Source organism: Hibiscus syriacus, unplaced genomic scaffold (genome assembly GCF_006381635.1).
Source record: "Hibiscus syriacus cultivar Baekdansim isolate YM2019G1 unplaced genomic scaffold, ASM638163v2 tig00110221_pilon, whole genome shotgun sequence".
In the NCBI taxonomy this organism is placed as follows: domain Eukaryota; kingdom Viridiplantae; phylum Streptophyta; class Magnoliopsida; order Malvales; family Malvaceae; genus Hibiscus; species Hibiscus syriacus.
In genome coordinates, this window is record NW_024062635.1 from 3,229,374 (window position 1) to 3,301,462 (window position 72,089).

The 72,089-nt window shown below is 35.0% G+C and overlaps 3 protein-coding genes and 1 pseudogene across 4 annotated transcripts in view; 2 read left to right on the plus strand and 2 right to left on the minus strand.

Annotated features, from left to right (window-relative positions):
* The first annotated feature begins 9,681 nt into the window (after positions 1 to 9,681).
* LOC120114228 lies at positions 9,682 to 33,350 on the plus strand (annotated as a pseudogene).
* A 189-nt stretch (positions 33,351 to 33,539) lies between these two features.
* On the minus strand, positions 33,540 to 34,626 carry LOC120114229 (protein FIP2-like). Its single transcript, XM_039135196.1, has 3 exons — positions 34,225 to 34,626; positions 34,017 to 34,107; positions 33,540 to 33,805 (listed from the first exon to the last, which is right to left on the minus strand). The coding sequence occupies exons 1-3, from the start codon at positions 34,624 to 34,626 to the stop codon at positions 33,540 to 33,542; spliced, it is 759 nt and encodes a 252-aa protein (XP_038991127.1).
* A 3,498-nt stretch (positions 34,627 to 38,124) lies between these two features.
* LOC120114246 (60S ribosomal protein L37a-1) lies at positions 38,125 to 39,579 on the minus strand. 2 transcript variants are annotated; one of them, XM_039135211.1, is made up of 5 exons: positions 39,507 to 39,579; positions 38,941 to 38,980; positions 38,591 to 38,679; positions 38,357 to 38,439; positions 38,125 to 38,264 (listed from the first exon to the last, which is right to left on the minus strand). In XM_039135211.1, the coding sequence occupies exons 1-5, from the start codon at positions 39,507 to 39,509 to the stop codon at positions 38,201 to 38,203; spliced, it is 279 nt and encodes a 92-aa protein (XP_038991142.1). In that variant the 5' UTR covers positions 39,510 to 39,579; the 3' UTR covers positions 38,125 to 38,200. The 2 variants fall into 2 exon arrangements, with proteins under 2 accessions (XP_038991142.1, XP_038991141.1); XM_039135210.1 differs by lacking the exon at positions 39,507 to 39,579 and having other exon boundaries at positions 38,941 to 38,986.
* A 23,365-nt stretch (positions 39,580 to 62,944) lies between these two features.
* Positions 62,945 to 72,089, plus strand: part of LOC120114262 (novel plant SNARE 11-like) — a 15,534-nt gene continuing 6,389 nt past the window's right edge. Inside the window, exons 1-5 of the mRNA XM_039135228.1 lie at positions 62,945 to 63,021; positions 63,293 to 63,385; positions 63,640 to 63,733; positions 63,830 to 63,867; positions 64,236 to 64,327. Of these exons, the coding sequence (XP_038991159.1) occupies positions 62,945 to 63,021; positions 63,293 to 63,385; positions 63,640 to 63,733; positions 63,830 to 63,867; positions 64,236 to 64,327 (394 nt within the window). The remainder of the gene's footprint in view (positions 63,022 to 63,292; positions 63,386 to 63,639; positions 63,734 to 63,829; positions 63,868 to 64,235; positions 64,328 to 72,089) is intronic.

Consider the following 72,089-nt stretch of genomic DNA (forward strand, 5'->3'; position numbering starts at 1 on the left):
AAGTCAATTTATGCAAGCTCCAAAGAAGGTTCATTATGAAGCAACTATGTGTATTGTTATATATATTCGAAGAAATCCAAGAGAAGACATTTTGTTTTCAGTCAAAAAGTAAGCCCAACTTGGTTTCTTTTGAGATTCTGATTGGGTTGCTTGCCCAATGTCGAGGCGTTTTGTTATTGGCTATTGTGTTAAACTGGGAGACTCTCTCATTTGCTGGAAATCTAAGATGCAGAGTACAATCTCACGGTCATCAGCTGAGGCTGAATACATGTGTATAGCATCTACTGTAGCTGAGCTAGTTTGGTTGAGATGATTGACTAAGGAATTGAGAATTGAGCAACATGAGCCAGTAACATTGTATTGTAATAATCAGACTGCACTCCACATTGCTGGAAATCTGGTGTATCATGAAAGAACAAAGCATATTGAGATCGATTGTCACTTTGTTCGTGAGCAGATACAAAAGGGAGTTGTTTGTACCAAACATGTTTCAACTAAAGAACAACAGTATGATATTTTCACAAAAGGCTTGGGGACAAACCATCATGAACGATTGAAGGTCAAGTTGGGAATGAAAGATATGAATCATTCTCCAACTTGACGGGAAGTATTGAGAGGCTAGTTAGCAAATTAGTTAGGAAGTTAGTTAGTTTTGTAGCAGCAATTTAGTTGTTAATTAATGTGTATAAATATATTAGTTGATTGTACATAAGCTGCATGAAAAATAAAAATCAATATTCTTTCATATAGCTCTTGTTTCTTCTTCATTTGTTGAATGTTGACAATAAGAACCTCTTTGTTGTTGGAACTCCATGCAACTTCATCATGGTGCTTAGACCTGTAAAGGAACTGAACGAACATGAAGGAAGGTATGTTTATGTTTGTTCGTTTAACTTTAATTAAATAAATGAATGAACACGAATAACTAAACAAAAAAAATTTCTTATTCATATTCGTTCATTAAGGAATGTAGCTTGTTCGTGTTCGTTCATGTTCATTCGTTAAAATGATAAACGAAGGTAAACGAACGAACATACGTAAACAAGAACATAAACGAATATAAATGAATGAATATAAAGTTAACCGGGTTTATATTTGAGAATATTATTTTTCTTTTTAAATAATTTTAGGGTTTATATTTTCTTTAATTGATTTGGGTATTTTTTTAATTTGAGTTTTAAATTAATGTGTTTAAGATTAACGTGCATTAGGTCTTAATATTTTAAACGGGTTTGGAGATTGGGCTGAAAATAAACGAATGAACATTACTAAACAGATTACTGAACATTCACAAAAGTAAATGAATGAACGAGCTCTTTATTCATGTTTGTTCATTTAATTAAATGAACATAAAATCTTGTTCTCGTTCGTTCGTTTCATAAATAATTGAACTTCCCACCGAATGAATGATTGACTTTTTTATTCTATTGGAAAATTGTTAATGTAGATTGACTTTTTTAAGTGGAAGAAGATAACATGTATAGTTGCTGGTGTGAAAACCAACTAGACCCCTTGGACATATTTAGATTCAAATTTCATGGCCGAAGTTATGTATCCTTATATCAGTTTTAAGGTCCTTTCGATGTGGCCATGGACTGTCAATTCATTTTCTTCAACTTCTGACCAAGCAAATCGTTGAGGAACAATTTGCTTGCACTAGTTGAGCCTTCCTTGCCTTGCCCATGTTAAGTAATTATAGAATGGGTTCCGAGAAGTCATTGAGTGACCTATGTTGACGATGGACGTCTTCCAATCTGCTAAGTGTAAAACAAACATAGCATTATATCTAATATAGAGATTGACCCTACAAACATATTCATTTAGGATTTAATAGTGTTCCAGAGGGATCTAGTTCTTGATTGATGAATTTTTAGTGTTGATTGAATGCAACAAGTATTGTAAATTATAAAACAAAATGACTATCAACCCAACGTTATCTCCACTAAATATATAAAATGCGGAAAGATTTATTCCTTTCAAACTACTTCAATTCTAAAGTCTTTGAGTTAGTTACCCAGCCAATCAGATGCACCCAATTACTTGTACCTTTGTGAAGCTTAACATATTCCTTCTCATTAGAAACACTGGTTAAAGCCTTTCTATGCTTAAATAGCCAGTCAAATATAAAATTACTTAGATACAACTTTCTTTTTGAACTTGTAAGGGAATATATATAGGTATCATCTTCTGTGTTCAACTTTTGGAAGGCCAACAGTCACCCTTGCTTGAAGACCAACAATTCCATGGAGAGAACAGATTATCTTGTTTAATAACACCCACATATAAGGCTGTAAATGAGACGAGTCAACTCTTAATATTATTGAGCTCGAATCGAATCGAAATGAAAAGTCCATTTGAATCGGGTGTTGACCGAGCTTTGACTAAGTTGAACTCGAGTACCTTGCGATCTGTTTCGTCTTATTTACAGCCCTATCCACACAGCACTCCGCATATCACTATTGGGATTTGGGAGTGAAAGTATTTGATTAAGCCCCACAAATAAAAAAACCATCACCTACACCAACAATGTCACCTACCTATCCCCTTCACCACTCCTTTCTCCCATTTCTTCTCGCACTTTGGTGGAATGCCTCAAACCAAGCTTTTATCAAATGAGGAATATCATGGCATAAAGTATCTAATTTTTTGGAAGAAAAGTTTATTATCTTTATCTTCCATTAAAAACATCTTTGTCCTTGAAGTTACCATTAGTGGTATTAATATGTCAAAATTCTTCTTTCAGATAGCTTTTTCTTGGTCATGAAATTCCCTTCCAATATATGTTCCTTTTGATCATATAGCCTGAATCTTTTGCACCCGAACCTAGCTTAGATAGCATTGCAAACTTTTATTAAGAGAAGTTTTCCATTTGTCTGTAAATCCATTGGTCTATGCCGGAAATATTTAGCCTTCAGTAAGTCATATAGCAGTCACTATGTGAAGAATATTGTTAACTGTGTTTTCTTGAGTTAAATTTACCTGTGGGAGAAATCGAAATATCAACAATTATGATGCTTGATACGTTCATACATTTAGATAGAAAAAAAAATGAAACTTTTGACCTAAACAGGAAAGAGAAGCATTTGTTGACAAAGGTCAATAACCATTAAGAGTGAGCAAAGATTCTACAGAATATATTTAACTTTTTTTTATCTATCTGTCTTCTACGTTAACATAGAACATAAAGACATTTATTCTCGTCTCCCTCTAGCAATGCAGAAAGTTTTAATATTAAATTCCATTGAGATTGTAATTTGCAAAAAAATGATAGTCGTGTTGCAACCTTTTTCTTAATTAATAGAGTTGAGGAATCAGGATAGTCTTTAGAAACAGCTTACAGTAATAAACGAAGCAAGGGTAGACCTAATAGTGTTATAGTGGCTCTACCACCATCCATTTACAACCTTATTCCTTTCTCTTTAAAAGATTTTATATACATAAAACTTGTGCAACAATAACCAGAAAAATACGGACAGAGAAGCTAGTAAACTCAGATGTCAATTCTATTTTGCTATGATAAATGTCAATTCTAGACATGAAGACTTGAAAAAAGAAAAAAAAATGCCGAGATTAAGGGACTTTACCGGTGAATTGATACTGTCTTGCACTTGACCATAAGGGACAAAATATTTGATTTTAGTGGTGTTCATGGAAAGGACACATGCAATAAAGCATAAGAAGATTTTTACCCAATTTGGTTTAATTAGTGAAGTGGTGACTACATTGAAGGCTAAGGATTTTGAACTTTATTTGCAGTAAATCGATACTGAAGCCAGTCCCTGCAGACACAGAATAAAGGTAATTTTCAAGCCTTGTGGTGTCCAGCCCCAAGAGCAATGTCTTATGTGAACTTTACAGGGCCTTTATTTTTTTTTCTTTTTTTACACTTTTCTTGTTTGATTTGTGAAAGAAACGAGAAAACCAATGGCTCCTCCAAGTCATGAAATGCTGAGCCAAAAAAAGAAAAGAAAAAGGAAAAAGATGTAGAATCTAAGTGACGAAATTATTCCATTAACCAGGGCGGCTGTTCCTGGCTATCATATAATGTGCTGCATATACTAAACCCAGATTTTAATCTAGGTGGTTCATATACGATGCTACCATTCAAATAAAGAGATGAAACTCATTAGACTTTTATTCGAACCTCAACATCTGCAACTCTTTTCTTCATCATTCCACTGAAATCATGGCAAGTATTTCAGTGGTAGATCCACATAGATTTTGCCCATCTTGAAAATTTTCCTTCGTTTATTTATTTATTTACGGTAAAGCATATGAATGATCCCTCAATTATAATAAAATAACTGAATATAGAACAAAACATAAATAAAATTGAAGCTCACATCTTAAGTAAACAAATAAATTCAAAATTATGCCTAATTCTCATCTCAAGATACCAAACACTATATCAATATCAAGTCTTTGGACAATAATATTAACAGTAAACAATACTCTTATTGTAGTAATCAAACATTGACAATAAGTTATGTCGAACAAAAGTCTAATCTTTGGACTAATGTAATGCTCACATAAAATACCTTATAATTATCTCATGTTATTACCACATGTGTCACTTGAAATTCGACCAAATATTAATTTTCCTTTGGGTCAATTAATAAACGTATGAATTATAAGAAACACATAATCATCTTGATATTTCAAATAAATCAGTCCTACACAAAAGAGGTCACTTTAGTGACATTATGTTTCAACTAATCTATCAAAATATCAGACATAGCCATAATATGAATTAATTTGCTTCAAAATATATATATTCTAATAACCAACAATCAAAACTGAAAACCCGAATTGAGTATATACATATATTGCATAAATAAATCTATATAAATATTATTAACAAATCATTTTATCTTTTAAATTAAAAGATAATCAAAATAATAATAAATTTGAATACACTTAAACCTTATCTCAAAATATCAAATACTCCATTAATATTTTATCTTTACACAAAATATTCTCCTTAAGTGATATCTGATGCAGTAACCAAACACTAATAATAAGAACATGTCAAGCAAAAATCAACATTTAGGTCAATTTATTACTTACACATGAAACCGAATAATTATTACATACTTATTACCAAAGTTGTACATGCGATTATGTCAATTATTAATCTTCCTTTGGGCTTATCAATACTAACATATCCCAAGTTATATAAATATTTAAAATAAAATATTTTCCTTAATTGATGTCACTCTAACGACTTATAGCTTTAATTAAGTTAACTCAAAACAAATATTAGTATTCAAATTTAATATTTCTATATTAATCAAAAGTCAAAATTGAAAATTTTGATTGCATCGCAGTATCCGAAATAACCCAAAATAAGGTTACATAAATGGTGCTATCAAATTTAAATCTTTGATTGTTTTTGAAGAATTTCTTAAGCATGTATTTAATTCATAACTTCATAAATCACCAAAAAAATAAACTGAATTTAAATCAATATTTAACCAAAAGTCTAGGTCAAAGTACATACTAGTGAATTAAAACTTTTCTGAAGATTAAAAAAATAGTAATAATAATATTTTTTAACCAAACTAAATCAAATATATCAATGCCAAATATATATTCCATAATCCATAATAGTAAAAAAAACTAAATTTTCTAATCAATTCATGATTTCCGAAGTAACCTATAATAAGGTTGTCTAGAAGACGTTATTAGAAATCAAAAACTTAAATCTTTGACTATTTCTCAAGAATTTATTAATATTTACCATATTAAACCAAATCGATATATTTTAAAAATATATCAGCAATTACACTAAACCACCACTACAACAATCATGCAATTATAGAAAAGAAATTAACAAGCATGCACCTTAAACAGAATCAAGAACCAATTGAATTAATATTATGCGATTAAAAATTCATAATTAAAGAACAATCTCAAGTCCCATAATTTGATATCAACTGTAATTAAAAAACAAATCACTTATAATTGCTTAATATGGCGAGGTGGTTGATTCTTTCATCCCTAATAAAAGAAGCAATGGAGGAAGTAGATTTGGCTTTGTTCAATTCTCCAGATTTGAGGACGCGAGGAAGGCTATGAACTGTGCTGATAGATGTAGGATTCATGGTAATAAAGTTAGAGTTTTCATGGCGAGATTTCAACCTCGTGAAGCTTTCTGGAGAAAGAAGTTTTCTGGTCCAATATCAGCCGAGGCCAAGAGTAGAGTGGAGGATGACAGTCATTCAGAGGCTCCCATTTTCAGTTTTGTTGATGAGGATAAGCTCTTAACTCTTAGAGATAGCTTGGTAGGTTGGTGTAGAAAATTTACAAAAATGAGAGAGTTAGCTGCTATTATGCACAAGGAAGGCATATTAGGTCTGAAAATTATGAGGTTAAGCGGGTTAGTAATTTTAATCATATTTGATGATGAAGAGAGTAAAGATTATACTCTACAAAATCAGATTGGGGTGTTGAAAAACTGCTTTGACAAAGTGGAAGTGTGGTAGGAAAATTTTCAGTGCAACAGCCGTCGGGCATGGCTATCGTGAAAAGGGTTCCCTCCGTTTGTGTGGAGTCATTCCACATTCAGAAATATTACAGCAAAATGGGTAGAACTTATCTCCATTGAAGAAGGGACCTTAAATCCCGGCTCGCTTGATAGGGCTTTGATTCAGATTATTACGAATTGCCAAGCTAGAGTGGAAGAAACCTTTGATTTAAAAGTCGGGGATTGGACTTTCATAGTATATGTTTCTAAGTTTGAACATTGTTTCAACCCAGAATCTATCTGGGAAGATTCGTCTTTGATGGAAAAGGTTGTTGCCTACCCGTTATCCACGGTGGGGGAGCTCGTTGGTGTCTCGTCAGTAAAGTCTCCCGAGATGGAAGAGACTCGAATGCTCATAGACGGTTCACTGGCGGGGGGTAGAGCGTGGTGCGCAGATGCCGTGGAAACGGCTGAAGCTCCATTGTTTGCATAAGATCATGTTGTTGGTATAGGTCCCGAGGCAGATTTTAATATGGCAGCTTCGCATGCTTCGCTCTGCCAGAGGAGCGTTAATTTCATTAAAACGGAGGCAACTAGTATGGGGCTAGTGGAGTGTGAAGTGGAAAGGAGGGTTACTGTCGAAGAGATTATACACGATGTACCGATTTTTGATTCTGTTAGACCTAAGATTCAGTATGTCGATGAAAGTGTTGGGCTTATGGCACCAAATAGAGACTTGGGTCTAGTTTGGTAACCCAGTCATTATACAATAACTCAAGGCTTTGGGACATTCTTATTGAAGAGGTATCCTCAATTAGAGTTGTGGACGAGGACTTTTCAGCTAATTCACTCATGGTGGAATTGGCTCAATCACAGGATCCTAACCAGGTTATTCCCAATTCACAAGACTATTTTTTTTACCAAAAGTTGTCAAAGGGTCGATCGAGAATGAAAATAGATGTAACAACCCAGAAAATTTGAAAAAAAATATGAAATTAAGCAATATGGTAAAAATTGGGGACTAAATTAAAAGTTCTCAAAACTTGTAGTATGTTTTAAAGTTTAAGGAAATTTAGGGACTAAACCCTAAATTTACCCAAAAAAGTATCGACAGACACTCTAATAAATGGGAATCAGATATGCGGGGAGTTATCATAAGAGAAAAAAAAATTCTAAGCTTTTCTTCACTCCCGCACCCTAACTTCCAACCACTATTCCGACGCCATCCGACCTCCGATCATCGTTTTGAAACTTCCATCGTGTTCATCATCGAGCGAGGAACAAACCCCTTAAATTAATTGAAGTGAAACACTGCCAAACGTCGTGAATTTCAAGTCAAAGTCTCGACCTTTTTTTAGCTTCATCGCCAAGAAAATCTTAAATTCATCGCCGATCGTTGCTCCGTTTATGACACCTCCCGCACCATCGTGTTCCTTGTGCCGTTCCGAGTCTGCCGATGTCATCCTTGGTCTCCGTCAACGGCGGTGCGTGGGGAGATGAAGCAGTCAAAGTTTTCGATTTGTTGAAATTGAGCTCTCCGCCATTCAAAAATTTGAACCGAGCTTTGTAAGTATCTCGAAATCGCTCAAAATAATTTTTAGAAATTTTTCCGTGAATTATAGAACACCGGAGGAGGTCCCACGCGCCGCCACTGCGCGTGGGGAAGGGCTCGGCCAGTGCCGAAACCGGTTTGACTAGTTTTTAACCGATTTGACCGGTTTGACCCGACCCATTGACCTGTTGATTGTTGACCACCTTTGACCAGAACTTTGACCGGCTTTGACCGGCCATTAAACGAAACGATCGTTAATCTTTTCCGAGTATACCTATCCTGACATTTTTTGACGTCTGGAATCTGTTTTTGGGGTCTGTTTCACCAAATTCGAACTCGAAAGTCTCCAAATTTTCAGTCAAACCCTTTGACTTTGACTTTGACCAAGAATTTAAATATCCGGAAGGTCATACTTTATATTTTTCGACGTTCTGAATCTGATTCTGAAGTCCGTTTTGCCAAATTCTGACCCGAAATTCCCAAATCGAGCACGTGAACCCAAAAAGGCTTAGTATTTTAGTATTTTGATTATTTATTTGAGTTTTGGTTAAGGAATTGATTCAGTAAAAATATTTTATGAAGGTACTCGTGTTTCACCTGAGTGAGGATCAGTTAGGTCCGGAGATGTTCGTTCGTTAGATTAGCCTGAACCGCGTACTACGAGAATTACCCGTAGGTTTTCATAAATTATTTAAATAAAGATTAAGATTATTTATATTAGGATTTCAATATGGATCTTTCCAATTCGTAGGATCTAGCACTGCAGCAGAGCGTGATCGATAGATCCAATAATAGGCTTCCCTATCTGATTTCTCATACTGTTACATGTGTGTTTTCCCGACAGTGTTACATTATTACTGTTTTAAACTATATATCTGAACATTGTATATCTGATATCTGATTTACTACATATTTTTTATATGCTTTCTGGTTACGGTATTTTATACCGATTTTCTGAATACTGATTATCTGATATCTGAATTTCTGTATACTACTGATTTGCCTTCTGATTTCCGTATTTCTGTATATGATTTTCAAGCATGAGCAACTTTATGTTTTAAAGAATTAATCATTGTTTCCATTTAAATACATTCATGTTCATTTCTGTCATTGGGGGAATATTGTTGAAGGAAGTATATATGCATGTTCCTTGGCTGTGTGCTCAGGACCTTACTGGTTGTGTGGGATGGGTGTATGGTTCTGGGGAACGTACACAAACAGATTGTGAAAGGATGGGGGTAGTGTTCTTGTTTTCAAAACATATTGCATAAACAAAAATTTTATTGTAATATTTTATTTGTATATTTTTATACACTGTATGGAGCACACTGGGCTTTTTAGCTCATTCTATAGTTTTACCCTTTTTCAGATAACAACAGACAGTAAGCAGTAGATTTAGCATAAGGGGAGATCAACTACTTTATTTTGTACGAACGTATATCTCTATATGTTTTTTTGTTGTGTGTGGTGACATGTATCTTGCTATCGTTTTGGATATATATGTATTATTTATATTTTGTAATGTATTATAAGTCTTTTCAGTAAAAAAATCTCTGAATGGGATATGTGACCACTTAGGTTTGAGTCTAACTTACAGACCGGGTCTGGGGGTTACAATAGAAATGTATGCACTAACATCGCTTTAAAAAGAAAGAAGAAGAATATGAGGAGACGAAAGTTGAGTCTAGTTGACAGAAGGGATGTGGCTATCCAAGGTATTTTTGTGAGGGAGAACTTTGCTGATCGGACGGATTTAGAAAATGATGCGGTGGCAATGTTTTGTGTGGGTGAGGCACTGGGCGTTGTTTTCTCATCTTCGAAAGGTGGGGTTTCTAAAATTAGAGCAGTATGAGCACTCGAGTAAGCTTTGATTTGGGAAATAAGGAAGTTGTCGGAGATGGTGCTCTGACATGCAGGTTTTTGCATGATGTTCCTTTTGTGGAATTTAAGGAGGTTGTCGGGTGACTGCAAGCTCCATTCAAATTTCAAGGCTATTTTTATTGGATTAGGGTTAGCAAGTGAGAGTCCATTCCTTAGTGCGTTGCATTCGGTCTAGTTCTGGGTGATATTGTTGTTTTGTTCTGTTGTTAAGTTTCATTCCACTGGTCTTGCAATGTCTTGATGTGTGTGTATGTTTCTCAGTGTGTCCTCTGAAGATACTCATTTTTTTTTTCATTTGAATATTATTTATATTATTATTATTATTATTATTATTATTATTATTATTATTATTTTATTAATAAATATTATTACAGGCCCAAATCAGACTGGACCAGCCCAATTACAAAGCACCCAACTGGCCCAAACCTAACAGAAACCCTAAAACCCATTTAGGGGTTTTATCTCAGCTTCAGCCGCCGCTCTCTTTGCCATCCGTTGGATCTAGGTTAGATCCAACGGCCCAGATGGTTCCAGATGCAAACCCTAGGGTATGATACCCTAGGGACCACGTGGCGCCGTTTCTACTTCCAGTCGCTCCACCGCTGCCATGATACCCCGTCAAAGTTTCCAGAAAATCCATTACAGCCGCACACGTCGCTTGTTTTTTGTGAGTCACCACCATAGGTTTGGTGACTCACTGGCCATCACTCTTGTGACCGGTCCGAGGCGCATCTCGTCGAGGCTATAAAAGCCTCGACCCATCTACAAAGGAAGGGACAGAGAGGAATCAACAAAAGAAACTAAAAAAAGAGAGAAGAAAGGAAACTTACCCTTGGAGCCTCGATCATCGCCGGAAGCCAAACATCGCCGGAGAACAGAAAATACCGAAGGTATTTTCTTAGATTTACTCCGATTATGAGTTTTTTAGGGTAAACTAAAGCCAGATTTGGCCTTAAGAAGAGAAGGCCTTTATTTTCATGTAAAACGAAACTTTCCGGCCACCAGAGACGGTGGCCGGCGGCGGGGATGGCGGCGGTATACGGTTACCTACCGCTGACCGGCTTCCCTCCGGTGAGGGAAGCTAGAGAGAAGCCAGAGAGAATTTTTCTCTCTCGGCTTTTAGAGAGAGGAAAGAAAGTGAGAAATGAGAGATCTGGCCCTTCGGGCCAGCCGTTTTGAGCTTAAATAGCCCTCCCCGAATGACGCCGTTTTGGGGAGGGATCTGTGTATAATTAATTAAAGGTTAAATCCCGTCCGCAGTCCATCAACTTTGTAATTTTTCATTATAGTCACTGAAATCAAATTATGAACTTTTTAATTTAATCTCTTAATGTTATTTCTTTATAATTTAGTCATTGACATAAATATTTTAGATAAATAACATATTTAGTCCTTTAATTTTAATAATTGATATTTTAAACCCCGAACAACATATTTCAATTTATTTTAATTTGATATATGAATTTTATATAATTTTAGTTTAGTCACTAAATTAATAAATAAGGAGAATAACATATTTAGTCACTCAAATTTTAAATAATTAATTATGAATTAGGTATTTAATTCTATTAAGTTACAATTTAGTCACTAATTTCAATTTTTTATTTTAAATATATAGTTTTAATTTTGTTCATTGTTTAGTTATATGTTAATTTTATATGTTTACTTTTTATTATTACTATTATTATTATTATTATTATTTACTTATAAATATATATATTTATATAATAAATAATATGTATTTTATTTATTAAAATCTTAGTTAATTGTTTTTAACTTATTTTAATCCTATTTTAATATTTATTTATTTTCCAATATTAAGAAATGGCAGTCTTAAAATAACTGGATGTCCATTTTCTGATATTTAAAAAAAATATCTTATTTTATAAATTATATATTAATTGTTTTAATTAATTATTTATTTTTTTAATATCAAAGAAAAGAGTTGTCTTAAGGTACCTAGAAGTCATTTTCTGATATTTCTAAATAAATAAATATTTTATTTATAAATATATATAAATTAATATATATTTTTCATAATTATAATCTTAAAATAATAGGATTATAAATTAAATATATTTTGAATTTTTAATTTCTAATAATAGAGACAATTTCTAATTAAAAAAGTACCAATTTTGGGCGTTGTAGGGGTGCTAATCCTTCCCTAAACGTAACCGACCACGAATCCCTTTTTATTATTAAAAAGAACGAATTTTTGGTTAAAACGCATATCAGTTTATCTTTTAATCGATGTTTTCTTAAAAACTCTTTTAAAGGATGATTTTTAGGTATTCGACCTACCTGACCCAAAAGGCCGATGACGACTCCCAAATTATTTTAAAAACCATTTATTCACATCACTTTTCCCGCCAAGTAAAAAATTCGTGCCCGGACGAAAACCGGTTACGACAGCTTGGCGACTCCACTAGGAACTGGTCAAACTTTAAAACCAATTATTAATTGTCTCTATCAATTAGAAAATTAAAAATTCATATATTTAATTTTTAATTCTTTCTTTTCAAATTTTTTATATACTTATTATTTTAGTATTTATATTTATATGTCATTTTACTTGCAAGTATTTTATTTCATTATTTATTTTCTGTCAGAGGTTTGAACATTTCTCCTCACACACAACACTTGCATTGCATAACATAAAGCTCTATAATTGAGTTTGTCCCTTTTAAGTGGGAGTGAAAGCGACGTCTTCGTGAGAATTTATTCTCCGTGTCAGACCTAGCAAGTAACTTTCGGGGTTCATATGCTCTATGTCTCCGTGAGAATTTATTCTCCGTGTCATGCATAGAGAAGTGTATCCCCTTGAATTGAACTCGATCCACTTTAGTCTGTGATGGACTAGGATTGAGGGTTAACAGCCCAAGGGGCACTAACAAGGACAATTCGGGTACCTTTATTCTTAGATCTGAAACCCTGCATATAATAAACCCTAGAAACTCTTCCGATTTGAAGCCATGTCGAAATTTTGTCCAAAATAGGTGTACACACAGGAGAAATGAATTCTTTCCTTTTAATTTATTTATTTATTTTCTTACTGATTAAATTGCATGTGAATTTAAATTATTTAAAATAAGAAGAAAGCATGTTTAAATAAGGATATTTAGGTAGACATTATTATTAAATTATTTTTTTCTTTATTATGTAAACTAATTCATTTCTTTTTGTGTGTTCTTTATTTCTTCTGTTTGCATAGCATCATACATGATAAAAGGCATTGATCCTCGTGTTAATTGTCTCATTGGAAAACCTTCATCCATGGATAAAAAGTGTTCAAATCAAATAGTTCTAAACTCAAAAGTAAGACAGTGGGCTGAGGACTTACAAAGACAAGGAGGAGACAGTCTGCAGGATGACTATGTATCTAACTTAGCCAGTTATGCTCCAGTTTTGCTAAAAAGAAATGATATGCAAGATTTGCGAGGCATTTGGGAGAGTTGGGACTCAAACAAAAAGTTGCAGTTTTATCAGACTTACGGAGACATCCCATATTTTCTCTATGTTGAAGTTGATGATGACTTACTTCGAGCCCTAATTCAATTCTAGAATCCAGGGTACAATTGCTTCACTCTCAATAAAGAGGACTTGGTCCCTACTATTGAAGAGTACACAACTTTGCTACATATAGAAGGGGCTTTGGAGAATCGAATTTATTCAAGGTCAATTAAAACTCAACCTTTTCGAGTTAAATTAGCAAAGATTGTCGGAGTACGAGAGGAATGGGTGGTATCCCGTACAAAACAAAAAGGCGAAAGCGAAGGCATTGCTTGGACCAACATTAAAGAACTTATTCAGAGTCATCCAGACACTAAAGTACGATTCGATCTCTTTGCACTGGGTATGTATGGTATGATCATCTTCCCAAAAGTATTGGGATATATTGAAGCTGCAGTAGTAGATTTGTTTGAGCAGCTACCAAAAAGGATTAATCCTGCTTCTGCAATTCTAGCAGAGACTTTCAGGTCATTAAACGCTTGTAGAAAGCTAGGAGGTGGACGATTCTCAGGGTGTACCCAATTGTTATATGTCTGGATCCGTAGCCATTTTTGGAGGACAGAAAAGGTTTCATACCGGCGCTTTAATACGGATTATTCACCATTAAAAGAATTTCTGGAGCAAGAATGGCTGAAAGAAATTACGAAAGATATGTGGATTAATGCCTTTCGAAATCTGCAAAGCGACGACATTGGTTGGCGAGCCCCGTGGCAAATCCAAAGGGAATTCTTTTACAAATGTGGTGATTACAACTGGATAATGCTGCTTGGATTGTGGGGAGGAATTGGATATGCACCACTTCTGGTCATAAGACAGTATGAAGGTCGTCAATTTGTACCTGTCACTGCTGGATTACATTCATCTGAATTCGCATTCCATAGCAAAAATTATAAAAGAAATATCATGAAAGCCTTTACAGCTTGGAAAACAACTTTTTGTATCCGAGCTAAAGCAGCAAAAGAAATGCTAACTCCTGATTATGAGGAATGGAGATCTGTTAGGAAAAATGAAAATATCCCTCTACCAGACCAAAATGAGGATATCTCTATGGAAGATCGCATTAAGGTGGTTCCATCAGAGATTGAAATCCTGAGAGCTGAGTTTGAAGCAGAAAGAGAAGATTGGTCAAGAGAATTAGAGCAAATGAGATGAGATAAAGCTATGTTGGGTGTTGACATTGACTTTCATTCATCACAATGTGCAATGTTGAGAGAAAACCAAGGAAAAGTTTATAGTGAATTCAGAACATTAAAGAAAAATTACCAGGAGTTATATAAATCCCGGAAAGCATCAGGACCGAGCCGATCAACAGTACAGATGACCAGAGAATTGAACATCGAGAAAAGTCGAGTTGAAGATCTGAAAGGAAAGAATAGCCGTCTACTCAAAAGCCTTGAGAGAGGAAAGCAGAAAATGGAAGATTTTGAGGTTGATAGAAGAGAGCGAATTATAAAACACAAAGCTGAACACCGCGAGATCATGAATGAAATGCAAAGAGAAAGGGATCGAGCCAAAGATTTAGAAGAGATGAAGAATGACATCTTTGATAAATTTGAAAGTGAGAAAAATATCATGTTCAAGGGATTTGAATCTGAAATGAACCATCTGATTGCCGAACTTGAAGTCAGAGGCCAAAGGATTGAAGAGTTCAATGTTGAAAAGGAAAAATGGGAGCTGGAAAGAAAGAATTTCAACACCAAACTTGAAGTAGAGCAAGAAGTGGCTAGCAATTGGATGCAAAGATGCAGAAACAAGAATGTTCAAATTCAGAAGCTTAATCAAATGACGCAAGAAGCACAAACAAAACTTGAAGAAGATCTGGATCAGTCTAGAAACAAAAACTCAGAGTTTAATGCTTACATTTTGCAACTTGAAGAGTCATTATTTCAAGAAAAGGTTTGTCTAGGACCTAGTGATCTTAAAGAAAGTAATGAGGAAAGTACTTCACTGCGAAGACGCCTTAGAGATCTTGAAAAAACTCTGCACAATTGTCAAGTCAGAATCACTGAGTTAGAGCAAACTCTCGAAGGAACTAATGAACAATGGAAAAAATCAACTGATTTCTATGTAGAAAGAAGTAATATGGTATTCGAGGCCATGGTACAAATGAGCGAAGTTGCTAGATATGTTGGGGAACTAGCTGTTGAAGCAAAAATAATTGAGCATCATGTTGATCCAGTATCTAAGTTCAGAAAGAAGGTGTCATGGTTAATGAAAGAAATTATAGAGCTTAATAGGAAAGCTACGCCTTATCTGTAGTTATGAACTATTATAAAGAAACTTTTGTATGCCGATAAAAGTTGTTCTATGAGAGTTAACTTTTTGGGATCAATATCTTTTGCATACATGCATTTTGTATACATTCATTATTCATTGCATTATTTTCTTTATGTATAATTTTTTATTATTAAGATAACATTCATTAATTAAAATTTGAAAAAATAATATCAAAAGATTTTTTAATCGCAGTTATTCTGGCCAAAAGAGAAATACAACATCACTACGGTACTAGACAAGCTACTAAGAAAATTATGGAGGATAAAATACAACGTATTGAGGAACAGCATAATAAAGAACAAGCAGAGATGAGAATGAAGCTAGAAAAAATTGAAGCCAGTATTGCAAACTCACAAGACAACATGATGCAAAAAATAGAAGACATGTTTAAAAGACAGGCTATCATTGGAAAAATGCATGAAAATCCTGTATCTTTCGACCAAGAACCTATGTATCCTCTAGGTTTCCCACCAGAACCAATTTATCACTCTGGTACTACACCTATACAAATCAATGCCCGCACATCAGCATTTCAAGAAGCCAAACCACATGAAAATCGATAAGTGGATCCTGCATCTTCAAGTAAAAATCCACTTATATCAGATGTGAAAATAGGGGATTTTAATGCTGAGCATTTAATCCCATATTTGAATGAGCTGAATGAGAAAGAAAAAGTAAATGAAGAATTGACCAGACAGATCAGGAGCTTAGAAGAACGAATGAAATCCGTGGAAATAACTGAATCATTCTATGGGTTAGACGCTAGTGAGTTGAGTTTGGTTCCAGACCTAATCCTCCCCATCAAGTTCAAAGTTCCCAAATTTGATAGATATGACGGTACCACATGCCCTTCATCCCACATTACTATGGCAGGATATTTGAAAGACGAGAAATTGTTAATTCACTGCTTTCAAGATAGTTTGACAGGACCAGCCTTAAAATGGTATACTCAATTGACCAAAGCCAACATTAGATCCTGGAAAGATCTGGCTAAGGCATTCCTAGAGCAATACCGCCACATAACAGACATGGTCCCTGATAGATGGAATCTCCAAAATTTAGAGAAAAAGAATAACGAAACGTTCAGACAGTATGCTCAGAGATGGCGTGACACAACAGCCCAAGTTCAACCACCTCTGTCAGAAAAAGAGGCCACATTAATATTTATCCATACATTGAAAGCTCCTTATTTAAATCATCTAATGGGGAATGCAACCAGAAATTTTGCAGATTTGGTCATTTTTGGAGAACTCATTGAAAATGTCTTGAAAAGTGGAAAAATTGAATCAAATGAGGGTCTAGTTCCAAAAGACCTATGCACCGAAAAAAGGAGAATGAAGTCAACAATGCAAACTCTTACAACAAGGATTCATCGAAAAGTGTTACAAGGAGAAGAAACAAACACTAATCGAGCAGATTCCAGAGGATCTCGAAAGGAAAATGAAAGCTTGTCTTTTACACCTTTACCAGTACCCTATGCTGAGATCTATGATTCGCTATTAAAAGCTGATGTCATATGGCCCTATCCTTTGGTTCCCATGCAACCACCATTCCCTCCATGGTATGATGTAAAGGCACATTGTGTTTACCATGAAGGAATTACGGGTCATTCTATTGAAAACTGTTTGGCATTCAAAAGGGTGGTTCAAAATTTGAACAACACTGGAAAGTTGGAATTCAATTCACCATCTACATCAAATCATCCACTGCCAAATCATGGAGATAAAAACGTGAATGCAATTCAGGAAGAGAACAGAAAGAAAGCAAAAACTGATGTTTCTGAAATTAAATCTCCTTTTGTTTGGATATTTCAACAACTCTCTTTAACCGGTATAATTCCACAAGAATTCAGGCCAAAGCATAATGAAGGCAAGAATTATTATGAATATCATCAAGAGAAGGGGCATGAAATTCAATTATGTTCTGAATTTAGGGATTTGGTTCAAAAATTGATGAATAACAGAGAGATAGAATTCTTTAAAGAAGAACCAGGGAAAAGAGAAGATGATGTTTGCTCATCAGATGATTCTAAACCTAATCAAAGAACAATTGATCCTGTGATTATCAATGTGAAATCATCTACAGTGATTCCTGCACCAACAAAGCCGAAAGTAGTTATCACAACTCCTTTACCATTTCCATACAAGGATACCAGTAGGGTACCTTGGAATTATACTACCAATGTTTCAATGGTAGGAGGATCTGTTTCTCTGGAAAAAACAGAAGAGAAAATACAGAGTCTGGATTTGATGTCTGAAGTAGTGAGTGAAGTTGGATTCTTTACAAGAAGTGGGAGATGTTATTCTCCCGAAACATCCAATGCATCAGAACAGGTGAAAGCAAAAGGAAAAGCCATGGTAATACCCCAAAAGGTATTTGACGATGAATCCCCTCCAGCATTCAATGAGCCTGTAACAGAAAAACAAGCGCAAGAATTTTTGAAATTCCTGAAACATAGTGAATATAGTGTGGTTGAACAACTACATAAACAACAAGCAAGAATTTCTATTCTTGATCTATTGATGAATTCAGAAGCACACAGAAATGCTTTGATGAGAATGCTTAATCAAACCTTTATCCCTGAAGATATATCCCTCAAAAACTTGACAAAATTGTGGGACATATAGCCGCTGACAATTACATAACGTTCACGGATGATGAAATACCTGAAGGCGGAATGGGGTCAGTAAAAGCTTTGAATATTACCACACATTGTCATGGTCATGTTTTGCCAGGAGTATTGATTGAAAATGGATCCGCTCTTAACTTGATGCCTCTAGTCACACTTCAAAGAATGCATGTGGATAAATCACACATGAAAAGTTATCAGAATGTAGTGCGAGCTTTTGATGGCACTCAAAAAGAAGTGCTTGGGAAAATGGAAATATCGTTGTTAATCGGACCAGTCGTGTACAATATTGACTTTGTGGTGATGGACATCCACCCTACATATAATTGTTTATTAGGGAGGCCATGGATTTATTCTGCAGGAGCTGTTCCTTCTTCATTACATCAGAAATTGAAATTCGTTGTTGATGGACAACTAATATGCGTAGGAGCTGAAGAAGAAATCATTGCATCTATAACAAGTGATGTTTCGTATATTGAAACCAATGATGATGCTCTCGAATGCTCTTTCCGAGCTCTTGAGTTTTTCAATGCAACCTTTATTGCAGAAGGAAGCAAAATTCCATATCCCAGATTGTCTGATTGCACCAAGATGACTGTATGACAGACTTTAGGCATCGGAGCTAAAATTGGGAAAGGTTTAGGAAAAAATCTTCAAGGGAGTTCAGTTCATGTAAGTATGAAGATGAAGAAAGATCGTTTTGGGCTTGGATTTAAGCCCAATTTTCAGCAAAAGAACAAAGAGATGAAAAGAAGATGTGAAGATAGAAAGGCAAGGTTGAAATGAGAAGAAATCCTTTGGGAACACATGTTTTTCCCACAGTTGAAGACCACATTCAGATCAGGGGGAACAATTAATGTAGAACAATAGCTTGTTGAGGCCTTTAAAGAAGAAAAGTTGACGAAAGATCAAAGCATAGTTGAAGAAGCTATGAAAGGATTATTTATCAACATGATCATGAATGACAACAAGACTGACAAATACTTGGCTAGGATTCGCCCTTGTTTTCCTGGAGAAACACTCAACAATTGGACCGTTGAAGACCTTCCTGTAGTTTTTAATATTAACACAGAGTAATATTAAGAACTAATCTTTATGTTTAGCTCAAAAGTATGAAAACTTTTTGTTATCTTGTAAAGGAAATTATGTTAAGTTCACCTAATATTAAATATAAGAAATTTTCTTTAAAATTTTCAGATGGCAATCATTCTTTACATTTTCTTACATTTTTACATTTATTTATTTCATAAATTTACTATATTCTTTCGGAAATATGTCCGACTTAAATTTACAGGTGTCACAATGTTAATAGCATGTTTATTCCTAAATTTAATCGAGAGATAAATTTAGAGCAGCCCATATGTCTGGAGGAAATCAATGAGTGTGAGGATGAACTGGAATATGATGTTCCTACTGAATTATTAAGATTGATAGAAAAAGAAGATAAGCAAATTCTACCTCACAAAGAAGAGATTGAGACTGTAAATCTGGGAACAAATGAAGAAATAAAAGAGGTAAAAATTGGTACTACTCTGACAATCCAGATAAAACAAGAATTGATAAATCTCCTTCAAGAGTTCAAAGATATCTTCGCCTGGTCTTATCAAGATATGCCTGGTTTGAGTACAGATATAGTGATGCACAAACTTCCAATCAATCCGGAATATAAACCGATCCAACAAAAGCTCAGGCGAATGAGGCCAGAAATGTTGTTGCAGATCAAAGAGGAAGTGATGAAGCAGATTAATGCAGGTTTCCTACAGGCAGCCAAATACCCAGAATGGGTAGCCAACATTGTTCCAGTACCAAAGAAAAATGGGAAAGTTCGAATGTGTGTGGATTACAGAGATCTCAATAAAGCTAGTCCGAAAGATAGCTTTCCATTACCCCACATAGACACCTTGGTGGACAATACTGCAGGACATGCATGGTTTTCATTCATGGATGGCTTTTCAGGATATAATCAGATAAAAATGAATCCTGAAGACATGGAAAAAACAACATTTGTAACCATGTGGGGCACATTCTGCTATAAAGTAATGCCATTTGGATTGAAAAATGCAGGGGCAACGTATCAAAGAGCCATGGTAACTTTGTTTCATGACATGATGTACAAAGAGATTGAAGTATACGTGGATGACATGATTGCCAAATCTCAAACCGAAGAAGAACATATTCAAAATTTGAGAAAGCTTTTCCAGAGATTGAGGAAGTATCAATTAAAGCTCAACCCCGCTAAATGCACTTTTGGGGTAACTTCTGGGAAGCTTTTGGGATTTGTGGTCAGCAAAAAAGGAATCGAGATTGATCCAGATAAAGTAAAAGCAATTCAAGATCTTCCACCACCCAATACAAAAAAAGAAGTTCGAGGTTTTTTGGGAAGATTAAATTATATATCTCGGTTCATTTCTCAATTAACTGAAAAATGTGATCCAGTGTTCAAATTACTTCGAAAGAACAATCCTGAAGTCTGGAATGATGAATGTCAAGAAACTTTGGATATTATTAAGAAATATTTATCCAATGCCCCCATTTTAGTATCACCAATGCCTAATAGACCGTTAATTCTCTACTTGACAGTCTTTGAAAATTCGATGGGATGTGTACTGGGACAGCACGATGAATCTGGAAGAAAAGAAAAAACCATTTATTATCTGAGCAAGAAATTTACTGATTGTGAAATTCGGTATCCACCAATACAAAAATTATGTTGTGCCTTGGTGTGGGCTACTCGAAGACTCAGAAAATACATGTTATATCATACTACTTGGTTGATATCCAAACTTGATCCTTTGAAATTCTTAATGGAATCACCACCTTTGGCAGGCAGAATGGCTAGATGGAAGATTTTATTATCCGAGTTTGATATTGTATATGTCAACCAAAGAGCGATAAAAGGAAGTGTCATAGCTGATTTTCTGGCCAGTCGTGTATCGAATGTTTATCAGCCTTTGAGTTTTAATTTTCCAGATGAAGATTTGTTGTGCATATCCATGAATGAAGAAGTCGGAACAAATGATGCATCTTGGAATCTTTACTTTGATGGAGCATCCAATGCCTTGGGACGAGGAATCGGGACAGTGTTAATTTCTCCAGAAAATATTTATTATCCCTTTACAAGTAGACTAGAGTTCTTTTGCACCAATAACATGGCGGAATATGAAGCTTGTGTCATGGGATTGAAAGCAGCCATAGAAAGAAAAATTAAATGTCTCAAGATATATGGAGATTCATCGTTAGTGGTGTATCAATTACGAGGTGAATGGGAAACAAAAGATCCCAAATTGTTGGAATACCGAAATATTACCCTCGAATTAGTGAAAGAATTTGAGAGAGTCACCTTCAATTATCTCCATCGAGAAAAAAATCAAATGGCAGATGTTTTGGCTACATTAGCTGCTACGTTTCAGGCAACCAAGAAAGTTGATATGATGCCAATCAAAATGCAAGTATATGAAATTCCTGCACATTGTTATAGTGTGGAAGAAGAGGTAGATGGTAAACCATGGTATTATGATATCCTGCAATATATCAAAAATCAAAGTTATCAACAAAATGCATCTGAAATTGATAAAAGAACCTTGAGAAGAATGGCTGCTGGATATTTTCTTGATGGCGAGACTATGTATAGAAGAAGCAATGATCAAATGCTATTGAGATGTTTAAATACCAGCGAAGCCAGAAGCATCATTGAAGAAGTACACAGTGGAATATGTGGAACACATGCAAATGGTCTTTCCATGGCTAGAAAAATAATGAGATATGGATACTATTGGGCTACCATGCACACAGATTGCATTGATTATGCAAGGAAATGTCATAAATGCCAGATATATGCAGACAAGATTCATGTACCCCCATCTCCTTTACATGTAATGACAGCACCCTGGCCATTTTCTATGTGGAGAATAGACGTCATTGGGGCAATCACACCAAAAGCATCGAATGGACATTGCTTCATCCTTGTGGCAATTGATTATTTTACCAAATGGGTTGAAGCTGCTTCATATGCCAATATTAAGAGGTCCAAAGTCTGCAAATTCATAAAGAAATAAATAATTTGCCGATATGGCCTACCAGAAAGGATCATTACATATAATGCTCTGAACCTGAACAACAAGATGATGACTGAACTTTGTACACAGTTTAAGATCAAACATGCAAACTCAGTGGCATATCGTCCAAAAATGAATGGGGCAGTTGAAGCAGCAAATAAGAACATCAAGAGAATCATTACAAAAACCACTGAAACTTACAAAGATTGGCACGAGAAGTTACCTTTTGCTTTATATGCATACCGAACTACTGTTCGAACATCTACTGGGGCAACGCCTTTTTCTTTAGTCTACGGGATGGAAGCAGTCTTACCAATTGAAGTTAAGATTCCATCGCTTCGAATTTTGAGAGAAATAAAATTGGATGAATCTGAATGGATCCAAGCAAGATTTGATCAATTGAACCTTATTGAGGAGAAAAGATTGAAAGCTATTTGCCATGGACAGATGTATCAGAAACGGATGATGAAGTCTCATGACAAGAAAATACATCCAAGAGAATTCCAAGAGGGTGATCTAGTACTAAAAAAGATCTTGCCTATACATAAAGATTTCCGTGGGAAATGGATGCCTAATTGGGAAGGGCCATACGTTGTAAAAAGGCCTTTTCCGGAAGAGCGTTGATCTTGGCAGAAATGGATGGAAAAATTCTGATAAATCCAATAAACTCAGATTCTATCAAGAAATATTATGCTTGAAGAAAAATAAAAAGAAGAAAAAGAAAAAGAAAAAATAAAGAAGAAGAAGAAAAAAAAGAAAAGAAAAAAAAAGAAAAAAAAGGAAAAAAAAGGAAAAAAAAAGAGGGGGTCAAGATGAAAACCCGCAAAGGGCATCTTGTAACCAAAGGAAGGATTTGAGTTGAAAACCTGAAAGGGCGGCTCAAATGCATGTTGATATTTGGCATCTGGCAATTGAACCCTCTTAAGATTTTGATAGTTTGGGAGGAACTTACATCTACAAGCATTCTGACAACGTTTGAGATCTTCCAGACAAAAGCTTACATCAGTACTCTAAATTATGTCAATTTGATTAATTTAGAAATACTTATGCTAATAATTTGTTGAGTCATTTGAATTTTTATCATTCCTATGAATACAATTCTATTTATTAAAAAATTCTAAAGTTTATTTCCTCTAAATTTAATTTATTTGAGATTCAATTTATTTTCGAAAATTCAACTTATTCTTTTATTTTGTAAATGGATTAACATAATTTTGAAATAAGTTAAAGATTTCTGAATATCACTTTATGTTAATACTTTTAAAGGCATGGATTACAAAGTAAGTCTTATCAACGTTTGCAATCATTGTTAAAAAGCAAACAAATTATTACCATCATAGAGTTATTTGGAAGCGGAACAAGAAGAAATCTGTTCTCAATTGACAGATTATGAATATAGCCCCTTTTCAGTGTAGCAGCATGAAAATGCTTCGAATCTACAAATTCTGGCTCTACATCGAATAAGTACTGTGATATTCCAGTCCAAACATTAACTAGAGCAAGTGCCATGTTATCATGGTAGAAATAAGGAGGCCCAATAACATCTTCTGGAAGTGTTCTTTGAGTTATCTGATCTGGTTTTGGTATAAACCCCAAAACCAATCATTAGATTTGAAAGATGAATTTTCTCATGGTAGAAATAAGGAGACCCAATAGCATCTTCTGGAAGTGTTCTTTGAGTTATCTGATCTGGTTCGGTAGGAACCCCAGAACCAATCATTAGAATTGAAAGATGAACTGCATGATCGTCTTCATTAAGAAACTTCTTTTCAAGCTTTCTCTGCTTCTTCTTTTTTAAGAAAATCATAGCCCAAGTTTCGCCTTTTCTTGTAATTGGGATCATTGTATAATGGCTTCCTATCTTTTACCGGAAGAAGTGTGTCAGCAGCCTTAGCCATTTGAGCAGCACATATAAAATATGTCAACTCTACAATGGATGAATCCGGACCACATCTCTCCATGGCTATTGAAGACATAGCATTTGAGTATCCCATTTTCGTCAAGTATAACAGTTTACTCTCCTCATCAGAATCAGAATTCAGGATTTTCTCGGTATCAAAAGAACTATCAATATCTGTGAAATCATCCTGAAAGATCGCTTCATAATCAGATGAGTTGTTATCATAATCAACATGTTGCATGAGTGTGAACTTTTCAAGAGCCTATACTATTGAGTTTTATTCTCAAGTGGTTTTGTGACATCATGCAAAAATTCAGGCATATCTACATCTACACTCTTCAAAGATGATAGATTCTCCATTCGAAGAGGAAAGATTTATTGGATTTCTACACAACTGAAGAAATACTAAGTTCACCAATTTGAAATCAAATAAAAATGAACTTAATATTCATGCATCATATTTAGGCATTTGCAAAAATAAATGCATTTCCATTCATTTTATCCATGTTAAATGTTGACAGGAATTTCAAAGATTTTAGCAAAGATTCAAATCCATCACTTGATGGATCAGTTTTTCCAGAGAAAGTTCATAATGAGAAGAAATCATCTGAAGAAGGAAGAAGAAGTTCATAATGAGAAGAACTTGTTCAACCTTTTGCTCGAATTCATCATTCGATAGATCAGCGTTGCCAGAAGGTTCATAATAAGAAGAACTTATCTGAAGAGGAAGAAGAAGTTCATAATGAGAAGAATTTGTTCAACCTTTTGATTGACTCTATCACATAAAAAGATAGATCAGCATTAACATTTCCAGTTAGAGTTCATAATGAGAAGAACTCATCTGAAGAAGGAAGAATAAGTTCATAATGAGAAGAGCTTATTCGACCTTTTGCTCAAATCCATCACTTGATGGATCAGCTTTTCCAGAGAAAGTTCATAATGAGAAGAACTCATATAAAGAAGAAAGAAGAAGTTCATAATGAGAAGAACTTGTTCAACTTTTTGCTTAAATTCATCACCCGGTGGATCAGCAGTGCCAGTTGGAGTTCATAATGAGAAGAACTCATCTGAAGAAGAATTTGTTCAACCTTTTGCTTAAATTCATCACTTGATGGATCAAATTTTCCAGAGAAAGTTCATAATTCATCTGAAGAAGGAAGAAGAAGTTCATAATGAGAAGAGCTTGTTCGACCTTTTGCATGACTCTATCACAAAAAGAGATATATCATCATCAGCATTTCCAGAAGGAATTCATAATGAGAAGAATTCATCTGAAGAAGAAGAAGTTCACAATAAGAAGAGCTTATTCAACCTTTGCTAGATTACATCACAAAAGGAGATGAGTTGTCATCCCCAGTGAAAAAGTTCATAATGAGAAGAGCTAATTCCAAAGAAGAATTATTTCAACATTCCCATCATAATCAAGTAAAATTAAATGAAAAAAAAACTTATTATCTTTTCATCTTTGCTCTATTCTTGTTAACACAAGAATAAGCAAAGAGGGGCAGCTGAAGATACTCATTTTTTTTTCATTTGAATATTATTTATATTATTATTATTATTATTATTATTATTATTATTAAATATTATTACAGGCCCAAATCAGACTGGACCGGCCCAATTACAAAGGACCCAACTGGCCCAAACCTAATAGAAACCCTAAAACCCATTTAGGGTTTTTATCTCAGCTTCAGTCTTTGCCAGCCGTTGGATCTAGGTTTGATCCAACGGCCCAGATGGTTCCAGATGCAAACCCTAGGGTATGATACCCTAGGGACCATGTGGCGCCGTTTCTACTTCCAGCCGCTCCACGTCGCCCATGATGCCCCGTCAAAGTTTCCAGAAGATCCATTACAGCCGCACACGTCGCTTGTTTTTTGTGAGTCACCACCATAGGTTTGGTGACTCACTGGCCTTCACTCTTGTGACCGGTCCGAGGCGCATCTCGTCGAGGCTATAAAAGCCTCGACCCATCTACAAAGGAAGGGACAGAGAGGAAGCAACAAAAGAAACTAAAAAAAGAGAGAGGAAAGGAAACTTACCCTTGGAGCCTCGATCATCGCCGGAAGCCAAACATCGCCGGAGAATAGAAAATACCGAAGGTATTTTCTTAGATTTACTCCGATTAGGAGTTTTTTAGGGTAAACTAAAGCCAGATTTGGCCTTAGGAAGAGAAGGCCTTTATTTTCATGTAAAACAAAACTTTCTGGCCACCAGAGAAGGTGGCCGGTGGCGGGGATGGCGACGGTATACGGTTACCTGCCGATGATCGGCTTCCCTCCGGTAAGGGAAGCTAGAGAGAAGCCAGAGAGAATTTTTCTCTCTCGGCTTTTAGAGAGAGGAAAGAAAGTGAGAAATGAGAGAGCTGGCCCTTCGGGCCAGCCGTTTCGAGCTTAAATAGCCCTCCCCGAACGACGCCGTTTTGGGGAGGGATCTGTGTATAATTAATTAAAGGTTAAATCCCGTTCGTAGTCCATCAACTTTGTAATTTTTCATTATAGTCACTGAAATCAAATTATAAACTTTTTAATTTAATCTCTTAATGTTATTTCTTTATAATTTAGTCAATGACATAAATATTTTAGACAAATAACATATTTAGTCCTTTAATTTTAATAATTGATATTTTAAACCCCGAACATCATATTTCAATTTATTTTAATTTGATATATGAATTTTATATAATTTTAGTTTAGTCACTAAATTAATAAATAAGGAGAATAGCATATTTAGTCACTCAAATTTTAAATAATTAATTATGAATTAGGTATTTAATTCTATTAAGTTACAATTTAGTCACTAATTTCAATTTTTTATTTTAAATATATAGTTTTAATTTTGTTCATTGTTTAGTTATATGTTAATTTTATATGTTTACTTTTTATTATTACTATTATTATTATTATTATTATTATTATTATTATTATTATTATTATTATTTAACTATAAATATATATATTTATATAATAAATAATATGTATTTTATTTATTAAAATCTTAGTTAATTATTTTTAACTTATTTTAATCCTATTTTAATATTTATTTATTTTCCAATATTAAGAAAGGGCAGTCTTAAAATAACTGGATGTCCATTTTCTGATATTTTTAAAAAAAAATAAATATCTTATTTTATAAATTATATATTAATTGTTTTAATTATTTATTTATTTTTTTTATATCAAAGAAAAGAGCTGTCTTAAGGCACCTAGAAGTCCTTTTGTGATATTTCTAAATAAATAAATATTTTATTTATAAATATATATAAATATATATATATATTTTTCATAATTATAATCTTAAAATAATAGGATTATAAATTAAATATATTTTGAATTTTTAATTTCTAATAATAGAGACAATTTCTAATTAAAAAAGTACCAATTTTGGGCGTTGTAAGGGTGATAATCATTCCCTAAACGTAACCGACCACAAATCCCTTTTTATTATTAAAAAGAACAAATTTTTGGTTAAAACGCATATCAGTTTATCTTTTAATCGATGTTTTCTTAAAAACTCTTTTAAAGGATGATTTTTAGGTATTCGACCTACCTAACCCAAAAGGCTGATGGCGACTCCCAAATTATTTTAAAAACCATTTATTCACATCACTTTTCCCGCCAAGTAAAAAATTCGTGCCCGGACGAAAACCTGTTACGACATCCTCTATTCAACTTGTTGGTTTGTCTGTGTTGGTCTTATTATGTGTCGGATTGGGGCTTGTGGTAGGGCGGGGTCACGGTTTGAATGATGTAAGAGTTTTATGTGATTTTGATCATTACCTCCCCAATGTACACTCTTTTTTCTCCATTTAAGATTATTGAGGTTTTTTAATGAGGTCCTTGAGGTGGTGTATTTTGTTATTCATTTTAATACAAAGTACCCTCTTAAAAAAAAAGTATACTTTTAACCTAATATATACTTCATCCAAAACTGAATTTCAATAGTCGTGACATGAACCACAACTATTTTCTAAAATTGTTGTGAGTACCGAATTGAAAACCTTAATCCATTATTTATGAATATGTGGTGATGAATATGGACTGAAACTCGATATAAAACCAAATTGATCACAATATGCGATAATTACCCAATCCACGACCATAACATTAGAATAATTGATCGCCTCGTGGAACTAAAAAATTCGAATTCATTATAATCTGGACTATCGAAATTGAACGATGAATCTTAAAACATGAGTAATATCAAAATTTTAAACGATTACAAATATAAAATCTTCACGATGAATTAATCTAAGAGTAGTATAAAATTAATTCATTTTTAATGATTCAACATGATCCGACGATGTTACCACTTGTTAAAACTAAATCATACTAAATATGAAAACAACCAGATCTAATCATGTTAAACCATCAAGAATAAAATAAATAGATTTGCGGAAGCGTCCCTAAATTAATTGATAGATTGAAATCTTTGAATGTATCTTTGGTTGTAATCTTCTAAGAAGATAGGTTTGCTCTTTTAGTAAAAACTCTATGACGAGATAAGAGTAATACAAGTTAACCTATTTCTGGGGGACTACTACCTCTTTATATAGATTGAATATTAGGTCAATCTTTTAAATATTTTAATACATATAACACATATGACATAATTGATCACTTAATTTATTTCATATTTTATGATAACATTGTACCTTATATATATGTGGCAACAAATATATATTTTACTCAAAAAGGGTTGCCAATTAGTTCTCCAGCGAACTTTAGATAAAAAGAATCCAGCAAATATTAAATTAATATTATATCACCTCTCTCTATTTCTCTCCTAAATGCATATTTAAATCCTCACCTCGAGGCTCAAGCTTCTCGTGGAAAGCCACAAAGAACAAGAATTCTTTCACAGATATGGCAACCATTCAATCCCAAAACAAAACTTTCTTCTTCTCAACTATCTTAAGTCTCTTTCCCAAACCCCTCATAGGCCCAGAAAGAGAATGCTAGCAACATGGACCCCAAACCAAGAGCTTAATCGAATAAGGCTACGGTCTAGTGCTAATATGTAGAGGAAACTTAGATGGTATGACTTGGTAGCTCTTGGAGTAGGTGGAATGCTTGGTGTTGGTGTTTTCGTCACCACTGGCCCCGTAGCCCGCCATAACTCCGGTCCATCAGTCTTCATATCATATGTCATTGCTGGGATATCAGCACTTCTCTCTTCTTTGTGTTACACTGAGTTTTCAGTCCAGATTCTTGTTGCTGGTGGTGCCTTTAGTTACCTGAGAGTGACTTTTGGTATATTACCATTACATTACATTACATTATCTGTAACCTTCCTTTTCTCCATTTCTTGATTGACATGATTATAACATAGCAGTATACATATCACCGATTACCTTTCATAGGAGAACTTGTGGGCTATTTCGCTAGAGCCAACATACTAATGGAGTATGTATTGTCGAACGCCGCCGTTGCGAGAAGTTTTACAGAGTATTTATGCTCAGCCTTTGGAATAAGTGATCCCAATTCCTGGAGAGTGGAAGTTCATGGATTGCTAGAAGGCTATAACAAGTTGGATTTCTCAGCTGTTGCTCTTGTTCTTATTCTCACTCTCTGCCTATGCCATAGGATTTGTTTCTCACTCCTTTTCTGTTGTGTAGTTCAAAATTCATTGTGAATGTTGATTTGGTACTACTATTTATCTGTGTATTAGTTTTTTAATGGATGTTTCCTTCATTTGATTTACAGTACGAAGGAAAGCTCAATCTTGAACCATGTTATGACAATCTTTCATGTTTTTTTCTTCGGGTTCATCATAATCATGAGTTTTTGCAATGGAAGTGCAGATAACTTGGTGAAGCCAAGAGGGCTAACTCCTAATGGTATTAGAGATGTTCTTGATGGAGCAGCTATAGTGTACTTCATCGGTTCGGTACTTATCGTCTCAGGACTTTACTGCCTCATGGCCTTGGCTTTGTGTATGATGGTTCCTTACAATCAGGTCAGTCCACATGTACAACAACTTGATCTTGAAATATAGATGTCAAGTTCTTTTCTTAAACGCACCAGAATCCCTTTGACCCTAATTTTCTTTGCTTTGTTTTTTATTAAAAAAAAGTTTATTTTCTTAGAGTAACAAACTTGCTATATTGCATTGTTTTGTTTTGTTTTCACATGACGGCATAGATAGCTGAAAAGGCATCATATTCAATGGCGTTCCAAAGTATTGGTTGGAAGTGTGTGGGAAATGTTGTAGGGGCAGGAGCAAGCTTGGGGATGGTGGCTTCTCTTTTGGTCGCCATGTTAGGCCAAACCAAGTACTTGTGCGTTATTGGAAGGGCCAGGCTAGTCCCATCCTGGTTATCTAAGGTGCATCCTTTAACTTGCACCCCATTGAATGCCACCCTCTTTTTAGGTATGTAAAGCGCCATTTTATTCAACCTAAAAGATTATACAATTGGTAATAATTTTGGTTATAACCAATAATGCTACATTGGGGCAGGTTTTACTTGTCTATTGTTAAGCGTATAAACGTACTAAATTTTTTACTCTTTTACCCATAATTATTGCTATATTTAGGTTCGGTCTAATTGCATTATTAGTTATTCATGCATGATTTCATAGTTTCCTTCACAGTTAAGTTTGATATTGCATTTTGATTGATTTTTGTGGAAAATATAATGTTGGTGTGTGTTAATTTGTGCAGATTAGGAATTTCCCTAGCAAGCAGAAAATTCCGTAGCATTCGAAGATAATCATTGTACAATGGGATAAATCCTAAAAGTTGAGATATTCACTCAGAAATTAAGAAGGGAAAGAAATCTTATTTGCAAAGGATTTGAAGATAAAGATAAAAGAGATTTAATTCCTCTTTTATTAAAAGAGATTATTTTCTCCTTTATTAGAAGAGATTTATTAGCTCGTCCAATTAAAACCCTCCTTCAACAAGAATCAAAGAAACCTAATCATCTCCTATAAAAGAAGACCAAGACACAACAAAAGAGGGGGAAATGCACAAGACAGAGAAAGAAACTAGCGCATATCATCTTCTTCTTTTATTCTTTATTTTTCTTTTCATGTTGTTGGGAAATCTTTATCTTGTAATCTTTTCGTGCCCATCCATGAACTAATTTTAATTAGCTTGAGTTATTTGGTTTTTTGTGGTTGTGAAAACTCTTGGATTTGTTTGAGTTCATAATTGCGGTTTGAATTAAAAATTTGTTTATTCTTGGTTCTTTATTTGATTTCGAGTGAATTGGGAGAGGATATCGAGAATTATCCATTTATCTAATATCGAGATAGTTTGATTCAAGAAACAAATGAGCATGATCTTCATTTCAATGAACATTTGTGAAGGTTAATCCATCTTAGGGATAGGATTCAGATTTCAAAGCCTAAAAAGAGCGCAAGATCAGTTGTTGTTCACCCATGGTTAACGTAGGGATGTATCACCAAGGCACGCACAATTAACCAATCCTTCAGGTTAGGGATAACAAGAAGGCATTAAAGAACGCTCTGCCGAGCTTTGAAGGAGGAAACTCAGTTGCTACGACAATTGAATCATTTTTCAGTTGTCAAGGCAATCAAGTTACCTCGGCAATCAATTACCCAAACTATCCAAACAATTGTCACACCGCACTTCCCGATAACTCGGCCTGCTCTCTCACTTTATATCACTATATTTTTATTTACTTGCTCATTTATTTTATTTGTTTATTCACACTCCTACTATTACCAATTTATTTCTTTTTACAGTGCAAGAAGTTAACATACAGAGTTACATCAATCCCTGTAGAGATGATATCTTTTCTATACTATAACTTGCGACGTGTACACTTGCACCATTTGTGAAGTACTTAAATTACGCAACATCTACTCTAAATAGTTACATGATTGATAACAATTTTAGTTATAAAAGAGAATGTTTTACGGTAACTTTTTAAGTTGTAACCGGAATAGTTAAGTAATGTATATGATTTGTTATATATAACGTAAAGTTTTTTGTTTCAACCTAAAATATTATTCAATTTACATTAAAAGTTACACTCTTAATTTTTTTTTTCAATTACAATCGATTTCTTTCTTTTAGTCTTCTATTAATTGAACTTTATTTTAAACTCACCCAGTTGTTAGGTTTATTTCTTAATTGAACTTTATTTTAGTCTTATATTAATTGAACTTTATTTCTTAATTGGAAAGTGCTTGCCAGTTGCTAGGTTTATGCCATATTTATAGCTAATTTTCTACTTCATATTCAACAATCCCCTCCTTGTTTCCCACTTCCCATTGACCCTTACTTTGGTTTTCGCTTTCTTTTTTCCTTTGGGTTGGTGTGGAATTTGATGAGAGGGTTATTCACCACAAACTCTTGATTACTTTGATGTCACTTTCAATCACGATAAAGATACAATGGCAGACAGCATAACAAAATAATGTTCTTCAGAGAAATTCTTTTTGTACATCAAATGGCAATATACCATTGTGATTGTATGAAATAATAAAGAGAATTTGATGTATGTACATGATATAGGGATCTGCACAACATCAATAGCACTCTTCACTAACTTTGACATCGTGATTGAAATAATCTCCATCGGCACATTGTTGGTGTTCTACCTGGTTGCCAATGCTCTTATCTACAGAAAAAATGTGACCATAGGCAAAAGTTCACCTTCCCTCGTACTCTCCTTTCTCTTCCTCATTACATCATGCGCAATAGGCTTTCGATATCATGGAAACTTGAGCAGCAATGGTGGGGTTTGCCTCTTTTTGGTGGGATCACGGGCACCTTTATCACCTTCTTCCAGTACACGATGCCTTGCCAAGGGCAGCCAAGTGAGTGGTCAGTGCCTTTCATGCCTTGGCCAGCTGCCATGTCCATTTTCCTTAATGTCTTCCTTGTGACCACGTTAAAGATGCTCTCATTCCAAAGGTTTGCTATATGGGCATGTTTGATAACTCTGTTCTATGTATTATATGGAGTTCACTCAACGTTTGAAGCAGAAGAAATAGACATGGAAGTGGCTGTTAATGAAGTGCAAAAGCCATCTATCCAACAAACTAAGCTAGAGGTTTAACAATTTTAACTCGATTGAAATTAGAAAAAACAAGATTTTCTCTCATTTCCTTAATTGACAATTCCATGAAACTCTTTTATGCTAGTGTAAATGTAACTATGCAAGTAATGAGAGGCAATCAATCTAAGTTCCTCATAATTTTGAATTAGAAAAACGAGACTCCATCTAAGTTCCATTGTTTCGAAGAACATTTGGCAAGCTTAAAAGATAATGTAAATGAAAGTATGCTAGTAAACTAAATTATCTCAACACTAGATGACAAAATCTTCCTTTTTTTCTTAATGAAAGCATCTTCTTGCCATCCTTCAACCACATTTCCATTCGTATTAGGGAACATGGAGGATGGTTTCTTTACCATTTTCTTCTTTTCCGACAATAATGCATCCATGATCTTTTGTTGCGACTCAACTATCATCTCGTTGTGCTTCATCTCCATCTCCATTCTCATCTTCTCAATCTCCTTTACCATCTCCATCTTCATCTTCTCCATCCTCACAGACCCTTCAGCCAAGGAGAGGAAACCATATCCTCAAGTGCATCCACACCAGGATTTCAAATCACGGTCCGAAAACGTGATTTCGTCCGCGAAATAGCGGTTTCGCTGCCATCCAAGTTACCCACTACACCAGCAATAGCGCCCGCGACGGCCACAATCACGGTAATCCCGAAATGTAAAGCCGGAATGACCGAAAACGCGACCGCGATTTGAAACCATGATCCACACCCCTCTTGACTCCAGCATCATTGTTCTTCCTACCAAGCCCTTGCCTTGAAGCAACTCCATTTAAACCCCCAAAGTCACACTAGTTCAAAGTTCCAATCAACTCTACCACATTTTTTTCAATGAAAAACTTGAGGCATTGAATCTTTTGCTCGAAATTTGAGTCACTATCACGATTAGAATTTAGATTTGGGCAAACATAATTCTTTGGTTTGAATCCCACGTTCAAACAACTCCTATCACCTAAGGTCTTAAGAGGAAACTCTTTAATACTATCGACATCCTGAGCAAAACTATGATCAAAATCAACCATAGAACCATAACTATTGCCAATTCTACCCTTGCTCTTAAAAATTTTAATTCCTTTAGCCACAAAATTCCCATTTTCATGCCATTTTAGCCCATAACCACTTCCCAATCTGTCATCAAAATTAAAACTTGAACCATACCCACCACTAAATTCATGATGAACACCGGGATTAGACCCAGAATTCCCATCAATATTTTCATGCTTCTTCGATTTCAAGAAAAACCCACAAAATACAATGACTTTATCATCTTGATCATCAGACCCAGCAACCGACGTTGATGCAAAATTCATGGAATCAAGCAGAGGATACAAGTCTCAAGAAGAAGAAAACTTGCCCGAATTTTTGAGGCTCCACTGCTTCACGGCACGGTAACGCTTCCTCAGCTTCTAGATCTTATGCCAGCACTGAACAGACGATTTCAGTCCCAGGATCGGAAGCCGAGGATACAATGTCCGACACAACATCCCAATCCAACGCTTTCAGGCTCCCACGTCGAAGAGCTAATCATTTGTCCTTGTAAGCCTCGATCAACACTAGGGTTTCTGTTTTAGTCCAGCAGGGAGGAGGGACCCGCCGTGTGGCGGCGGAGGAGGAGAAGTAGTAGTGGACATAATGATGGAGAAGAAGGTGGTCGGTGTGGGTAAGGAAAAAAGAAAGGAGCATTTGTTGTTGTTGAATGGCTTAAAAAAGAAGAGGGAGGGTAACATGAAAGCGATTAAAGAGGGAGAAAAGAGGTCGGTAGGTTGCCTGATGCCTGAGGGGGTGGCTAATGGCTATCGTGCGGTGGGAGTGGTGAGAGTGTCACGCGACAGCGAAACGCGTAAAGGGCTTTATTTTGGGGTTAAGTAGAAGTGTGGGAATGCTAGAGTCCGGCACTAAACATGCAAACCAACGATGAACCAACATCCTCTTTCGGCATCTCTCTGACAAAGAGGCTGCTCATGGTGGTGCGCGGAGCTGATATGAAAACGAGTGCTTGTTTTGGATGTAAAAGATGGTAATCTTTTTGGGCTTTTAGCGCCGAATGTGTACTAAAAATGAATTCTAATCTCATCTTTTAGGACCCATGAAGTTATTGCAATAAAAATTGGTTACAAAATCAGGCTTTTAACCTCTGTTTTGAAAATCGGATCGGATCGGTCGGTTTAATCGGGAATCGTTATTTAGTCCGATTTAATTTAAACCGGTTGAATCGTTATTAGTGAATCGACCAAAACCGCTAAACCGTTCGAACCGGACCGGCTGAAAATCGGGAAAAACCGAAAAAAAACGAGAAAAACCGGGATTTTTGTTTTTTTTAAAAAAAAATTAAACCAAAAAACGTCGTTTGTTAAACGAGCCAAGTCGAACTCGAGTATTGCTGAGCTCGACTCGAACTTAAAAACTTTAAAAGTAAGCTCAACTCAACTCAAACTCACAAGCTAAAAATTATCAAGTTCAATTCAAACTCGAAATATAATATTGAAACTTGAACTCAAAAAGGATTGAACTAAAAAAAAAAATTAGAAGCTCGATTGAAGCCTAAAATTCGAGCTTGATTGAAGTGAAAGAATAGTTCACTCAATGCTCACCAAAAGGCTCCATGATTTTGAATGCCAAATTACCTCTATTATTTATAGAAGTTAGTTGTGATGCGCTTCTATGTTTCTTAGCAATGTGAGATTGTTTTGTTCTCATATTTTTACTCTTTAGACTTTTGCGATGCTCTTCTATGTTTCTTAGCCATGTGGGATTGTTTTTAAAAAAAAATTAAACCAAACAATATCATTTTGTTATGCTTTTTTTAAGCCCAAATTTATTTTTTAATTATAGTTATATAATTATATTTATTATTTAATATGTTTTACCTTAAATATTATGTTATAGTTAATTTGAATCATTTTGTTTCACTGGATTTTATAGTTTTTAACTTATATATGTTATGACTTGCTTTGAATATGACTTGTGATATAAAAAATTATTTTTTATTAAATATTTTTGGTATTTTTATTTAATTTTTTAAATAATTATGACGTCGTCCGGTTCTTCCGACCGATTCAACCGGTTAAACCAATAAACCGATATCATGACTGGTTCATTAACCGGTCCGGTTCTGAAAACCATAACATCACCGAATCGATACAAATTGCATGATCAGGAGCAAAAACCTAAATACTTTTAAGATGGGGGGTTTGAAACCGAAGTGAATCGAACACGCAACCTTCTACCATTGCGCCACGGATCCTTTGTTGTTGATTCCTCTTTATAGTGTTTTGTAAAACTTTATCGTCACCAATTAATGTGGAAGAGTGGATCGTCAGGATTTCACTCCAGTTAAATTATTATACCGTTTTTTAATAAGCGCTTTATTTAGTCATTTAATTCTTAATATCAATTATTTTTTTCAATTTCATATTTTTAATTTTTTTTTAAAAAACCTAGTATTTTAATAAAAATATTAATTTGTAATAATTTTAACGAAGTAATTCTTGTATGTAGATACTCTTGTTACATGATACTACTATAAAACAAAGACACTAATCCTGATAAGTATAAATAAATTAATTTGTAGTATAGATGATGTTCTTCAATATTAATTTAATATTTCTAAATTTGTACACTCAATTGTTTTAAAGTGTACTTTGCAAAAAAACTCATTTATATTTATCAAAAAAGAAAACAGTAGATATGGCCAATAAAACACGCAACATGAACTCAAAAAACCATATATATACACTTTTTTTCTTATTATATATATATATATATATATACACTTGTTTTTTTCTTATTAAGCAACAGTTATTACAAAGTAGTATACGTTTTAAATACAATCAATCATTTGACAACAAACGTTCAATCACTATATTACAATTGTTGGTACTCGAACTGTAATCTCTATAATAACAATTATTTCTTTAACCACTAATATAAGATTTATTCTTTACCCTATCCACTAATATTGGATATGAATGGTGAGTATATTTTTCTAATCAATTTGAATGAGCAGTATATCTACATATGACGCAAACTCCATGCCGTTAACAGGATCCTGTGACCTGTAAGTCATCCGAGAAAATAGAGCGGCCTCAACAAGTCCTGGATCCACCGGGGCTACAACCATCTGGATTTAAACAACAAAGGCAGTGGATCAAGTTTTGTCTTCCAAAGACATGGTGAAATTTGGGAACACAACGACCACCGATGTCCCACAGTTGAGCATTGTCTCCACCATCCCCAAACAAGCATGTTGGAGATCCTAGTGGCTACTTGTGATGGAAAGCTAATGCCAAATGAATGTCTCCTATATGAACATGAGCATAGCCTTGTGGTGACGACGGATTAAGGATGGTATCGGATGTTGGTAAAACAATATGACTTGGATAGATTCTTTGGGTTTAATGGGAGGATCGAGGAATTTTAAGGAACCTGAAGGAAGTGTAAGGTTAAAGTTACATCCTTGCAAAGATTAATGTCGGAAAGTTTGTCCTGGATTTTCTGATTTTCTTGAATGCGACTAAAATTGTACTGGTATACCATCCTTCATGTATGTATGTAAGCATGGAAAAAAAATCCACCCAAAATTCATTCAAGTAGCAATAAGTTGTTCAAGCAAGTAGCTTATCCGGTGATGAACACGGGTTGGAACTTGAAGATTGGTTCATCACTCCGATCATGCGTGCGTAAGAAAAAGCAGGAATACAATAATTTGATGCAAAGTTAACAAGATAACGTCAAATGAAGCAAATAGTTGAAACTGAAATAAAATTGCAACACTTGGATATGAAAATGATAATTGAACACATAGTAGATGGTCAAAAAGAGATCCCATAAGTCTTTTAGCTAAAACATGAAAAACATCATCCTATCAAAGTAGAATAGGTCGGTTCAGCTCTCAGTTTGCTCCCTCAGCCTCCTAATAGTACTCCTCACAGTCACCGCACTGGCAGTGCTGTTCAATTAACAAATGCAGCTCTGGTAAGTTACTCAGACATCATAAGAAACGAAAATGAAATGTGAAAGGATTACAACAGGGATCCTTACTTCATGGTATAAGCACCGCCTGCTTTGACTTTCCCACAATCCTTGCAGCCCCATATTCCTACAGCTTTTCTCTTCACGGCATACTGTGATAGAAGTGTTTTATTAGAACTACATGCAAGTCATATAAGAAAGGGAAAAAGATAACAATTTTCTAAAAGATAAACAGAGGAATGCACCAAGAGACGGGAAAGGCCATAGAAATAAGGGATCAAATGATATTCAGAAGCATCTAACCTTTCCACAGAACTCACAGAAGTACTTGCTGTGTTGACTAACCTCCATCTTCTTAATTTGCTTTCTCAAACTAGCACCATAGCGAGTACCTTAATTATACATGACAAGAAATAAGAAACTAAAAGAATTTTTGAAGAGAGAGAATCACATTAAAATTTCAATTTACTCGAGAACCTATAAGTGAATAAAAACAATAAAGTATTTTTGAAGAAAATTCAAATTGCAACAATTTCAAGCAAAATCAAATCAGAGGGATACGTGATAGTATTAATCATTCCTACACCGTGTGAATACTATCTACCTAGAAGCCATCTTTAAGAAAAAACAAAGATGTCATAAAATATCCCTACCATATTTTCCAACAATTCCAGCCTTCTTGGTTCTCTTTGTCTGCATCATAAGGGAAAGGAGTTAACTACTAATTGCAACAAGAAACAACATGAGACGATTAACACAAATCAATCCCATTAGATCTTCAAAAAAACAGAGTAATTAGGTTATAAGCTATGACAATCCTAGCTTAATTCCTTTCCTACCAAACTAGTATTTTGATACTGAATCAAAATGCATTAAGTGACACAAGAACAAGTGACTGAAAACAAAACCAAGCCAAAAATATGAATAATAAACTAAATTTATTAACCCAAATTTTGTAATATGAAAAATATGAAGGGAAAACATGACGACATTGCCGAATCACTCAAACACCAACAGAACTAGTACAAAATTTCTACTTCAGCCAAAAAAGGGAGATCCATATCATCTCCAATTTCTTCTTCTTGTTTAGCTTACCGACAACGTCAACAAACAAAACTTTCACAGAAAGCATTTTTCTCATGAAACAAACATATCTACAGATATACAAAGCCGATAATAAGAAAGAACTTTTTCCACGAAATAAAGAGAAGACAAATACCATTGTTGGATCGGGAGGATAGCTGGTTGTCTGGTCTCTGAAGTGAAGAACGGCTTGTCGCGAGAATGCAACGCAATCAAATGCGAATTAGGGTTTCTCTTGCTATGTTTTTATAGAAACTGAACGACGGGAATTTTGTGTTTAGGCCCAGTTGCCATTCTAATATTCAGTACTAAGCAGGTTCAAAGCCCAAATCAATTACCATTTATACTGATTCTTGTTATTCTCATAAGAAATTATTATTATTATTATTATTATTATTATTATTATTATTATTATTATTATTATTATTATTCAAATTATATAAACCCAAACACCAACAAAAGTAGTACACAAGTGCTAAACATAATGGATTTTTCAATTAATATATATAAGTTTAATTTTACTTTTTTTTTGTTCTTTTTAATATTATTATATAAATATATGTTAAAAATATTAAATTTAGTTTTAAAAATTCAATATAATTAGAATGTAATATATGTATCCTATTTCAAATATATATAAACTTATTAGGTTTAAGTGACTCAAATATATATAACAATTTGACATTGAAAGCTTATACCTCTGGCATTCATGATGCTCGAACTCATGACCTCAAGAAATAACAACAATTTACTTACTATTGAGATCGCTTGGATTGTACAATAAATTTAAATAAGCTGGGTTTAGACACTTATTTTCGTCCAAATATTTTATACATATATGTATACATATATATATATATATATATATATATATTATATAGTTTTCTAAGTAATTTTGAAAACTTATATAATATATAGTTTTTTTTAAAAAAACATTTTTGAAAACATATAATATAATTTTAAAACATTTTTTGAAAACTATATAACATATAGTTTTAAAACATTTTTAAAATTATATAATATATGGTTTTGAAAATATTTTTGAAATATATTATATATAGTTTTAAAACATTTTTTTAAATATATATTATATAGTATTTTGTTTTTATTTTATTTTTATTTTTTTGTTTATTATTATTTACTCGTTTATTTATTTATTTTATTTTTTCAGGTCTGTCATTAAGGTCTAATCAGTCCAGGATTAAGGCTCGAACTAGCCTAGTAAAGGTTTAGGGTTCCATCATTAAGTCCAACGCCGCACGAATCATAACCGTCAGATCGAGATGGGATCAATGGCCAGGATTGCAAAACAACTAGGGTTTGTCTAACCCTTAAATGAGCAGCCAGATCTGGACCGTTGGATCTGACCCAATCCAACGGTCGAGATCAAATCAAGGAAAATTCCAGAAGTCACACCAACAGTCACAGATGGCGCGAGATTTCCGGCCGAGATCCCCGGGACTGACCCATCCCGGGGTGACCGGTCACAACGGCCACGATCGCCCTTATTTCGGAACTAACAGGCCACCGGTGGGGTATAAAGACCCCCACCAAGCCACTGCCAGGGACCACCAGGGAGAACCATCACGAACAGAGCACACAATGCCACACCGAGGGACCATCACAGTAAACCGACAGAACCCAAAACACCAACAACAGTACCATCAACGGTACCCACGGCGAGAATAAACGGCCAACAAAGATCGAGAACCTACAAAAGCAATACCAAAACACTGCCAGCAAATCTAGCCACAATAAACATCAACAACACCACAACATCATACCAGCACAGTAACCAAACAAGACTCCATTGAGTCAACAGCACATCAAAAACTCGATAACAACCCAAAATAACCAAACATCGAAACAAGAAACAGGCAAGCAACAAAGCCGTTCGAGACCCCAGTGAACACAAGAGCAGTAAATTACTCAGTACACGTCGGAAACGGGAGGAACTCGTCGGGAAACGAAGCGTCACCAACAAAAAAGGGTAAAGATCGAAGCTTTAGAGCAGATCTACGGCGTTTGGAGTTTTTTCAACGAATTTGGGGTTTAGTTTTGGGTTTACAGGGTCGAGAGGAGTGTTTCGGGCTAAGCGGTCTTTTTCCGGCCACCGCCGGCGGCGGCCAGTGCGACGGAGGGGCCACCGAAGTGGTGGCCGGAAATCGTCTGGGAGAGGAGGCCTTGAGAGAACCGAGAGAGATGATATCTCTGAGAAAGTGTGGAAATGAAATGAAAATGGAGGTGTTTGGCTATTTATATACCAGGGGTCGTTTTGCAAATATAGGATTCTTAAATCCTCTCCGCGGTCCCCCAAATTTTGAGTCGCAATTCAATGTGGTCACTACCCGTAAATTTACCTCCGAATTCCCAATTTAATCAATTTAGTCCCTGTATATTTTTTTTTATATTATGTGAATTGGTCCCCTAACTTTTTATTTGTTCTTTTGCAGTTCATTTTCTAATTCATTAAGCTCAATTTGTTCCAATTTGATCCTAAGTTTTTATATTTTTTACCTATTTTTATTTATTTTTTATTATTAGCATTTTGTTTGAGTATTTTTTTTATCTAACATATTTTGTTTCAATCGTACTTCCAACCAATCAAAAGGTAAGTAATTCGAATCGGATTTTTAAATTTCAATTTAAATTCTTAATTTTCGTAATAAAAGACAACCGACAAATTAATTGGTACCGAAAGGGCGGTTCAAGGGTGCTAATCCTTCCTTGACCGTAACCGACTCCCGAACCCGACATGTTTCTGGTACAACGCAGATCAGGTAAGATGGTGTCCGACCCACCTAAATTTGTTTTAAAATGGTCGGTGGCGACTCCAACCCATTTATTTCAAGTCGAAGCCCAATTCCGGGGTCCAACTGAAAGACGGTTACGACAGTTGGCGACTCCGCTGGGGTCAGGTAAGTGAGTCAGGCCGAAATTAATTTTCGGTTGTCTTTTTATGCGAAAATGGTAAATTTTAATTTTAATTTATTTATTCGATTCCAATTATTTATCTTTGATTATTTTTCAAATAAATAGTTGTACTGACGTTGTTAATGATTTCAGATTTTTTCAAAATTGTCATCTCTTAGCTCTAAACCCGAGCTCCGAACCCGTTTTAAGTTGGGGTGAAAGTGACGCATTCGTGTGAATTTATTCACCGCATATGCCTAACAAGTAGCCTTCGGGATTCATATACCTTATGTCTTCGTGTGAATTTATTCACCGTGCGGGCATAAGGGAATGTGTCCTCTCGAGTTTAACTTAGTCCACACAAGCTTGTGATGGGTTTAGGACTAAGGGTCTGGCAACCCCAAGGGGGCACCGGCAAGGAGAACTCGAGTACCGTTTTTAGAACCTAAACCGGGAGACTATGGAGAATTAGAGCCCACCCCAAAACCTCATTCCAAACCCTAGGCTGCTTTGATTTTATTTCCTGCTTTACTTTCTGTTCAAAGCATGCGAACTAGACAAATATGCGGTTAGCATTTGTTTGAAATTAGCATGCGGGATAGAAATTATGTCCGGGTAGGAATGCTAAGCATGTTCGGGTAGATATCATGTGGGGTAGGATTTTTCATTTTATTATTTTTGATTTACCTCACTAACTTTTTTATTTTGTCTTCTTTTATTTTGTTTTTGTCATTCGTATCATTTAAAAGAGGTGTTTATCCACAAAAAACGTGTTTGTTAAACATGAATAATTTGCATTAATGGACAAAGGGGTTGTAATACAAGAGATGAAAATACAGAGGACAGTCTACAGGGTGACTATGTGTCACATTCAATCCAGAAGACGGGGTATCGGCAATCGAAGAATATGTCACTTTGCTACATTGACTCTGAATGGACCAAAATTTACACCGAGCACACTAAAGTCAAATTTTTTAGAGGCAAATGTTGCAGGGGCAAGACGAGGAAAAAGTTAACCCGAAGATTCCTTTCGAAAACTACGAGAACAAGATGAATTCCAGAAACAGGTCGATAAGCTTCGGATGGAGGGCTTCAATGGCACTTTCGTTAGAAACAAGCTCGGCAGAGAGTGAAAGTCGGAGATGTAGTCTTTCGAGACAAACAGCTTGTCACTTGCACATTTTAGCCAAAGGAGCCAGAACGGTTCGATAGGGTTTTCAACTGGTGACAGACGAAGGCAGAAGACTACTCAACATGTCAGAAGCTATCAGGATATTTTTGTCTCTTAAAAGATAAAACATTTTTGTCCCAATAAAGATTATTTATAATAACAGACATGTTTTAGGATCAATGCCTTGAACATCTCATGCATTTTTGCATTTTGCATTTTGCATCTACATTCATTTTAAGCATTTTCATAAACATGAAATTTCTTCACGGAGGATTCGATGAAGTGGTCTTAACCACATGACACCACAGGGAAGCAAGATTTTAGCAATTGAAGAAAAAATGAAATCAGTACAACGAGAGCTTGATCAGTTGGTTATATGACTAAGCTTGCCAGGATGATCTGAAAAGAGTCCACATATCCTGAGGGCTACGATGTTGAAGTTGTTTGCAGTTACCCCAAACATTCCTCTGAAAACTGTAAGGCGCTTGCCGAAGAAGGGGGTATTGCATATACTATTTGCACCTAGAGGATTGTTTTGTTTGAACACGTCTTTGATCTTTTGCTTAATCTTTTAAACGATTGAATTTATGCTACTTTCTAAGGTGGAGCAATTGAACAAATTTTAATCTTTAGTTCTTCGAATATAAAATGAATTAAGGATTCTTTTAATTCTTCAAGAATTATAGATTTTTGACATGTGACAAGATTAGACCTTTCTTATCCTGTCTCAAACCCCAAAATAAAATACATTGATTCTTTACCCAAAATAACTCATGGTCATTACCAAAAAAACCAAATTTTGACATTACCTCCCTTAGAAATTCTTGAACATTACCTTTATCTTTTTGATACACCCATACCTTTCTTTGAGTTAATAAGATCACACCATTGTCTTTTTTTTAGACTCAAAATTAACTTTTTTACTATTAAAACCCAAGGCATTGAATTGTTCATTTGAACATGAGCATTCTTCTAAGACATAATTTGGGGCATCTCGACGGGAGCCTGAACATTGAGATATGTTGGGAGCAATGAGCAGAAAAAACAATTCATTCGAAATAATTCTATCACTCATTAACTATATTGTTTTCATGTGAATGAAATTAATCCTGAAAATCTATCCCCCTGGGGATACATCTTTTGTGAGGACTTCCATGTATGAAATGATAAACGGCTTTCTTTCTTCATCCCTTCACAACAGGAGAAAATATATATCCCTTGTATCCCCTTTTGAGCCTATAGTATTTTTCTTCTGATTCAACCCTAACCAAGGATCACCCTCCACACTGGGGGGCAAGGTGGAAGAAATATGCTCACATGAGTGAAGACATCAAAAGGTGGACCAAATAGCAAGTGCGAAGATTCAATCAGAACAAAAACAAAAGAAAAAAGAAAAGAAGCAAAAAAAAAACAAAAGAAAAGAGCAAAAAAGCAAAAATCAAAAATCAAAAAGAAAAAGGGACAAAAAGTACATGCAAAGATTCCCTAAAGACAAATGGCACATCAAGCTTCAAACTATGAGATTGATCAAGCACAATTATTCCCGAATCACTGAATCACTTCACTTGAAGATCATAGAGCATCAAGAGAAAGAGACATTTTGAGCAAGACAAGATCGAGGGCATCAGAATGAATTGATCCTTGGTTCAATACCCTAAAACACTTGTTTGGGCCCATTTATCCTTTTCTTTCATAACCATGAGCCCTGGCCTACATTACGTGCCTTAAAAGTCTCTTCTAATCATAAATAGATTTATAAACAAAAGAGACTATCTTCAGATTTCATCCCGCCCATCAGGATTAATCTTTATTTGCAAAAAATAATGTAATTAATGCATGGTAGAGAAAAATAACAAAGGGGGGTTCAAGACGTAAATTCTGAATAACGCCTTGAAACCAAAGGAGGGTTCGAGTTGAAAACCTGAAAAGGCGGCTCGAATATAAAAATTGTACAACTGAGGCGATCACACAAATTCCTTGATAAGGCATCGCACAATCCGAGTATGACCACGGATGTTGGGAGTCAGAGAACACTTCCAGTAGAGGAGCATGCAGGCTACCCCATCAAACCTTTGAGCATCAAATGCCAAACATTTGACCAAACACAATAACCTGAAACTTTTTTATCCTTTCCTTACTTAATCATTTCCCAAAGATAGATTTGATCTTGGCACTTGTCAAATAGCTATAATTTATTGAAGGATTAACATTGTAATTAATTCTTTGATATCCGATGAACTCTAGTTTTATGATTCGTCTCAATTGTAAAACCGTAAAAGTAACAACATTTTCAAAAACTTTGGATCAAACATCTTTCAAAACTCTTTTAATTGATAACTTTGAAAATAAAAGAGAAATAAAAACATTTTTTTTAAACAAGACAGTCTCTCTAGAGTGGATCTTGATAATTGACATGTGACTCTTAGACACAAAACTCAGGCTTAAGCAAGAAATGAGGAACATTTGGGGCATCGTCGAAGATTCAACATCAAATATTGGGGCATTTTTGGATACTGAGGCATCATTTGGGGATTTAACATCCTAATGCAAATTATCAGACCTTTTTCAAGAGATAAAATATAACCAATTCATGTTACATGCATTTTATGCATACATTTTAGAGCATCGTATTTATCATTTTCCACATACATAATTTTTTGCAGCTTTTAGGGTCAAGTTTCGACTTCGAGACGAAGGATACTCGATTCAAAAGAACCTTTAAAGATTCATGTTGGTTGTTTAACTCAGCAGCAAGAAGCTACACTTCGATCAACTCGACAGATTGAAAGTTTCTCTCGAAACAACACAATTTGCTCGAGAGTGGATTTCAACTTCACGACGAAGGATATCTAGCTCGAAGCCAAACTCCACAATAAAGGGGTCTCCACGATTTCAACTTCACGGCGAAGGGAATTGTGTCCACCCACAACATACAATACTTGAATTTCAACTTCATGACGAAGGATATTCAAGTCAAGGCTCAACTTCACAACGAAAGGGCCATCCGCGATTTCAACTCCACGACGGAGGATATCGTGCCACTCTAGACAACACAAGTTCAACTTCACGACGAAGGGACCGCTGGTTGTCAATAAGCAATTTCCCAATTTCAGAGCCAATTTCAACTTCACAGCAAAGGATATTGGACTCCAGACAACGCAAGTTCAACTTCACGACGAAGGGACCGTTGGTTGTCAACAAACAACTTTTCAATTTCAGAGCCAATTTCAACTTCACAGCGAATGATATTGGACTCAAGACAACGCAAGTTCAACTTCACGACGAAGGGACCGCTGGTTGTCAAAAAACAACTTCCCAATTTCAGAGCCAATTTCAACTTCACATCGAAGGATATTGGAATCAAGACAACGCAAGTTCAACTTCACGACAAAGGGACCGCTGGTTGTCAACAAACAATTTCTCAATTTTAGAGCTAATTTCAACTTCACAGCGAAGGATATTGGACTCCAGACAACGCAAGTTCAACTTCACGACGAAGGGACCGCTGGTTGTCAACAAACAACTTCTCAATTTCAGAGCCAATTTCAACTTCACAACGAAGGATATTGGACTCCAGACAACGCAAGTTCAACATCATGACGAAGGGACCGCTGGTTGTCAATAAACAATTTCCCAATTTCAGAGCCAATTTCAACTTCACAGCGAAGGATATTGGACTCCAGACAACGCAAGTTCAACTTCACGACGAATGGACCGCTGGTTGTCAACAAACAATTTCTCAATTTCAGAGCTAATTTCAACTTCACAGCGAAGGATATTAGACTCCAGACAACGCAAGTTCAACTTCACGACGAAGGGACCGCTGGTTGTCAACAAACAACTTCTCAATTTCAGAGCCAATTTCAACTTCACAGCGAAGGATATTGGACTCCAGACAACGCAAGTTCAACTTCACGAGGAAGGGACTGCTGGTTGTCAATAAACAATTTCCCAATTTCAGAGCCAATTTCAACTTCACAGCGAAGGATATTGGACTCAAGACAACGCAAGTTCAACTTCACGACGAAGGGACCGCTGGTTGTCAATAAACAACTTCCCAATTTCAGAGCCAAGTTTCAACTTCTCAGCGAAGGATCTTGGACCCAAGACAACACAAACTCAACTTCACGACGAAGGGGCGGCTGATTGTCAACAAAATTTCATTCAGAGTCAATTTTAACTTCACAGCGAAGGATATTAGACTCGAGACAACACAAGTTCAACTTCATAACGAAGGGACGGCTGGTTGTCAACAAACAATTTCCCGATTCCAGAGCCAATTTCAACTTCACGACGGAGGATATTGGACTCGGAACAATACTACTTACTTGGAATGATATCCAATTCCAGGCTCAACTTCACGACGAAGGGGCCACCCGCGGTTTTAATTTCACGGCGAAAGGAATCGTGCACACAAGCATCATCCATCTTTAGATTGGATTTCAACCTCGCGACGAAGGATATCCAACTCAAAGAAGGATTATCTGTCAACAAAGACCTTCGAGTTCGGCTACGCTCAGCTCCAAGGCACATCATTTGCAGAATAGCTTAAATCGAGAAGGGCTATCTGCCAACAAATTAGTCGAGTTCGATTCCATTCAGCTCGATGACACCCCGATCACACTACTGTCCGGCTGCAATCGAGGTTTTCAAGTCAAGGAGAAGACTTGGGTTAATTGCGCCTTGGTGACAAAAAACTGCTTTCCGACAGCATAGCTTAAGTCGAGAGAAGCTATCTGTCAAAGAAGACCTTGTGAGTTCGGTTTCATTCAGCTCTAGGGCCTATCAACCACATGGTGGAGTCAAAGAATTATTTTCCAGTCGAATTCTTGAACCAAGGTCTTTAAATCGAGAAGAAGACCGAAGTTGACTACAATTGGGCAACAAGAAGCCGCATCTCGATTCAAATCTCGAACTACGACTTCAATTTTGTATTATTTCAAGGTGGACTCGACTTCACGACGGAGGAGCCATCCGCAACCCAGTTCGACAGGGAGTTATTTTTCAACTCCACCGAACGAAAATTTGTGTCTTTTTATCTTGTCATATTTTTCGTTCCACGAAAAAGGACAAAGAGGGGCAGCTGTAGACACTTATTTTCATCCAAATTTTTTATACATATACGTATATATATATATATATATATATATATTATATAGTTTTCTAAGTAATTTTGAAAACTTATATAATATATAGTTTTTTTTTAAAAAAACATTTTTGAAAACATATAATATAATTTTAAAACATTTTTTAAAAACTATATAACATATAGTTTTAAAACATTTTTAAAATTATATAATATATGGTTTTGAAAATATTTGTTAAATATATTATATATAGTTTTAAAACATTTTTTTTAAATATATATTATATAGTATTTTGTTTTTATTTTATTTGTTTATTATTATTTACTCGTTTATTTATTTATTTTATTTTTTCAGGTCTGTCATTAAGGTCCAATCAGTCTAGGATTAGGGCCCGAACTAGCCCAGCAAAGGTTTAGGGTTCCATCATTAAGTCCAACGCCACACGAATTATAACCGTCAGATCGAGATGGGATCAATGGCCAGGATTGCAAAACAACTAGGGTTTGTCTAACCCTTAAATGAGCAGCCAGATCTGGACCGTTGGATCTGACCCAATCCAACGGTTGAGATCAAATCAAGGAAAATTCCAGAAGTCACACCAACAGTCACAGACGGCGCGAGATATCCAGTCGAGATCCCCGGGACTGACCCATCCCGGGGTGACCGGTCACAATGGCCACGATCGCCCTTATTTCGGAACTAACAGGCCACCGGTGGGGTATAAAGACCCCCACCAAGCCACTGCCAAGGACCACCAGGGAGAACTATCACGAACAGAGCAAACAGTGCCACACCGAGGGACCATCACAGTAAACCGACAGAACCCAAAACACCAACAACAGTACCATCAACGGTACCCACGGCGAGAATAAATGGCCAACAAAGATCGAGAACCTACAAAAGCAATACCAAAACACTGCCAACAAATCGAGCCACAATAAACATCAACAACACCACAACATCATACCAGCACAGTAACCAAACAAGACTCCGTTGAGTCAACAACACATCAAAAACCCGAAAACAACCCAAAATAACCAAACATCGAAACAAGAAACAGGCAAGTAACAAAGCCGTTCGAGACCCCAGTGAACACAAGAGCAGTAAATTACTCAGTACACGTCGGAAACGGGAGGAACTCACCGGGAAACGAAGCGTCACCAACAAAAAAAGGGTAAAGATCGAAGCTTTAGAGCATATCTACGGCGTTTGGAGTTTTTTCAATGAATTTGGGGTTTAGTTTTGGGTTTACGGGGTCGAGAGGAGTGTTTCGGGCTAAGCGGTCTTTTTTCGGCCACCGCCGGCGACGGCCGGCGCGGTGGCCGGTGCGGCGGAGGGGCCACCGAAGTGGTGGCCGGAAATCGTCTGGGAGAGGAGGCCTTGAGAGAACCGGGAGAGATGATATCTCTGAGAAAGTGTGGAAATGAAATGAAAATGGAGGTGTTTGGCTATTTATATACCAGGGGTCGTTTTGCAAATATAGGATTCTTAAATCCTCTCCGCGGTCCCCCAAATTTTGAGTCGCAATTCAATGTGGTCACTACCCGTAAATTTACCTCCGAATTCCCAATTTAATCAATTTAGTCCCTGTATATTTTTTTTATATTCTGTGAATTGGTCCCCTAACTTTTTATTTGTTCTTTTGCAGTTCATTTTCTAATTCATTAAGCTCAATTTGTTCCAATTTGATCCTAAGTTTTTATATTTTTTTTTACCTATTTTTATTTATTTTTTATTATTAGCATTTTGTTTGATTATTTTTTTATCTAACATATTTTGTTTCAGTCGTACTTCCAACCAATCAAAAGGTAAGTAATTCGAATCGGATTTTTAAATTTCAATTTAAATTCTTAATTTTCGTAATAAAAGACAACCGACAAATTAATTGGTACCGAAAGGGCGGTTCAAGGGTGCTAATCATTCCTTGACCGTAACCGACTCCCGAACCCGACACGTTTCTGGTACAACGCATATCAGGTAAGATGGTGTCCGACCCACCTAAATTTGTTTTAAAATGGTCGGTGGCGACTCCAACCCATTTATTTCAAGTCGAAGCCCAATTCTGGGGTCCAACCGAAAGACGGTTACGACACTGGGATATATAATTTTTTATAAAAATATTTAATCATGATACTTGAAATTATGTATTTTTTAAAAAAAAAATATTTCATAATATGTAAAGGAAATGAAAGGTATTGTTTTAGTTTAAATATGAGATCTGATGTCAATCAAGATTAAATTGATATTATTATCAGTACATCACAAATTTTATTTTTTGGTATAATATAGGTGTTTTATTTATTAATCGACTAATATAGATTATGTATTATAGAAGTAAGAGTGATCATTTTAATCCAGTTTGCTCCATTTACAAACGTCAGAATTGGAACCCATAATCTTGCTTTAAGAATCTAATGTATCATTCCACTAGACCAATTAATTGTTAATACATCATAAATTTGATCAATAAAAATATATAATTTTCAAATCTTAATATTTTATCTATTTAAGTTGTAATAAAATATTTAACTTATATGTTTAAAAAATATAATATTATTTTTAATTAATTAAAATAATCATCCTATTTTTAAATCTTTATTGAAAATATTTGGTGTATAGTGATTAATTAATTACGAATAGAAAAGTTGAGCAAATTTAAATTAGAAAATAGTTTTCATTTTCAGTTTTTTATTTCTAGAAAATAATTTTCATTTTCAATTTTTTGAAAATTAGAAAACATGCTTAATTGATATAAATGGAAACTTAAATTTAAAAATAAAAATTTTGAAAATATATTTGATATCTAATTTTTTTTAAATAAGGATGAATACATAGTTATTAAATAATTAAATAAAAATATAGTTATTAAAAATTTTCATTACATAAATTTAACATTTGAGTTATGCAAAAACAATAAAATTAATAAGAAATTTCATAACACAAAAAATATATTTAAGTTTTTGACCAACTGAATCAAACCATTAAGACGATTAGATGACAGTTCACAAAGTATACATAATAATCTACAATATTGATGTGACATTTCATTATGTTGTTGCGGCAGTACACGATGGATAATGATGTGATAAATGAGTTCAATTGATTTTACTAAGTTTAACGACCAAATTAATATTTTAGAAAGTTTGAGTACTTATTTAATTTTTTTAAATTAAGGTATTATTTAAATTTAAAATATAAATAATTATTAAGATATTTAATACATTAAATATAAAAATGGTAAAAAATTAAATTATTAAAAATAGTTTAAGGAACACGTTGAGTGTAAAAAAGTTTAGGGACCATATTGATTTTTTTAAAAAAATTGAGGGTTTTAGGCACCATTAAATAAAAAAAATTATTGTTAGAAAGATTTGAATATGCGTAAGTTAAGTTAAAATATAGATTTCGTAATTTTCTATTTTTCAAATTTCCAAAACAATTATAATGGTAATACTGAAAACATCTTTTGTATGTTTTCATATTTTTCACTTATTTTTGTTTTCATTTTCTAGAAATCATTTTCTAATTTTACCGCCAAACATATTTTCTTCATTGTTTTCTATTTTCTAAGAAAATGAAAATAAAAAACAGTCTATATTTTCTTGAACTAAACTGATTGTACATGTACAAAAACTTTTTTATGCTAGCTCATATCTTTTTCAATAAAGTTAGGGAATTTCCACCTACTTTTAGTTAAAGCCTAAAACCACCATTTGCTTGATGTCCACCACCATTTGCTTGATGCCTTTTTTTCTACCATAAACACTAATAAACTCATTTTATCATACTCTTTGACTTTATCGATTTAGGTTTTCTTAAAACTTCTTTAAAACTAACGAAATTAAATATAAAATCTATCATTTTTGGACTTTCGGGGTTTTATCAGATTTAAGGAGTTTTTGGTTATTTGTTTGAAAATTTAAATGATGAGAAGCATTCTCTCGAAAAGACGAACAACATACCTAAAAAATAGCCTCATCAAATGGCCAGGAAAAGATATTAGAGAATTGTTGGTCAAACTTGCAGGTGCCATAAATGGCAATAAGAGAAATTGGTTGGCAAGCCAACAACCAAATTGATGGTGCATCCTTTGTTGAAAATAAGGAAAGCTAATTAAATGAATTAGTTGATAAAAATAGAATGGGGGGCTTCTGCATCTATAAACAGCTCACCCCAACAAGTTTTTAATCAATCAAAGCAAGAAACAAAAAAGAAAAGCTTAGAGAGAAAAACTTTAGTGAGAGAAAATTGAGAGAAATTTTCAGGGTGTAATTGGGTTGTGAGTTGTGAGTGTTTTTTGTAAACACCTGTAATTTTTTCCCTATAGTAAAAGATCTGCAGCAGTCTGGAGACGTAGGCATAATTGGCTGAACTCCGTTATCAATTTCATGTGTTATTATTCCGCTTTTATTTCACACTCTCACTAATATGGTTATAGGGAAATTACTCGTTTATTTCCCAACAACTGGTATCAGAGCTTTTGGTAGTGAATTTTTTCAGTTTTTTCTGTGAGGTTACTATTCACTTGAATAGTGAATTTTGTGAATAGTAAAATTTGGTCGACGATACGAGTTTGTCAACGAAGGTGTTATAATACACGGTAGTTCACAAGAATTGTCAGAAACAATCCAAAAAAAGCTATATTTGAGTGGGAGCAATGGCTGCAAACGAAAGTAAGGTGAAAATTGAGAAGTTCGATGGTGCAGACTTTGACTTTTGGAATATGCATATTGAAGATTTTCTGTACCAGAAAAAGCTATATCAACCTCTCTCAGGAAAGCAACCAGATGACATGAAGGATGAAGACTGAGCTCTTCTCAACAGACAAGCCCTCGGAGTTATCCGACTGACGTTATCCTGCAATATTGCTTTCAACATAGCAAAGGAAAAGACCACGACGGGTCTTATGGCGGCTCTCTCCAGTATGTATAAGAAGCAATCGGCCTCAAACAGAGTTCACTTGATGAGACGATTATTCAATTTGTGGATGACAGAAGGGGCATCAATGGCTCAACACCTAAATGAACTCAACACAATCACAACCCAGTTGAGTTCCGTGAAAACTGAATTCGATGATGAAGTTCGAGCTTTAATTCTCTTATTATCTCTACTAGATAGTTGGAGTACTACTATTACAGCAGTCAGCAACTCGTTGGGAAACAATAAATTGAAATTCGACGATGTTCGGGATCTGGTATTGAGTGAAGAAATTTGACGTAGATAATCGGGTGAAGCATAAAACTCCTCAACCTTACACATGGACTCTAGAGGGAGAAATTCAGAAAGAAATCCAAATCGTGACAGATCGAAATTTAGAAGGGGAAAATCAAGAACGAGAAATAAAGATTTTAACTATTATAATTGTAGCAACAAGGGTCACTTTAAAAGAGATTGTCAAGCATCGAAGAAAGATACCGGTGCATAGGAATCTGCCAACATAATAGAGAAAACATGTGATGCCATGATTCTAAGCGTCAACAGTCCGATTGAATCATGGATCTTGGATTCAGGGGCATCTTTCCACGCCACCTCATGCCAAAAAATCATGGAGAACTATGTCAGCGGTGATTTTGGGAAGGTTCATCTAGTTGATGATGAAACATTGAAGATCGTCAGAAAAGGAGACATCCGATTAAAGTTGTCAAACCAGACCACCTGGAAGCTGAAAGGAGTGAGACATATTCTTGGCCTCAAAAGAAATTTGATTTCTGTAGGATTGCTTGATGAAGAAGGATATTGTACAACCTTTTTAAGCTGTGAATGGAAGATTACCAAAGGAGCACTTGTCATTGCTTGTGGTAAGAAGACTGGTACTCTCTATGTAACCTCAAACTTGGAGAATATCATTGCAGTAACAAATGTTGATAAAAAATCAAATATATGGCACCAAAGGCTTGGTCATATGAGCGAGAAAGGGATGAAGACACTTTTTTCAAAAGGGAAGTTGTCGGATCTAAAGAGTATAGATGTCGGACTATGTGAGGATTTCATCTTTGGTAAACAAAAGAAAGTTAGTTTTGCAAAGATTGGCAAGACACCCAAGGCTGAAAAGTTAGAGTTGGTTCATACTGATGTATGGGGACCATCTCTAGTTCTATCTCTTGCAGGCTCACAATATTATGTCACTTTCATCGATGAATCTACAAGGAAGGCGTGAGTTTATTTTCTGAAGAAGAAATCAGAAGTCTTTGATACCTTCAGAAAATGGAAAGCCATGGTGGAAAATGAGATTGATTTGAAAGTCAAGCGGTTGAGGTCTGATAATGGAGGAGAGTACAAAGATAATAGATTTAGAGAATTTTACGCAAACAATGGGATCAAGATAGAGACAACAACTCCCATGACACTACAGCAGAATGGCGTAGTAGAGCGCATGAACAGAACTCTGAATGAACATGCCAGAAGCATTAGGATACATGCAGGCTTGCCCAAATTGCTATGGGCTGAAGCTATCAACACTGCATCTTACCTGATCAACCATGGGTCCTCAATTCCCTTGGATGGTAGAATACTAGAGGAAGTTTGGAGCAGAAAAGAAATAAACCTTTCACACTTAAGAGTGTTTGGCTATATTTTTTATATACACATAAATTCTGCTGAAAGAAGTAAACTTGATGTTAAGTCCAACAAATGTGTCTTTGTTGGTTACGATGGTAATGAGTTTGGTTACCGGTTTTGGGACTATGAAAATCAAAAGATCTTCAGAAGCAGAGATGTCATTTTCAATAAGAATATGATGTACAAAGACATGTCAACCATAGAATTAAGTAGCTCTAATATATAAGCTGAAACAAAGGAATTTACTGAGTTTGAGGAGATTTTTGGAAATGATGTTCAAATCAGTCCTGAAGCAGTTCAAGAAGAACCAGACACACCAGAACTAAGACGCTTCTCTAGAATTCCTAAACCAACCCAGTGTTATTCGCCTTCTTTGCACTACTTGTTGTTGACTGACAATGGTGAACCAGAGTGCTATGATGAAGCAATGCAGGTGGAGGATTCAGTCAAGTGGGAGTCTTCCATGAAATATGAGATGGACTCGCTTATATCAAATCAGATGTGGGAATTAGCTGAATTACCACCAAGCAAGAAAGTGCTCCATAACAAGTGGGTTTACAGGATCAAAGAAGAGCACGATGGGAGCAAATGCTACAAAGCAAGATTGGTTTTCATCAAAAAGAAGGTATTGACTACAATGAAATTTTCTCTCCATTCGTGAAGCTGTCTACAATCAGACTGGTGTTGAAAATTGTAGCTATAGAGAATCTACATCTTGAGCAGTTAGATGTAAAGACAGTTTTCCTTTATGGTGATTTGGATGAAGAAATCTATATGAGGCAGCCAGAAAGCTTCATAGAGAAAAACAAGAAAAACCTGGTAGACATGTTGAAGAAGAGCTTGTATGGTTTTAAACAAGCTCCTAGACAGTGGTACAAGAAGCTTGATAGCTTCATGGGTAGTAGTGGTTTTACCAGATTCCAAGCAGATCATTGTTGCTACATCAAGAAGTTCGACAACAGCTTCATTATTTTATTGTTGTACGTTGATACATGCTCATTGCATGCTCAGACATGCAAGAGATTATAAACTTGAAGTAAAAATTGTCGAAGCAGTTTGCAATGAAATATTTGGGCACTGTAAAGCAGATTATTGGGATGAGGATTAAGAGAGACACAAAGTCAGAGACTTTGATGTTATTACAGGCTGAGTACATCAACAAAGTACTCTCCAGGTTCAACATGCAAGATATTAAACCAATAAGTACACCTTTAGGTGTTAATTTTAGATTCTCCAAAGAACAATCACCAAAGACGGAGGAAGAACATGCACACATGTAAAGGTGTCGTATGCCTCAATAATTGGAAGTCTGATGTATGACATGGTTTGTACTAGACCAGATATTACTCAAGTAGTGGGAGCTGTTAGCAGGTACATGAATAATCCGGGCAAGGTACACTGGGAAGAAGTCAAATGGATCCTCGGATATATGTGGGGTACCACAAACAAAACACTTTGTTTCAAAGGTGGAGATACGATACTGACAGCCTATGTACATGATGCCTTATCCGAAAATGTTGACATCAGAAGAAGCATTACAGGGTATGTATATACTCTAGGAGGTACCATAGTGATTTTGGTTTCTCAACTACAGAAGATAGTTTCTATATCCACTATTGAAGCAGAATATGTCGTTGTTACGGAAGACAACAAGGAGATGGTTTGGCTCCAAAGTTTCTTGGAAGAGTTTGGCAAGAAACAATAAAACAATGTCTTGTATTGCGATAGTCAAAGTGCTATCCATCTAGTGAAGAATTCGTCTTTTCATTCTAGGATGAAACACATACAATTGCGATATCATTTTATCTGGTCTCTTCTAGAATATGGGATTTTGAAACTTGAAAAGATTAGTGGAGCTCAAAATCCGACAGACACGTTAACAAAGACGATGACTACGGACAAACTGAAGTTGTATTCAACTTCAGTTGGCATGCTAGAGTAACAAGACCAGAAATGCTACTGCGTTGATCGAGATGTGAAGACAGATTAAAATCATTTTTCAAGTGGGAGAAATTGGTTGGCAAGACAACAACCCAATTGATGGTGCATCATTTGTTGAAAATAAGGAAAGCCAATTAAATGAATTAGTTGGTAGAAATAGAATGAGGGATGATTCTGCATCTATAAATAGCTCGCCCCAACAAGTTCTTAATCAATCAAAGCAAGAAACACAAAAGCAAAACTTAGAGAGAAAAGCTTTAGTGAAAGAAAATTGAGAGCAATTTTCAGGGTGTAATTGGGTTGTGAGTGTTTTTTGTAAACACCTGTAAATTTTCTCATTTAGTAAAAGATCCGCAGCAGTCTGGAGATGTAGGCATAATTGGCGAACTCCGTTATCAATTTCATATATTATTATTCAACTTTTATTTCGCGTTCTCACTAATCTTGTTATAGGGAAATTACTCGTTTATTTTCCAACAAGAATTAGGACATTGGATATTTAAATGGATGTTCATCAATTTTGAGTAGATTTCGTAGAATATCAATCGAAGAAGAAAAGACAATGGCGGAACTTCATGGGGGCCAAGGGTAGTCTTGACCCCTGCCAATTATTTTTTAAGTATTAAGTAATAATAAATATATAAATAAATAAATATATATATATATATTTAAAAAATAAATAAAGAAAATTTACCAGGCCCCCTCAATTAAAAAGAATTGTATTTATGAAAAATAAAAATATTTTAACCCCCACTATAATAAATTCCCAGTTTCACCCCTGAGAAGAGGAGGAGTGAAATATAAACTTTTTGGTATTGTTGTTGTCGCAAATGACGACCAGTATCAGATGACAATTGGCCAAAAGCATCAATCAAAAGAATTGGCGATTTTTCTTATAAACAGAATTGACACAGAAATATAATTTTAGTGCATAAAATTGAAACATTTTAACGTTTAGTGACAAAATTGATACACAAATTAAAGTTAACGAAAAAAATTGTCATTATGTCCAACTAATGCTATAATAGGGACCTAAATTATATTTAAACCAAAATATTATATCCAACTAATGCTAACTTTAAAGTTTTGGATCAACATATTATTTTTCTTAAACATACAATAACTAAAATGTCTCATTTTACTGTAGAAGAACTAAGATAACTTTTGTTGATATAATACAATGAGTTATAATAGATTATAACATTAGATTAACTAATGAAACTAAAAAATAAAAAATCAAAATGTTTTAAATTAAAATATAGGTATTAAATAATAAAGAGGGATCAAAACCATAATTTAATTTAAAAAAATTAAACCCGCGGTTCTCAGAGTTAAAACCTCTTCAGTCTCCACCTAAGAAAAAATTATTAGATGGATTCGGGTCACTACTTCATCTGTGGTCCAAATCAATAAGGTTCATCCACCACATTTTTTTCTAAGGTGAATTTTCACCTTTTTCCTACAGGTAAAAAAAGAGTGGATAGTTATTTGAAAGCTACCTTGAGATGGATGTATCTTATTGGTTAGAACCACGTATGACGTGGTGAGCCAGATTCATCTAATAATTTCTCCCACCCAAGCGATCATCCAAGGTAGGGCTATAAATGAAACGAGACAGATTGCGAGCTACTCGAGATCGACTCAATCAAGGCTTGATAAATACTCAAATCGAATGGTTAACGAGCCTAAACGAGCTACTCGATACTCGACTCGAAAAGCTCGTGAGCAGCTCGAAAAAATGTTATATTGTAATTTTAGATTTTTTAAAATTACATTATTAAAAATATATTAATAATACACTATTGATAATTATAAAATTTTAAAAATATATTAAAAATTCTATAATACCTACCCTCAAATTTTAATTAATGTACTTGTAATGAACCCTAAATCCTAAACCCTAACCTATAAATATTAAATTATAAACCCTAAACCCTAAACCCTAAATTATACTTATCTCATAAATCAGTATCAAGTCGATTAATTAATGTCTTTGCAATAAACCCTAAACCCTAAAACCTAAATCTAATTATGTGATAGAGGTTAAGTTATGCACACGAAGGTAACATACAAATTATGCAAAATGATGTTATGCGACTCCTAAATAAATCAATCACATACTTATACATAAACATATCAACATGCAAAATAAATATACACAACTAATTAAAGAAAACAATCCTAAACAGGGACTAAATTAAGAGAAATCTAAATGTGAGGACTAATTTAAGCTAAATATACTAACTTTAGAATGATGATTAAATTCACATAAATGTAAAATTAAACTTACAAAATTGGAATTAAACCAATGACTTAAATACAAATTGCGCATAAACTATAGGGTCTTATATGCAATTGATCCTATTCGATTTAAGCTAAAATAATAAGGAAAATAACATAAATGACACCTGAACATTTAAAACAAATTTATGCAATTTCATTCGATTGAACCTAAATTTATTAGATTAAATTATACAAATTATCATTAAACAATGTCGGAAGGGTCTTTTAGATATGAAAGTTTATATAGTTACAAAATAGTTATTAAATTTATTAAAATATTATAAATTAGTGATAATTCTTGATAAATTTGAATATTGTTTTTATAACAATTAGGTAGGTTTTTAGAATCATTTTAAAATAATTTAATAAGTTTAATGATCATTTTATAATAATTTGAAATTTTTAAATATTATTTATGTTGTTTAATGATTATTTTATAACTTAAAAAAATTGATGATTAAAAAGATATTTCAACATAATTTATTAGATTATCAAATTATAGTAGATGATTAAATCTCAAAAGTAATAATAACAGAGGGACTAAATTATAATTTGACGAAATTTTATAAAACTTTCAGGTTTCATCTTTGTCACTTGAAGTAGGAACAGTTCCAACCATGACTGATCCAAACGTTGTCGGAATTAACAACCAAGCTTCCCGAGTAGGCGGACTCGACCGAGAGGCTCGAGTTTTACGGTACAAAGAGAAGAGAAAGAATCGAAGATTCGAGAAGACAATCTGATATGCTTCCCGAAAGGCCTATGCCGAATCAAGGCCAAGAATCATAGGCTGGTTCGTCAAAAGAACGGAAACCGACATTGATGTCATCGACGACCACATGTTTGACTCCATGCCTTCTGGTTTTGCAACGACTTTATGGAGGAAACAAAGTACGGCATCGTCACATCGTACGAGTTATATTAAGAGGAAGAAGAAGATTATGATTGTGTATTATAGTTATTGAGTTCCAGAAAGTAGAATAATCCAATCCAGAGGCAATTGAAATTAATGGGAAGAAATGTGTATTAATGGAGTTTGTGTTAGCCATTTTTGTTTTGCAAGAAGATATTAGTTTCGTCTGAAATTGATTTCAATCTCTGAATAAAAGAAAGGGATGATTACATATAAAAGGGGGATGGGTTTCAAAAGTTGTTAGCCATTGTTCCAGAAACTTGACCATTGTTGTTGCTGAGCCATTTTGAAAGTAGTTCATATCCCACATTGGTGGTTTTTAGGGGAATAAGGGGTAAAGAGACTGTATAAAAGGGGGATGGTTTCAACAATTGAAAATTAATCTGTCTTCGAGCTTGAATCGAGTTTAAAATCGAGCTAAAATCGAGTCTTAATCGAGCTCGAGTCTTGAGTTTCAGTTAAGCTCTTGATTTTTTTTGAGTTCGAGCCTTTTCGAGTTCGAGTCGAGCTTGGAAATTTTAGGCTCGTGAGTTTTCGAGTCGAGTCGAGCTTACATTTAAAGTTTTCGAGTTCGAGTCGAGCTCGACAATACTCGAGCTCGACTCGGCTCGTTTACTCCCCTAATCCAAGGTACAAACAGGAAAAAGAAAAAGAAATCCAAGAAAAAAAAACCTTAAAAGTATTTTATTTTATTTTAAATTATCCAAATTCATTTTAGATCGAGACGAGAGGCAGTCGTGTCGAACTTTTAAAGAACCTTCGTTCAGATGCCGTTAATTGTTTTAAGAGAAAATAACCTCATTGACCAAAAATGCTTTATAATATACGATTTTAACCAACTTTTTTTGGATTTGCCAAAATGACCAACAAAATCGCAATGCGATCGATAATTCTCAACGCGATCTCCGGTATCGCAAATCAATTTCCAGATTCGCAGCGCGAACTTCGAATATCGCAATGCGAACTTCGACTATCGCAATGCGAACTTGGACTATCGCAATGCGAATATGTAAATCGCAATGCGATAGTTGACTATCGCAATGCGAACTTGGACTATCGCAACGCGAACTTTGACTATCGCAATGCGATAGTCGACTATCGCAATGTGAATATGTAAATCGCAATGCGATAGTCGAAGTTCGCGTTGCGATTTATTCCAAATTCGTTGCGATAGTCCAAAATCGCAACGACTGGTGGTATTGCATTTGTTTCTTAAAAATTTTCTCTAAAAAGATAGTATTCGCGCGGACGTGTCGAAGACACGTATTACCACGACCACGACCACCACGACCACGACCACGACCACGACCACGACCACGACCCGACCCGACCCGAGACGAACGACGGCGGCGGTGGCGCGCGAGAGTCCCCCTTGTTCTCTATCACTCAACAAGGAAGTGGGAAAGCCAAGCCTTAAATACCATTCTCAATAGTGTTTCCAATACTATGTGGGATTGAGCATTACCAACACTTGTTTCCAATACTATGTGGGATTGAGCATTACCAACACTTGTTTCCAATACAATGTGATTATTCAGGAAACAATTAACAATCATGCACCTTAAAACAACTAAATCAGCAACCAATTGCATTAGTATTATACGATTAAATATGTCATAATTAAAAGTCAATCTACAATCAATCGCGATTATTTCAATTTTAAGCAAAACATTCAAAAATAATATCACTATTTAAGGCTCAATCCCACATAGTATTGGGAACAAGTGTTGGTAATGCTCAATCCCACATAGTATTGGAAACACTATTGGGAATGGTATTTAAGGCTTGGCTTTCCCACTTTCTTATTGAGTGATAGAGAACAAGGGGGACTCTCGCGCGCCGCCACCGCCGCCGTCCATCTCGTCTCGGGTCGGGTCGGGTCGTGGTCGTGGTCGTGGTCGTGGTTGTGGTAGTGGTCGTGGTCGTAGTAATACGTGTCTTCGACACGTCCGCGCGAATACTATTTTTTTAGAGAAAATTCTTAAGAAACAAATGCAATACCACCAATCGTTGCGATATTGGACTATCGCAACGAATTTGGAATAAATCGCAACGCGAACTTGGACTATCGCAATGCGAATATGAAAATCGCAATGCGATATTCGACTATCGCAATGCGAACTTGGACTATCACAACGCGAACTTCGACTATCGCATTGCGATTTACATATTCGCATTGCGATAGTCGACTATCGCATTGCGATTTACATATTCGCATTGCGATAGTCGAAGTTCGCGTTGCGATAGTCCAAGTTCGCATTGCGATAGTCGACTATCGCATTGCGATTTACATATTCGCATTGCGATAGTCCAAGTTCGCATTGCGATAGTCGAAGTTCGCATTGCGATAGTCGAAGTTCGCGTTGCAAATCTGGAAACTGATTTGCGATAACGGAGATTGCGTTGCGAATTATCGATCGCATTGCGATTTAGTTGGTCATTTTGGCAAATCCAAAAAAAGTTGGTTAAAATCGTATATTATAAGGCATTTTTGGTCACTGAGGTTATTTTCTCTTGTTTTAATTAATTCTTTTGCCTTTTGTTTTCGTCTGCGTTTGAGATCCTACGCGATCTTTTTTGGAAAGATTTGAGGTTGTTTGCTTTTAGATTCGGGAACTAAATACTCACTCGTCGTTTTACTGATTTGATCTGATTCGGATTTCGAAGCTTCTGTTTTGAGATAGACTGTTCAGTCTCTAGATTGAAAGATGGATCGTTTAGCTGCCATCAGCGAAGAACTAGCGGAGATCGACGGACAAATCACTGATATTCTTCGAGCTTTATCATAAAAATTTAATTTCTGAGGCTTTTACTTGTTTATGCAATGACATTGTAGATTTCAGTCAGATTCTACTGATATGAACATTGCTTCTTCTTTTTATTTCGCTGTGTTAAGAAAAGAAACGGTTCTTTTGTCAAACAAATGAGATTGTATCATCAGTTAAGGCTCTATTGGACGTAATTCGATCTCAGGCATTAAGATTTCATATGGATTATTATTTCTTCTTTAATATGTATATTGTCATTGTTTAAAAATTGTTGTATTTTCATTGCAGAAACAGATTCCAGAAACTGGAGAAGATTAAGGATGTTAATAGGCAGAGTAGGCAATTGGAAGAGCTTACCGATAAAATGAGAGAGTGTAAGAGGTATTTTTGAGACATTTACATTATGCTTAGAGGATATGTTAAGAGTGAGTCTGAATAATGATGCTTTTAGTTATTTACATTAATGAGGAGAAAAATCTAAAAATATAGCACCCTTGTTGCCTTGATCTCTCCACTAAGAATCGAGGTTCTAAGAAATTGGTCTTCCATGCTGTTGCTGGCTTGCTGTTATACGTTTACTAACAACTGTTTCTCCACCCGTTTGAATCAAACTAGTTTTTATCATCCCTTTTCAGGCTCATCAAAGAGTTTGAGAGAGTAGTGAAGAAAATTGAGAGTAGAACTGATGCAAATACACACAGGATGCTGAATGAAAAGAAGCAGTCAATGGTGATTTTTTTTTTCTGGTTTTCTAGTTAGCTCCTCTGACTTGTCATCCAAGTATCTTGTGTTCAAAATTTTCTATGTTATGGAATTGTCATGCAGGTCAAGGAGTTGAATTCGTATGTTGCTCGTAAGAAGCAGTAAGTTTATAGCACCATTTGAAGTTGTCCATTTTTTCTTTTATGGCATCATGTTTTTACTATCTATAAATAATTTATAATGCTTATGGATATTGTATATCTATTTTCAGAGTTACAAACCACTTTCCCCATCCCCTCCAAATCTCTTGTCTTTTCACTTCAAGCTTTTCTTTTGATATCCCTGCTACATTATTGCAGTACACTAAAGTTGTTATTGGTTGAAACATGATAATATAAGGAAATTACCATAGATATCATGAAACAATACTTTCGTTCACATCAATAAGCACTGATCATTTGTTAAATGTTCTGTTTCATCTTGTTGATGTGATTTCTCCTGGTTTGGCATTGTTGTTTTTGTGTTGCAGACATCAAAGCAATCTTGAGAGCAACAAACGAGTTAATCTCTTTGATGGGCCCAGTGAGGGCTTTGGGGAAGAAAATGTCCTGCTAGCTTCGTGTAAGTTTATCCACTTAATTAGTTGATTAAATTATGCCGGAGTTCAATTAGAAATTTTGTGTAAGAATATTGACATAGGTAGACATTTTTCTTCCCAAATCAGTGTTCTCTTCTGGCATGGAAAGTATATTGATGAAGCAAGTTGCAACTAATATGATCTCTTCTATTTTAATTTTTACTTTTAGGTGTGAACATAACAATTATTAATTTATTGTATAATTTAGAGTGATTATCTAATTGTGGGGATTGTTTGGTGCGCAAGTAATTTTGTGCTACTGCTAGAGTGTATGTTGTCAAACACACTCAATAGGCAAGGTCTGAGAAAGCTTGATAAAGAAATCTGCAATCACTTGTTTTAACACTATCTTTTTGTTATACTGAGAAGGAATAGTGTGAACTTTACAATATAAGAAATCAGTAGAATGTTGTAACGTTGATTCTTTTTAGGAAGTATTATTATTGTTTTAGAAATATCAGTTCTATTATTATCTTTTAGGGAAAATATTAAGAGATTTTATTTATATTATTAGAAGACCTTTTTAGCAGGCTTGTTTGCTATTTTTTTTATATAGAAAGCATTATTTTTATTAAAAATAGGAAATATTAAGAATTACAATGAAGTCTTATAAGCATAACTGTAAACTAAAATATAACTAAGACATTTTTTTTATAAACATTGACATGAAAAAACTAGTCATCTAGAACACAATGACTAAAAAAGGAACATGTTAAAAAATCTAACCAAAAAGCTCAAACAAAATATAGTTACGAACAAATCTGACTGCTTTGACAAACAGACCACAAAAGAGAATGAAACTATTGAAAGACTACCGATAAACCGTAAATAAAAGTCGAACGAAGTGAGAAAACTATCCATAAACGCAAATCGCATATCCAAATCAATCCAAGGGTTCAAAGCATTAAATATCAGCATGATAACAAATAAGCACATCATTAGGGGTGTTCATTTGGTTAAAACGGTGGCCGACCGAACCGAAATACCCTTAACCGAATTAACATAACTTTTTTTTTCTTTAACCGTTAACCGAACTGAACTTTTTTTAAAGTATTAACCGAACCGAATAAATTTCGGTTAATTTTCGAATTAACCGAATTTTTTTAGAATTTTAGAATTTAATATTTTTTAATTAAAAAACAATTTACAATTACTTTAAATAATATCTAATTAATTTGATTCAAACATTTTGCATTTAGTTTTGAGATTATTTTAATTAATTAATATTGATTGGGTTTTAAATGAGTTTTAAATGGAGTGGGCCAGCTAAGTCTCTTAATATAATTATATTTAAAGATTAATTCAGTTAATTCGGTTAATTTGGTTAATTAACCGATTTCGAACCGAATTAACCGTTAATTGAATTCCAAAAAAATCCTTAACTGTTCGCCGACCGAAGTAATTCGGTGGCCGACCGAATTAACCGAACTAATTCGGTTTGGTCGGTTAATTCGATTAAAACCGAATTTTGAACACCCCTACCATCATGATCAGTCGTGAGAATGTCCAATCTAACTATAAAAAAAAAGATAAACGAAAACAACAACCAAACGACCGAAAACATACCAATAGATAGAGAAAATCATACTATAAAAACATAGTAAAACGTGTCATAAAGATAAAATTATTAAAAAAAATAAACGAAACAAAAATAAAACAAAGACATGATATAAGAAAATAGATGAAAAATACTAACGGCAATAACCACCATTAATATTGTTGAAAACATTTTTGTGTTTCGATATAACAAATTAGTTTAAATGAATTTTAAGATTTTACAAATGATTTTTTAAGTATATTCGATTCAATTAATCGAATATCAAATTATTACTCCAAGTCTTTTAAGATCAATTTCAAACCTTACTAAATGTGTAAAATTGTGTTTTATACTTATTTTTGAAATAATTTTCACAAAGTATTTTGAACCAAAATCAAGCCTAAAATCAATTTTTCAGAGTGATGCACCGATGCACCAATCCATGCATCGATGCACCATGAATTATATTAAACATCGAATGCATTTCATGCATCGATGCACTTACCATGCACCGATGCACTAAGGATTTTATGAAAACATCGAACGCATTTGATGCACCAGCCATGCATCGATGCACTCTGGCTATTTTGAAACATCGAATGCACTTGATGCATCGATGCACTCTTAGTGCACCGATGCATTAAGGGTCCAACGGTCAAAATATTTGAATTTTACACTGATGCACCGATGCACCATGGGTATGCATCGATGCACTGACGCTCCCAACTGCTTTAATTAATTGTTTTCACACTTAAAAGGCTCTATTGACTCCACTAATCATCCCCAACGTTCAGAAGTGATTCAAGGTGTATTTAAACAAGCTTAGAAGCCATTGATCAATAACAAGAAACAACAAGCAACTATAATCAAGAGAGATTCAAAGAGAAAACATCAAACCTCAAGTTTGAGCATTTGAAGCCTATTTTTCATTCAATATTCATTTTTCTTTCAAGAACACTTATTGTGCTCAATTGTATTTATTCTTGAGTGTTCTTTCTTTGTTCTAGAATTGTGCAAGCACATTTTCCTTGTGAGGTTTTTCTTGTAAGTTTGCAAATTTGTAATCTTCTCTTTAAGAAAAGAGTGTTCTCAAGAATTAGGGTATATTCTTGAGGGAGTTGTAAGGTTATCTCTTTGGCCTCAAAAGAAAGAACAAATTAGTGAATTTGTTGGAAAATCCTTATTGTGGATAGCTAAGGTAGTGGACGTAGACTTTAGTTGATAAAGTCGAACCACTCTAAATCGCTGTGCAATTACTTTCAATTTTCTACAAAAGCTACCACTAAAATTTTTATTGCCAATTCACCCACTCTTGGCCGATTCCATCAATCGATTAACTCAACAAATATTGTTGCCGCCTTCTACAGCCAAAGAAGAAAATGGAGCTAAAAAGTTTAGGGCGGTGAGAAAAATGGTTAAGAGAATCATGGCTTGTTTGCTATTTTTAGGAAAAATATTGTGAGATTTTATTTATTAGTATTTTTTAGGACAAGCTCTTTTCCCACATGAGAGTAAAGTTGCGTTAATTATTTTTAGCTTATGTTAATTATTACTCTATTAGAAGATATCAATTTTTTATTATTTTGAGGATGTATATTAGGATATTTTATTTATTAGTGCTTTATGTTCTTATGTTTGCTCGGTAAGTCTTTTATTCAAACAAGTTATTTAACTTAGAGTCTAATTTGCATCAATAAAACTTAATTTATAATCTCTAAAAACCCTAAAGGATCTTGTTTTTTCTTTTAATGATCTTTAAGCTTTCTGTCTTTCTTTTATTCGCCGATAGGTTTCTGTCTCATCGAAGTGAGATTAAAATCTCAGTACTCATTAAAAGAGAGATCAATATCTTTTTAAATACTTTGACTTGCAAATCAACATTTTTAAATGAGAAAATAACTTCAGTGACCAAAAATGTCTTATAATATACGATTTTAACCAACTTTTTTTGGATTTGCGAAAATGACCAACAAAATCGCAATGCGAAGTCCAATTTCGCAACACAGGTTCCAAAATCGCAACGTGAATTGGTAAATCGCAACAATAATATGTAAATCGCAACACGAAAGTCAAATTCGCAACGCGAAAGTCAAATTCGCAACACGAATAGGTAAATCGCAACGATAATATGTAAATCGCAACGCGAATATTATTTTCGAATTCGAAACACAATATTAATTTCGCAACACAAATGTAAACAGTATAATCGCAAATCATAACCTAAAACCCTAAATCACAACACAATCCCATCTCCATCTCTCACTCTCTACGGCGACATCCGCCCCCATCTCCCGTGAAATCCGTCCACATATCCGGCGACCCCCTCTATCTCCATCTCTCAGAGCCACCCTCACAACCATTCACGGCCACAAATGGAAAATCAACCACCGAGGGTTAGTTTTTTTAATTATTTTTTATTTTTTATTTTTTTATTATTATTAGATTTTTCATATTTAAATTGATGATAAATTTACTGGTAATTTCAATAATAGATTAACCATTTCACTTAGATTGCTTAGTAAATTCATTCGGTTTTTGTCTTTAACCATGTGAAGTTAATATTTGCCTTTGTTTTGTCTTTTGGTTGAAGTAATGCAATTCATTCAAGTTTCAATTTGCAGAAGAATAGTTTTTGAAACTTAAATTCGCAACATGAAAATGAAAATCGCAATGCGAAAATGAAAATCGCAACGTTGCGAAAATGAAATTTGCGTTGCGATTTTCATTTCGCGTTGCGATTTTCATTTCGCGTTGCGATTTTCATTTTCGCGTTGCGATTTTTATTTTCAGAAACTACTCTTCTTCTGCAAATTGAAATTTGAATGAATTGCTTACTTCAACCAAAAAACAAAGACAAATACTAACTTCACAGTGTTGCAAATTTAAGTTTCAAGAATAAAATACTACTCTTTATGTTGTCCTTGCACCTGCACTAAACCTATATGTTGTCCTTTTATGTTTATATAAGTGCTTACTTCTGGAATGTTATCTGATGTATTTTGTGAACTATGATAGAATAATGAATACCGTGCTAGTTTGAAACATATTTGGCTTTGTTTTCACTATTTAATATCATGTCTGTTTATAGTGTATGTTTTTGGTATATCTAACTTGGTAGGTTATTATTGTTTTTGTTAGGAATTTTTTTCGGCTGCATTGACTCTAAGGAATAAATTAAGCCTAGCCAAAACAATTGTTATGACACTTACACCTGTACAAAGAAAATTGTTTGAGGATACTTGCTTCGGACCATGGCTGAAAGTACAACATACAGGTGGAGATGCTATGTTGGTCCATTTGTTTCTTCAGACCATGACTAACGATCTACCCGAGAGGATACAACGTGGTGATGAAGAGATATGGTTTCATTTTTCACCGGCACCGGTGTATACTTGTTTTGGGAAGGAGGAGTTTTGCTTAATCACTGGTCTACGCTTCGGACACGATGAAGTAGGTCGGTACACTAGTCATATCGCCCGCCCATCATGGTTATATCAGGTTTTTCATGAGCTGGCAAAGGCGAAGCCCAGTTTACACGTCGACGACTTGAAAAGATTACTTCTCCGAGGTGGTTTTACTCAGATGGATGACCTCGATGTTGTCCGAGTATGCCTTTTATTACTTTTGCATGCCGGCTTTTTAGGCAAAGAGGGCAGACAACCTATTTCTGAGGACCTAATATTATTGGTAGAGGACCTAAATGCATGGAACGTGTTTCCGTGGGGTTCATATCTATGGAAAGCTACCTAGAAAAAGTTGTCGTCTTCCTTTGAGGACCGAAAAAGTTTGTGTGGCCATGGTTCCAAATACACATTGGCAGGCTTTATTTGGTCCTTTAAGGTAACAATTTCTATATAATGTTTCCAAAATTATAATTAATTATTTAACAATTACTAATGTTTGTGTATTATATTGTTTGTACATTTGGATATTTGAGGCTTTTCCCAGCATGCAGACATATACAATCAAAAAGTCAAATGATATTCCTAGGGCTATTTCCTGGATGAGGAAGCGGCGGTTGGATTGGGAAGAGTTACTACCATATACGAAAATGAATAATGTAAGTTAACACAAATACTACCATATATAAACAACTTATTACTAGTAGACGTTTAACTTTGTTTGAGTTTTTATATTGTTAGGAGGCCAACTATCCATTACAGAGGGTGACACCCACAGAGGCTGAGCTTGCCACTGATTGGTGTCAAGCTAGTAAGCGATTTTTTGATGGCACGTATGATGAGCACCCCCCACTTCGAGAGCCATCACCTGATCGAGCCGATTCTACAGCTCGACACCCAGAGCCATCACCTCAACAACTAGAGCCATCACCTATTCTATCACATCATCGAGCCCCTTCTCCACCATCACCTCATGATAGGCGACCGAAAAAGATGCCATGACATTTATCTCCCTGTTCTCCACTTCCACGGGATGAGTTAGGGGAGTTATGTAATGAGGTCAATGCTTTACGTGAAGAGGTCGGTACTTTACGTGACGATAATTGTGCAGGACGTGATGAGGTGTGGTCTTTACGTGGTGAGGTAGAGGTTTTACGCGATGACAATGATGCTTTACGTGGTGATGTATTTACTTTACGTGATGAGGTAGCCGCTCTATATGAGATTGTTGCATCGTTGTAGAATGAGGTTTATACTCTACGCAATGAGGTAAGTTTGTTTAATACTATACTAAAAATGCAAATAACATTTTTTCGGCATTATTTATTTGTTTATTTACTAATTTTTGTATTAATTTATTTTTAGCGGCCCGATAAAGTAGATGCTTTACGTCGGGTTTTTCTTGCACGACGGGGTTCATGCATCAAACGTCGTGAACGTGTCATTACGTCTCTGTTCACACCAATAGTGCCAAGACTCCGTAAGAAGAAGCCCGAAGCACCTGTCATCGTTCAAGAGGCCTCTCCTATCGTTCAAGAGGCCCCTATCATCCTTCAAGAGGCCCCTCACACAGTTCAAGAGGCCCCTGTCATCGTTCAAGAGGTCCCTCCTACAGTTCGAGAGCCCGATTCACATGGCATAATATGTCGACATATTGATAAACCCCCTCACGTGCCTGACATGATGGATGGGAGTTGGCTTTCGTATGAGTTACCGGTCAGTACCATTCTGGTATCTGAAGTGGAGAGGAGAACATTACCGGACATAATTCTGGATAATACCCTTTGGGCTAAGATCGCAGTTGATTTTTATCTACATGAGCGGAGCCAGGGGTGTTACGCTGACATATGCAAACTCTATGATGATATGCATTTGTTTCTTGATCAGTCTTGGTGGGGTGTGTTATTAGGGGTTGAAGACAATAGCTATTTCGAAGGGGGGTAAGTCTTATATTCTTCTTATATTGCATCTTGATTAATTTTTTATTTAAATTTATGAAATTCACTAATATATGTATTTTTTTATAAAATAGCATATTGATGCATGGGTGTCACTTCTTCTGATAATAAGGAAATTGAAGAAAATAAAAAATACGCGATGGACTATTATGCCGACGTCTTTTCACGTAGCTCACTTGAAGGATCAGATCCACACTTCATACGTGTTGGATAATGGAAAAGTTAAACTTTATCCTGCATGGTGGGAGGTCGATAAGGTTAGTATTTATTTTTGAATATTTTAAAGGTGTTCATAAATAAATTTTTGATGTGCGCAATTGATAATTATTATTTATGATTGCAGGTGTTTATCCCTGTTTTGGAACGTCGTTATTGGCTTCTCGTCGAGCTTCAGCTCCCATCCCTGAAGACAATGGTATATGACATCATGTTGAATTACATACCATTGTTTGATTTGAGAGATATTATTTGTAAGGGATGAAGCGCTGATTTGGCTAAATACTTGGATGCGATTGATTATTGGATTAATTCTGGAAACAAGAAGCCAAAGAAGTTTAAACTTACAATGATCAGAGACGAGACCGCGCTACAACAAACGCAGGGAGCTAGAGGGGATTATGGTCCTCTCGTATGCATGTGCTTGGAACGTTTGACGACATGAAGTAAACATTTTCTACCTCTCACAGATAGAGATAGAGGTGCAGTAGGCTTGTGGTTTCGACATTTTATGGCTAGAACGATATATGCGAGACGCTGCCTACCTGCATCCGCGTGCTGAAAGTATACATAAACAATTGGTAAGTTTGAGAAAGTGTTGTTAACATATATACTCTTTGTTGGTTTGAAAATG

Coding starts and splice junctions, on each gene's coding strand:
- LOC120114229 (XM_039135196.1), bottom strand. CDS start 34,626: ATGAATTTTGCATCAACGTCGGTTGCTGGGTCTGATGATCAAGATGAT. Junction 34,108..34,224: donor GATTCAAACCAAAGAATTAT/GTTTGCCCAAAT, acceptor ACTTTGAACTAG/TGTGACTTTGGGGGTTTAAA. Junction 33,806..34,016: donor CAAGAGGGGTGTGGATCATG/GTTTCAAATCGC, acceptor CCTTGGCTGAAG/GGTCTGTGAGGATGGAGAAG.
- LOC120114246 (XM_039135210.1), bottom strand. CDS start 38,986: ATGCAGACAAAGAGAACCAAGAAGGCTGGAATTGTTGGAAAATATG. Junction 38,680..38,940: donor TGGAATTGTTGGAAAATATG/GTAGGGATATTT, acceptor TGTATAATTAAG/GTACTCGCTATGGTGCTAGT. Junction 38,440..38,590: donor TCTGTGAGTTCTGTGGAAAG/GTTAGATGCTTC, acceptor CTTCTATCACAG/TATGCCGTGAAGAGAAAAGC.